Source organism: Cygnus atratus, chromosome 5, assembly GCF_013377495.2.
Source record: "Cygnus atratus isolate AKBS03 ecotype Queensland, Australia chromosome 5, CAtr_DNAZoo_HiC_assembly, whole genome shotgun sequence".
NCBI lineage: Eukaryota > Metazoa > Chordata > Aves > Anseriformes > Anatidae > Cygnus > Cygnus atratus.
In genome coordinates this window covers 51,213,886-51,285,974 of record NC_066366.1, presented here as the reverse complement: position 1 = coordinate 51,285,974, position 72,089 = coordinate 51,213,886, and the positions used below count along the sequence as shown (strand labels likewise).

General features: G+C 38.9%; 1 protein-coding gene across 2 annotated transcripts; it reads right to left on the bottom strand.

The window, feature by feature from the left end:
* Positions 1-18,705: 18,705 nt before the first annotated feature.
* On the bottom strand, positions 18,706-52,560 carry VRK1 (VRK serine/threonine kinase 1). 2 transcript variants are annotated; one of them, XM_050711067.1, is made up of 14 exons: positions 52,464-52,549; positions 51,438-51,621; positions 47,497-47,658; positions 45,897-45,952; positions 41,306-41,375; positions 40,815-40,902; positions 39,301-39,409; positions 39,066-39,158; positions 37,948-38,080; positions 36,572-36,692; positions 35,490-35,548; positions 34,163-34,341; positions 29,104-29,197; positions 18,706-20,474 (listed from the first exon to the last, which is right to left on the bottom strand). In XM_050711067.1, the coding sequence occupies exons 2-14, from the start codon at positions 51,472-51,474 to the stop codon at positions 20,392-20,394; spliced, it is 1,284 nt and encodes a 427-aa protein (XP_050567024.1). In that variant the 5' UTR covers positions 51,475-51,621; positions 52,464-52,549; the 3' UTR covers positions 18,706-20,391. The 2 variants fall into 2 exon arrangements, with proteins under 2 accessions (XP_050567024.1, XP_035395663.1); XM_035539770.2 differs by lacking the exon at positions 51,438-51,621 and having other exon boundaries at positions 52,464-52,560.
* Between the last annotated feature and the right edge of the window lie 19,529 nt (positions 52,561-72,089).

The following is a 72,089-nucleotide window of genomic DNA, read 5'->3' as shown; positions in this document are numbered from 1 at the left end:
GGAGGAGTTGAAGAAAAAGACGAGATAGAGATATAAAGAGCTGTTCTCTAGGAAGTCATTTGAGCATCTTTAGCTGCAATTTTGTCAGCAAAAGCTCATCCCGTCAGTCCTTAACTCATATAAGCAGCACACATTATTAAGCCACGAGGCTGCCACAGGATTACTTGTAGATTATGACCAGATCTTGAAAGTTTGTTTTGTCTCAGCTTTTCAAATGGCACACACTTAAATACTTTGCTTGCTTCCAAATTATGTCTAAGGTCCTCTGCATGTGTCATATGGCAAACATCAGCCAGTTCTGTGAAATCTATTTCTAAATACCTTCGATGGGAATTTTTTAAGGCAAGAAGGAGGCAAGTTCATTTGCTCTGCCAAATTTAAAGAGCAGACAGCCTGACATATATGCAGCATTTCAGCTTCACGGTCAATGGTCTTCGTTCATTATTTGGGTGTGAAAATAAAGTGTAAAAAACGAAATGGTTCTACAGCCTTCCCTACATCTGATAATAGTAATCAGTTCCTCCAACAACAATATTATGGTTTCGGTACACATGCAAAGAGAATAGAAACACAAAGGCGAATACTGAAAATGTATGGGCCAGATACAAAAAAATGTATTATATTTTAGGCCAGTACATCCTAAACTTTTTTCTTCTCCGAAAGAATAAAGTTTGTATTAATAATCAGCTAAGTTAGCATAGATACATGCTGCCATTTTAGACTTCTAAAGAGCGCAGAGATCTGTGGCTAAATAAATCTCCCAATTTTTAAAGTAGCAGAACAGTAGCAGAGATGCTGACTATGTGCTATTCATTATATAAACTAATACATTTGACAGCTGAACTGAGACTCTCACTGTTACCTTCCAACTTGAACTTCGACTTGACCTAATCCCATATCAAATGATAACAGTTTACCATCTGTCCTTGGTCAGCCCAATGGAAGACTTCAAAGGATAGATTTAATAGCATATAGTTTGGCCTTGACATACAGACTGTATCTGTTCTTACTTAAAGAACAATAAAACCTTGTATTTCTTTTTTTTTTTTTTTTAACAGATGGAGGGCTGGTGTCTTATTCCATTCTGGCACCCCATCTGGACGCCTTAAATGTGATACTAAGGGAAGCATGGGGTGAGCCCACCAAAAGCTCAGTTCAAGTTGAGATACAGCGAGAAAGGAAGAAAATAGACTGATACCTATCATGCTTCATGGCAAATTTAAGCGTTTAAGGCTGCCATAGGGGAATGTGGAGAAGAAATCAGCACTAACTCCTGAAATAACAATGGCAGAACTTAAAAACACATCATTAGAGTGCACTGCAAGCTTTCAAATAAGTAAATGCTTCATCAGTGACACCTAACTGAAAATACACATTTTTTATGTGGCACTTTGCAAAGCAACAAACCTCAAGTCTAAACTTCATAGGAATTGCTTTCTGGTTGCTGTTCCTTCTGAGATCCCACCTGGCTGAGTTTACCACAGGAAAACCTTCTTTGGGGAATTTAGAGAAAGTGTTTTATTCTCACTGCAAAATAAACAATTTTGCTGTTTTCTGAATGAGCTCTTCATTATAATCAAAAGTTCAAAAGCTTTCCTGTGAACCACTCCAATGCTTTAATACAGTGGTGGCATTTTTTTGAACTCAGAGTAGCAGATTTTAACTACTCATCATAGTTAAGGGATGAAGGACCACGAAAGTTGTTTAGTCTGAGTTACCATCAATTCAACATAGGGCAAAGGATTGACCCCTGTAATTCCTAAAGGAGAATATCTTTTCCTTACTATGAAAATGGACACAGTAGTTGAGTAGTAGTATGATTATAATAAATATGCTCTCAGTGCATGCTGACTCTTTTGTCTGCAGATGTTCATAGAATCATAGAATATCTCGAGTTGGAAAGGACCCACAAGGATCATCAAGTCCAACTCCTGGCTCCACACAGGACCACCCAAAAATCAGACCACATGTCTGAGAGCATCATCCAAATGCTTCTTGAACTCCGTCAGGCTCAGTGCTGTGACCACGGCCCTGAGGAGCTTGTTCCAGTGCCCAACCACCCTCTTGGAAAAGAAACTTCTCCTAACACCCAGTCCAAATTTCCCGTTTCAGCTTCATGCCATTCCCTCAGGTCCTACAGAGACACCTAAGTATGAGGTGTTCTATTTTTACATCCATTCAGCAGTGCTATAAAATACTAAAGAGCAAACAGGTTTCCTTTCACTAAATGGTCATGCAGAGTTTACTCTGGTCATTTACATATGCAGGCTTTAAAGTTCCCTTGAATTGCAGAAGAGTGAAGAAAAATCTTATCAACAGTGGGGTGCTTTCATGGTGAGCAAGAGCATCCACTCCTCAGTTACCTCAGCCCTAATACTTTCAGCATACTAAGTCCTGACATGAAGAAACCTGGGGGAAGAAATTAAGGATAATATAAAAGCAAATGATTCACAAATATTAAGAATTCATTCCTATTCCTTCCTGGAGTCTGTATCCGTTTGTGTCCTGTATATCTGCAAGACCTGAAAAAGCAATGTAATTCTCTTCCCTCCCAGCAGATGTCAGATCAGTCACCAAGGGCAAAAACGCATTATGATGTCATGCCAATCAAAACTTTGAGATACAATGCTAAGTCCAGTGACCAAAGTTTAGTAAAAGTATGAACAGGTTTTTTCTCAATGAATCTCTGCACAGACCCCTTAAATCATTTAAAAAAAAAAAAAAAAGTATTTACCACGTGAACCAAAATAAAAGACGAACGGGAAAAAAAATCAAATTGATCCAGACCAAATACATTTCTAAGTTTTCCATGACAAAGAAAAAAATATGCATTTTTGTTTGCATTGAAACAAATCAATTTGGTAACTTTTTTTTTTTTAACAAAAAAGCAGAGAAAATGCAAGTCAAAATTGTTACAAAACTGTTGATGCCAACTTTCTTCATTTTCACCCCTGTCTTTTATTCAAAAATCGCCACACTTAGGTAGATTACTTTGAAGTAAACAGCCTGGTTTTCAGTCTCCCAGGACAGCACCCCACCTCTAAAGCAATAAAGTTGTTTGAGGTATGAGTCTCTCCTATTGACACTTTTCCACTTTGGGAAATGAGCATTTCCTAGATCAAAGACTGAAACTTGAGTGGGTATCTCAAACACAAAACTGCATAATTATGTTATATAAAATATATCTAGCTTGAAAGCTCCAGTGTAATCTCAGCATCAAAATGCACTCTAGCTTGGGAGTTATGTACTCCTCTGACACGTGGGAAGAGCTTGATTTTAATCCCTATCACTGATTCTTCTGCGAGTGAACACAGGACAGAGCTTCCATGGAGAGCAGCTCGGAGGAGCCGATTTTTCAGGAAACAATAAACAAACATGCATCTGTGTGTGTGCTGCAACTACTGGCCTTCTGGGCAGTCGAGAACTGGGAAAGGAGGATCTGAGCGTGAAAAGGTCTGTCCTCAGTAAGAGCCCCAGGTACACATTAGAAAGGCCAGGTGGCATGTGGAAGTAAACACTCAAATCCCCAATCCCCACCTGAGCCATGAGGGAATGGCACCTGCCAGCGTTATGAAGTGGGAGTCTTCAGAAATGTATTTGTTTGTCAGTAAGGGCAATTTCTACCCCATTTCCTCTAATGGAAGTTTCTCCCGCTCACTAGCACGCCTTTATCGGTGTGCCTAAGGAGGTAACCAAGGCCATCTGTCTGCTCCGAGATAAACCGTGTGACCATGCCCCGATGCTGGGAGAAAAGGAGCTGAACCGAGGGAAAAGGAAGCACTTTAAATGCCCCCACCAAACGTCTTGAAGGTCTCAAACACTCAGCCTGCAGCTCTTCCAAAGGAGTTAGGCTGGGGGATCTGTTTGAAGGCTCAAATACGGTAGCATACCTGTTTTCTTAACGATCTGTCCTTTTTCATCTGCAGAGGGAAAGCAAGTGAAGTGTGTCCTTATACACTACTTTAGTAAAATGGATGTGCAGTACACACTTCATTACAGCCACCATGGGGATTAAAAGTAACTTGAGCAAATGGCCCCCAACTCCTTCTAATTATCTTTTGAAGACACCGGAAGACAAAAGACACAATGAGCTAGCTCAAGGACAGCAGAGTCCCGTGTTCCCCAGGGAGCGGTGATCGTGCAGGCTGCGTGAGCCTGGTGTCCCGCAGGCCTCCCAGGCCGGTGGTGGGGACACTCCACCTGCCAACCAGGGAGCACCCGGAGGCCCTCAGAAGAAGGAGCCCCTCCAAGGATGTGCAGGGCAACGCTGAAAGGCGTCTGGCTTTGTGTCTGGGCAATGCTGCCCTCCAATGGCATGCTTGTGGTCATCGCTCAGCCCACACCTGCACGGACACCCCTTGGTCTCAGACGTTTCACTTGCTGTCCCCTCAGGCTCCCACAGGAAAGCAAAAGGAGGGGATAAGTGATGATAGATCACTTATTCTTTCTGTCACAAGGCCTCTGAAAAGTATTCCCAGGTGTCAGGTCCAGCCAGCAGAGCCCAGAACTCTGCCTGTCCAGGCCCTTGCACTCGGCACACAGCCCTTGCCGGCCTCCAGGACCCCTTTCTCCCTGAAGTCTCTTGGCTGTGGAGCTCATTTCCTGTTAACCTTTTCAGAGGTAATGTAAGAGAGAAGCAAGAAGCAAAGAAGTTCAACTGAGAGTGCAAATATTCTTTAAAGAAAAACAAACATCCAAATCATGATAAGCACAGTTCTTTAAGAAAGCTCCTGACCACAATCACACTCTCCCTACTAGAGGGTTCACGGAGACTGCAACCCAGTCTGGGCGCTGAGGCCTGGCCAGTACTAAATCACCTTCCCTCTGATGGGAGAATAAGACCTCACTTGCTTAAAGATGATTTTACTTTGAAAACAATTTCTGACTCCTTTCTGAATTACCTATTGGCAAAGTTCCTCTTTTTTGTTACCACAAAATGGCTGCAAGTGGCTGTAGTTTTCTGTAGACCCTGCTCACATCGCCTCTTGACAGCTTTGTATGAACTCCCTTCAATATAATCACTCAGCCTCGATGGCCCCTCTTTGCGTTTTCCTCAACTTACGAAAACATCTTTCCATTACATTGCCAGTTTCCACCCGAGTCAGTCAAGGCCTGTTGTTTATTTGTGGGACCTGACTTTGAGTCCTGAACATGTGAAGATTTATTAGATAAATACGCTGTTTAGTTTATCTGAGATGTGGCACATAAGACTAAAGGCCAGCAGGTTGTTCACCAGTAACAGAAGTGCCCATGTCTGAAACGACTTTTAGGTGGACAAAAGCCCATGGCTACATTTTTGTGAATGCTCTTTGTGGAGAAGGAGGCTTGAGCTGGCTTTCCTTAGTGGATTTACAAGCAGCTGCAGAATAGAAATGTGTATGGGAAAATAAATTATAAATTGAAGAGATTTAGCATGGCAGGAAAAATGGAAATCCGCGGACTCTGCTCAGATCCAGTCGGTACTCTGGATAACAACTGTGTATTTTGTGCACTTAGGGAAGTTGGTTGCATAAGGTGCTCAGATACATGGAGCCACTTTTAGTTAACATGAAATACTCTTCTACCTTTCCCTCAAATCCCCCAAATACCTGTGAAATCATTTCTCCAACACAGAAATAGGTCTTAAGTCATGCCAGCCTGCTTCCCAAATTCACTGTGGTGGGAGCTCTGTAGTTCTAAAGCAAACCTGTAGCTTATATATATTAAAAAAGTAACTGGCTGTGTGTTTGCCATGTGCTTTCTCAGATGCTTCTCGTAACTGGAGTGTTTCCAGTGTGCATATATAGTTTATATATGTTTATAACTTCATAAAGTTTTAAAAGATTTGGCAGTCTCTAAGCGAGAGCTGTGATGTAGGTCTAGTGTGTGCTTATGGGACCTGAGCTGAGGATCAAAACACTGGGAAGTTTCAACTGCCTTTATACTTGGAGGTGGAGCTAAGCAGCAGCCATAACCCAAGTGAAGAGGATTTCTTCTGTGCGTAAGAGCCCAGGTTTTCTACAGCAACAAATTCTTGACTGAGCCTCACTGTAAGCACTCAAATCACCAAATCCCAGGCAGTACGCTGCTCCCAGGGACCTGCAGAGCCCCCCAGCCATCACCTCCCACTACCACCCTTGGTCTTACAACCCCCCAACTCCTCTGCAGCCCACACTGCTTTGCATGTGACATGAAACTCAAGCTTCGTGCCTACTCGACTCTGCAACCTCCGGCATGCCCTAGATGCCGTGGCCATGGCCTCAGCCAGGCAGGAGGTTGCTTTGCATGTCTTAATCCCAGCCTTGCTGTGCCCAAATCACAAGGAAAGGGGAGAAGGGAGCATCAGCAACTGCCCATCTAGTGGTGGATGTAGAACTTGTCTTTAGTCTCCCTCAGGCTTTGGCCCCACATCCCACCCCTAAACTTCCCTGGGCTCCTCTGCAGTGAGTCGTACTGCTCCCAACCTTGCTCTGTCCTTGAGCAAAGCAATGAGCAGTGACACACTGCATTCTGTGATGATTTGTCAATTGGATCTTAGAACTCCGTTTCTGGGAAGAAAAAAATCACCTTGCGTGATTGTATAATATTCTCTACACGTGTTACTATATACAGTAATATTATGGCTGTACTATCTCCTGGTTTTACCACCCCACTGTGACATGCTCTTGAAACCTGAGAAATTGCTTTTAATGACAGGCAATAGCTGGCTTCAAGCAGGCAATTCAACAAGCAGTGGAGATTTTGCATATAAAGCTATTAAAATACAAGGTAACATGAAGGGTCAACTTCTTCCCACGCTGCTATAGCAAGCAGTGAGAAGATAAAGACAGAACACATTTCTGTAATGAGCTAATTACACTTAATACAAAAGAGCATTGGGATGTCTACTTGGAGAGGCTACATTCAACACTGATGGATCTAAGAATGCTGGACACTGTAGGTTGCATTCCTTACAATACCTGAGCATCTGTTTCAAACCATTTCCCGACAATCTCATTTGCCCCTTGAAATTTCAGATGTAGGCACCAGTTCTGTTTCCCCTCACTACCCCCAGAAAGTGAAGAATTACTATTTTTATTACCATTACAAAACACCTTCCATTTAAACCAAACTTGTGAAAACAACAGAAGAATTCTATTTCTTTTATATATTATGAACATTGTTATTTTCCCATTTTGAGAAAATACCCTCTATGAACATACAGTTTGAATTCATCCCACAAACTGATGAACTGATTGCAATCATAGTGTTACTACAAAACTGACAAAATGTAAATAATTATTTCAAATGGTAAATATACCTGGTCTTTTACTAATGGTGCACTGGCAGCATCCTGTAAAACAATAGCTATCGTTTAGAAAACACCTGATGCTCAAAATGCTATTTGCATTTCCCTACCTGTACAAAGCAGAAGGTTTCAGGAACGTAATGGGAAAGATTATGCCAATTGTTACAAATAGTTAAGCAATCAAAATTTGCTTTTGCATAGGATCCTTCATCTTTAAAGTGCAAAGAACTTCCCAGAAGCAGACTATGAGTTTCCCCTGTTCTTTAAGCAAGTCTCAGCGACAGAGACAGACACTGAACGCAGCAGCAGTGACTCCCAGCACACTGCTGTAAGCATTAGGAAGTTTCCTTCAGACAAGGAGGCAGAAATGTGCTAACTTTTGCTCTCTGTAACACCAGAGGAATTCTAGCGTTATAATTAAGGTGATGACACAACCTAGTCAGTCAACCGTCTCTTGTCCGCCCAGGTAATTATATTTTAAATGTTAAAAGGCTCTGGTAAATTGGGAGCCACGTGAATGCTTGGTTTGTACAGCACATCCATTTGCCATCTTAAGGTGATTAATGCAATTCCCAGCCCAGGAGAGGCTAGATGATGAGTTCAGGGCAGCCACTGGTACTTACAAGCAACTGACCAAGACAAATAATTCAAGACATACATACCCACACTAGCCTTCATTTCTGGCAGACAAAGGAGTTTAGAGAAGAAGCTGTATAAATTCCACTACAGACACATCCTTACATTTGACTGAATTGACTGAGGCTGTTTTATTGCACAAGGCCTCCATAGGATATTAACATTGCCCCTAAATAATTTAGTTGGACAATGAATCAAGAGCAAATGCTTTTCAGGACTTGTATGAAGGACCAGGAGAGGAAGTGACATGTAATGGCTGGGGATTTTATATGCAGTTTAGCACCTGACTTAGCATGTGATGCTGAGCAATCTGAACAGTGTTTCTGGTCCCCTGTTTCCCTGTCTTTAAAAGGAAGATGGCACCTAGTTCCTAGATATGAGTTCCTCCTACTGAGGCTGTGAGGCTCAATGTTTGTAGAATAGATTGAGTTCTTTGGAAGAAAGACATACAAAATCATTATTGATCCTAAATGTTTTGTATACTATGTTGTTGCACTCAATAACACAATCAAATATAGAACATGTTTCTGCAAAGCCAGCATGTAGAAAATTCTCTATTGTCTCTTTCTACTTTATCAAGCAGTCCATGAAAATCTTTAGAGTCCCAAGTCAATACTATTTAAAACATCAAGACTGATTTTATCCTCCACATTCTTTGTAATTTCTCTCTCTCAAACAGGTAATAGACTTGTGGGAAGAATACCTTCCCTTCATAATTATAACACACAAAGCTTCAGACATGCACATTTTAGGTGAAGGCCTAAAATTCTGAAGGCTCTTATTATCCTTCCAACACAAAGATGCTTTCCTGGGGGCCACTGCTTTTGTATGAAAGGATGTGAATTTGTTTTCTTTCAATGTTACAGTGAAAGACGATGTCATGACCACCTCATAGGCTTACTAGTCGTACATTTTATGAACAATCAAATCCATCTATTGTATGAGTGTAGCTTTATTAGAATATGAGATCCCATAAAGGATGGTCTAGGAGCAAACTGATTATTCTTTCCATATAAACAGTTTCCACTGCATGTCTCTTGGAGTCAGAGGCTTAGCACGTGCATCTTGCCAGCCCTGGAAATTATTCTAAATCAGTTCATCACATTCCAACCCAACACTTCTTCTGATTACAAAGTTAACAGCTTGAAATGGACATTCTAGAATTAACCCTGTGACCTACTTAATTGGTGACAAGAAGAGCATCAAAGTGTAGCGCAAGCACCAGGCTAAGAGTGACAGTGCCTAGCGATTCTTGAGGCTCCACTACTTGAAGCAATATTGGAAAATGGAGATAATTGCAGGTTTTTCATTTCTCCTTTGGCCTGTGAAAGTTTGCTTTCCATAACTGACATTCACATGCTACATATGTATATTTCTCAATAGGAAAATATCAGTGATGAGGCACAAGATGCAGCTTGATCAGGCACTTGGCTAGTTTGAAGGCACAAGGGAATTTCTGAGAAAGGAATGTAGAACTCTTCGGATGGGACAGTTATTCCGAGCTGCCCAAAAATTCCTTTAGGCCAATGCCTGAATGTTTTCCCATCAGCCCAGTAGCAGATAACATTAAAGTAATACAGGCCAGGGAAAAAGAATTATTTCCTAGATGAAAAGAGTCTTTAAAATTCATTTCCAAAAACAAGCAAACAAGAAAAACCCAAATCCTAATTTAACAGACAGGCCGTACCCTCTGCAGGTTTAGCTAGCTCACCACAGACTCAAAAGAGCATCCATGCTGGCACAGCAAAAGAGGCAGGAACCAACAGCTAGGAGGCAGCTAAAGGAAGTGGGGCTCTGCTACTGATTCCATGCACCCCTAAGATGGCTTAGTTGCAATGTGAATCTACTCCCTGACTGATACCCAGCCTATCTTTAGAAACGTACAAGACAGGAATCAACTGAATGAGTCTTATTCTCTGAGTATAAGACTTGACAAGTCTGAGTGTGGTTTTTAAATGCCTGAACAAGGAAGGAAAGAGATTCTGGTGATGAAAACTTTTTGTATGATAAAAAAAAAAATCAATCTGAAGCCACACAGTGCAGAGCATTAAAGACATCTTTTTATCTTTGGAATTATTTTACAGTTAATTGAATAACAATTCTAGAAATAAAGCCTCTACTGTATTTATTCTTGCTCTTTGGATTTGCAATGGGGAGGGTTTAAAGAACTGTATTTTATCCATTAGGTTTGGGAACTCACAGTACTGTACATTGTTTTAGTGTACTAAATTTAGTTGACTTCTGTCTCTTTCAATTACCCTTCTGAAAAGGACACGTGAAAAATAATGTCTCTCTTTATATCACTTGGTTTGCTGTTGATTAATTCTTCTCTTCTAGTGCTTGCTTGTTTTGTAGGGTAGGGAGGACAGAACAGCTTAATGGGGGAAAAGCCTTAAAAAAGCTCTTTTTTATGAGTTTGAGCTTGTAGAGACTTTCCTTTCATATTTATATCTCATCAATAAAATGTCATTGCTGATAAGGACACAAAAGTCAGAAAGAGAATAAGCTGAATCTTAACTCTTGTAAAACAGGCCAACTGTAAGAAATCCTGAATGTAAAAATAAATTCCTATGCAGGATACCCTCATCGCTAATGTGAAGCAAAACTAAATATGTTTTACATATTTAATCTGCTGACTTATTCATTTTTGCCATAGCAAAGAACTGTAGAGGCATGCCCTAATTCTTAAAAGAACTGTGCTTCCCATCAGAGGTACTCTTAGACACTTCAGAAATAGTTCAATTCCATTCAGTATCACTTATGTGCATGCCCTCAGTACAGCTATGTACAACTCCTAACACCCCTCCACCTCTCAAAAGGAGGTAGAAAGTAGGCATGAATTCTGGGGCAGGTCTTGAACTCATCTTCTTCTTTGCAAAGGATACAAGAGTGAGAGGCAAAGGGTTTCTGACTGTGATGTCCTCCAACCATCAAATAGTAATCAAATACTTTGATGAGGAGGAAGCAAAAAGATGAATGCATTTTAGTGATCCGTTTAAATTTCCAAAATAGTAATTGCTGAACTTGACTGCTCTCAAAAACCTTGTTCTGAAAACAGAAAGAAGCAGCAATGATTTGCCCTGAGTTTCTGCAGAGTCTGAATGATCAAAGACACACTGAATTTTTATTCTCCCACTAGTTTTTCAGTGCTCAGACTGGGCTGACAGGCCAGAAAGACCAAAAAAAAAGAAAAAAGGCTTTTGGAGAGGAAGAAGGGCTCCATTCAGAAATTCAGTATTTGTTTCCAAATGTGTTGGAAATGTTAGAAGAGTTTACCTTAATACATTTAATAGTGCTTCATTAATTATCAAGACTAACCTACCACTGAAATCTAACGTAGAAAATTTGGCTGTGATCATGTTTGTTTGATTGATTCTCCTGGAGAAATACAAGGCAAGAAATCCATATTCTGTAATAAGACCTGGAAGAAGTTATGACAGGGATGAAATACTTTCTAGTGCATCCTATGATAGTGCTAGTGCAATAAATTGGGTTCAGCTGCAAAGGGGATGATGATAAATATCATTTAAATTTCTTCACTTTCCTTTTGTCAAATAGGCTGGACTCACCAAGGACAAGACTAGTATCAAAGGCAAAGGCGCTGACATGGAAGCCTACATGGAATAGTTAGAATTTGTGACTTCTTGGAGCTAGGCATCTCTGGAGCAGATATCCTAGTGTGCCTTTTTCCCATCCACCTACCATAAGTTCTCTAAGCTTTCTCTTGATGAATGTCTTCTTCAGCCATTGGGACATCACCATAAACTGGAGAAAAACAGACCACTAGAGTTGGTACAAGTACAGGTAACTGGAAATACCCGTAAATTCTGCTATAAGATATATAGGTAAGCAATTCTGATAGTCTTTTGTGGGCTTAAATAAACTGCCAGCAGATTGTGCACTAGAAACACGTCACTGCTTGTGATACTACAGCAGGTATGTTCTTGCCCATAACTGGAATGCACCTATTAGAGCAGAGTTTGAAATTTACCAGTCCAGAGAAGGATATCTTCTTCAGGTTGTGACAAAGGCTACAAAAGAACAGAAATCTTAATAGAGGTTCATTATTTTTTTCTGTATGAACAATGTATTTAATGAACGTTGTTTCTCAGTTAAAGCTCCACTTCATGAGCAGGCAGTCATTCTCAAGACAGTAAATGATGCAAGTCCCTTTGCCACCAGAGGTTCAGATCTTTGTTTGGCTGGTGTTCTACTAGACTGATCAGCTGTTGGGCACAATATCCCCTGGCACTGCTCTAAAGAATTCCTACATTTAGAATTAACACTTGCAGTTTTAAGATGTCGGATACTCTCCATTGCTTGCTGCTGACCTACATGGGCTATCCATGCATTCAGCAGGTTTCCACAGCAAATAAGCTCCCAGTGGAATGTGAGACGATATACAAAAATCTTTGTCCATCTTCCCATCTAGATACTTGAGAACTCACGAGATAATTAGAGACTTATAATCTATGCTGTCTCTCCCTTGGGGAACATTAAGGCATTACGAAACTCAAACACTTGTGAGAAGCCATACCAAAACAACATATCTCCACAGAAAATTATCATGCCTGCAGAGTGAAGGAATACTCTGGTGGCTGAACATCAGACAGTAATATGGCAATTGGCATCTGGATAAAACTGCTTTCCAGAAGAAATCCCTTCTTCGGTACAATTCTTTCATTCCCAGTTTGAGTGTCTTTTAGAAAAACAAATAGGATTGTGGAAGGCAACAGCATGAGGAGAAAACACAGTGAACTGTCGGCTTCTCTGATAAGTCTTCAGATGTGGCTGTGGGGAGAAGTAGAGGACAAATGGATGGAAGGGGGAAAGCAGTGTCTGTAGATGCCACAAAGAGATGGACTGAGGAGACGCTGGGGTGCAAAAGAGGAACAGAGGGATGGAAACTAAGGCAGAGTGCAGAACTTGTCCACTGTTCCTGTCCTCTTGAGTGTTCCCTGTAATATCACAGACCTTGCCAAGCTGACCCACAGTGACCTAATGGGTTCCCCAGTACCCATGCAGGACTCACCCTTCTGCTTCCACAGGGCTCTGAACATTGCACACGTCTCATTAGAGCAGTGCTTCCCATACCACCTGGAGTTCTCTGCACCGAAAGCAGGAAAAAATCAGATTGAGCAGGACTGCAAGAGACAGATGAAGGAAAGAAGCTGGATGGTTTTACCTTGCTTTGCCAGGCAGACATGATGAAGAGGAAGCAATGAGGAAACTGCTGTTGTAGGAAAAGTCCACACCTTGAAACTTCATCCCTAGGCAAGGAGCAGAGAGCCTGTCCAGAACAACAATCCCATTTCCCCAGTTAGAAGCACAACAGTCTGTTGTGCCCTGGCCTGCACCAATGCCTGCCAATGCCTCAGGTCTCCTCTGGCTCTTTGTTTTCAATGCTCTTCAGGGCAATGTACACTTTAATAAGGCTAATAATTAGACTAATGAGGCTAAATAATTAGTCTAATAAAGTACTTCTTGGAATATCCCAAAAATTCCTTTGGAAGGCAAAAGGAAAAAGCATATTGACATGAGGTAAGTAAAATAATAAACAAAAGAAAATTCATCTTGCCATAAGCAGGCCACATCTCACAATCTAGTACACCAGGTGCTATGCAGATGGGTAAGAAGACAACCACCTCTCGAAAGAGTTTTAAAAAAAGCTGACATGCAAAATCTGTGAAGAACACAGCAAAACACAAACACATTTCAATAAATTTGTTTCTCACTCCTGTGGTTTGTCATTACCTTGGTTACAGTACCCTTAGTTAATCAAGGAATGTCAAGTTCAAGTACAAGTTCTGTGGGTTTTCTTAACAGTTATCATGTTGCAGTGTGCAATTTCACTTATGAATTACAATGCCCTGTTCAGGCATCTCTTCCAGCTTTGGTTCTATCACCGTGCTTAAAGGAGAATTCAGAAGTGTGCTAACAGCCAAAAGTATCATTGTCTTCCTTGCAGACAAGGAGTACGTTTTTAGAGGAACATAACTTTGATTTTCAGAGATACTGGATACTTGCAGCTCTGACTGGCTTCAAATGATTCTTTGGGCACTACCAAGTCAGGCTTCCCTAATAAAGAACTAGAATTCACCCCCGAAACAGACCAGGTTCCACACAGAGAAAGTATTCCGTTCAGAAATACCCTCAAACTACCAACTCTTATGAAGGTGATTCCTCTGTAAAGAAGGGATAAAAGAGCATTCAAATGTTTCATCTGCATTTTATCTGCTCTAATATCGAATAATTCTGCAAGGAAGCCATATCATCTTGCAAAAACGCTAAAAACTCAATGTTTCTTTACCGTTCCTTCTGAAATGCATGTGCATGTTTCTCCCCTTTCTTTTCAGCACGTATTGCTAAGTTAATTGCAGGATTTAGAGAAAAGGTGCTGTGCTTAGGCCAGAAACAGGTGACAAGTTTCAAAATTGTTTTCAGGAGGCCTTTGCCTTGAGGAAGGGAAAGAAGCAATCAGTGAGATAACTCCCTGCCACACACAGAACCAGCTAATGTATGAAGATAACAGAGGCAAAAAAGTATTGCCAGTCTGTAAAGTGGTGTCTCAAGCGGCACCTGGTCTGGATGACTTAAATTCCACCTCCTTCCACGTTCGAAAACACCAATTAAACTTTTTTTTTTAAAAGCCTATAAATTACTGATGATCAGCTCTGTCACTGACAGAAGGAAGTGGTTGTTAGACCAGCTCCAGATATTTCCATCAACATGTTGTCTTCTAACTATGGTACTGTTTGTTTACTCTGCACCTTCCGCTGTGCCTACCACCAAGCATTATTACAAGTCAGGGATCGCACGTCTGCTATCGCAGACCCACTCTCACCATTCCAAGGGAACAGCCCCATAACGGAGATTACTGGGACTCTAAGCATAAAGGCATTTTTATTTTTTATGGATATATCTGTTTTCAGACTGGAATTCAGTTTATTAGAAAAACTATTTTTGCTCAGGTTTAGCAGCAGATCTAAAAAATTAGCTGGAGGGTTACTTACTTTCATGTAGATCCAGTGTTCCACTCCTCTCCTGGCAGAAAGGAAAAGGAAAGTACCTTCAGGTTTTCAAGGCACAGATCGTGCATTTCTTGTGGTAGCAAGTAATTTCTTTTAACATTCTGCTGTGCAATTCACCAATTCCCAGAACTGCATGTTATAGTTTGCATTCTGAACAAAGCTAAGTACCTTCCCTTCCAGGGCTCTTTTGTCTTCTAAATGCATCCTCCTTGGTTGTATTTCATGTTATTGTATTCATACTGCTTCTGTATAAATGAACATATTAATCCTTAATTTTCTAGGTTTTTTGTTCCCTTTGCCAAGGAGGCATTTTTCTTCTCTCAGAAGCTGCAGATGCGGATTACCACCGTGCCAGCTTCTTCCTGTCTGGAGTAGTCTGGCAAAAGGAATTAGTTGAGGAAAGTTCACATTCATAAAAATGTGTATTTTCTTTTCGCTTCTACCGTACTTCACAGCTGTCTCGTTGTGTTCTCATCACTTTTCTTTCAAGCATTACTTACAAGAAATCTATCACAGCTGCTACGGTCTGCAGGGCTGGAAAGCTGACCTCCCACGACAGGGGTAGAAATATGGGAGGCAATCTTTCTCCTATCCAATGACAGTTCCTCCACAACTCTTTTACCTTTTGGGATATCCATGAGAAATGCAAAGCCTCAATGTTGTCTTGTTGCAGCATTCACAATGGTGAAGAAAAAAGCTGTCAGGATTCAATTGTCAGCAGCTTAGGCACTTGTGGAACTTGAGGTCCATTTGAAAATACTTAAACTATTTCTATGCAGTAGACCTAAGTACAAGAAAGGAATTTAAAAACCTTTAAAATCTGGTGCGGAAGCTTCTATTTGAAAGGAGACAGGTTTAGGTTGGCATGAGGGAAAACAGAGAACTAAAAAGAAATACAAATGTGATACTGATGGTGACTTCATGTTGGCAAGTGTGGCACGTCAGAAAACCAGTCTGTGGTATCCAGTTAGAGCTGTTGCATTTTTCAGAGCTGTCTGGCTTGCTCTGCATTCAGGCAAAATTCAGTTCACTATAGAGGTGTCATCCACAGAGATAAAGAAGGCCTAAAATGAAGCAAAGGACTCACCTTCTAAATCTTCAGTTGTTCAATCTAGAAAATATCAGGGAAGAAAACCAAAGTGCATGTGAATTAGCACGCAGTTATATAAAGCTACCCATACGATCCTGACTGGGACTCTAGGAATTTCTAGAGAACTGTTGATGCCACCCTACCTGCTTTCTCCCTGTCTGTGGAAAAGAATAACAGGAAAATCAAACCTCAGACAGATAAAACAGCTTACTTCTCCCTTTCACTGCATCACTGCGAAAAGTCCAGCACCTCCAAACAGCACGATAAGTGAAGGAGCTGGCACCTGTTGCCAGAGAGCTTTTCAAACCAGTTTGATGTTCCAGTCCAGCTACAAGCAACAGGATACAGCTTGTGTCCAAAGAGCACCAGATCTACGTCTTGTCTAACAATGCAGTTGGTACACTTATCGAAACTAATTTAGACTTCCCACTATACATGCTGGAAAAAGAATATGCAAAACTGGTTATCCAGATGTAATCTGATATTTACCTCAAACCACCTTCGATGAAGCTAGTGGTGCTTATGTCATCACCCATACAGGGCACTGCCAACCACCATTGAAACAACACATCAGCAACTAGTAGACTCTATTAAAACTGTAGCAGTATTAATATCTAGTTCTCAAAATAGTAAAGATATCAAAAAAAAAAAAAAAAGGAATATCTAAGAAAGACATTATTTGCCACGGCATAATCCAAAGGCTGTTAATCTCCTGTCTACACTTTAAGAAAAAAAAGGAGAAAAATCTAATTTAAACAAGTGCTACTAGGAATAAAAAATTCAGACTGATGTTACATTAAATTACTCAGGAAGCTGAGGTATCCAGCCATGGTCTTTAGAAAAAAAAAAAAAAAAAAGAAAATTATAGGGTCTATCAATTAGAGAAGCGGTGCTCTGAGCCTATGTGCTGGCATGCTTACAGTTTTTTTTTTGTCTGGCAGGATGTTTTACAAACTAAACTCAGCAAGATGACAATTCCACCAGAAGGTGCTTCAGATGGTTTTGCTAATAATTTTGATCAGCTGAAATGGAGAAAAACATCACTTCATTTATTTTGCTTTTCCAGAACCTGTCAAATCTGAGCAGAACCATTAATTGCCCCCTTCTGTATCCCCCGCAAGTCTCTCCCACCTTTTCCCAGAAAAGACACACTTCAATTTATTTTTTTCCTACAAGTACTCTGCATAATCAGCCTTTGTTCCCAAAATGAAGTTTGGTCATCCTTTGTGCACTTCCTTTGCTAGAAGGAAGTGCCGTTTCTTGAGAATATTCATTGGAGGCTGATACTGCTACTGCTGCGAACATGCAAGTGCTAACCGCCATATATTGGCTTTTGTTTTAATAGCCTTTTAACCAACTTTGTTAATGGACTGAATGCAATTTAGATATGGAACTTGGCTAAAATGTAGCTTCAATTGGCTATTAAAATTTAAGAGCCAACTAAGATAGCTAATTACAAAAAAGCTCCAGTGATAATGCTAAGCAGAATTAGTAATAGCAAATGACAGTCTGTCTAGTCTTATTCCCAAAGGGAAAGAAACTCTTAACTGAGAAGTCAACCAGACAACGTGCAGAAAACCTAATTGCATTACTGGTATTATGGCATCCCAAATCTGGCAGCTCACTGGGACAAAACAGTGAGTAAACTCTGTCAAACTACTCAGGAAAGCAACTGACCCCCTCCCTTAATGCTAGCTGCAACAGATATCAGGAATTATTATTTGATTTGGAGCTATTGGGAAATATTCTTGTAAAGATTATCAACCTAGCACCATCTGAAAAATAACTTATACCCATTCTGAATTTGATTCTCTCTCCAGATATTTTAGATTAGGGAAAAAAAATATAAACAATCTGTCTGCAAAATGTTCAAGCAGTAAAAGAAGCATTCTCTGCTTCATTATCAATATCCTCATTACACCATCAGCTGAAGTGCCGACTAGTTCTCCTGTGAAGATTTATCATGTATGGTGGCCACTTTGAAACATAGGTAGCGGAGTCTTTAACATTCCCTACTCAAGTGTCTCCCTGCTGTGCCTGTAAATGTCAGTCCAGTTTTTTCACGGCTGTGCACACAGATTAGAAACAGCAGGAGAGCTTGGGAGTATGACTACAATACCAGTAAGGACACTTGTCTTCATGGCACTGCTCAAGTGATTCTTGGAATGCAGGACCCTGCTGTTTTCTAATATTTACACACAACTGGAGTCATCAAGAGCAGTAAATGCAGTCTAAAGGCAGCTTGCTTCTTTTGTGTTAGGGGCTTTACTTTCAAATGGGGATGTCAACAAAAATCTACTGCACCCTCCTCCTCTTCAGAATTGGTGTATTTCCCCATCACTGTTTTGCAAAACAGTAAAAACATGTACAAACACATACTCTATGCAATACATACAGCAGTAGTGCAGACATTATCACAGCCTTCCTCTTGGCTCATCCTGGCCATCCCACAGTTTAAACATCACTGCAGTTTACTGTGAGCCAGAGACATTCGTGCCCATGAAGACGGCAGTTTTACATGCTGTTTTTTGCGAGCAGAGACAAGACCTGAAACAACAGTCATCTAGAATGGAAGGTGATTTATAGAACGCTTGCCAGTAAGAACTTTTTCTGAGACAATTTGGGGTGGGAAGAGTTAGGGGCAGCCTGTGAAATCCGCAGCTCAAACATTCAAAACGGATGCAAAAAATTGTTTATTGCAATTGGTTTTGGTAATATCAAAAGAAAACGTATATTCTTGCCAAGTTTTCAAGGAGTAAGTTTATCAATAAACAAGCTACTAAAATGTCAAACAAGTAAAGTATAAAAGAAAGATGTTAGCTTTGAGTATGCAAGAGAATACAATATACTTTTTTGATAATAGTTCTTCAGAATAGTTTAACGCTTTTTGAACAAAACTATTAAAACGAGTTAAAACAGCAGCTTGATTTGAGATTTACATACGAGGGGTTTCAGCAGTCTTACTGTTACTTCTGAAATAGAATGCTACGCTTAAAGCCGTCAGGCACACTTTGCTAATACCTAAGAAAACAAGTCCGTAGAGCAGCCACAACAAAATGCCAAGGCACTACAATTTCTAAATATGTTTTTCCAGTTTTATTTGAAAACAACACATACCCTTGTTTTCAAAACATAAGCTCATCATTCATTTAGCATTTGATGCTAGAGCACATTTTTTCAGTGTGTAGCTACCCAAGCATTACACAATCAGCTGAGCGGTACACTGGACATCCGCACGGAAACACACTCCATTGGCTCATATGGGTTCCTTTTGGTTTGTCAAACTTCATAAAGCAGTCTCCCTGATGACAATTACGCTCATGCCCTAATTATATGTATTTGTCGTATCTAAATGAAAAGTAATGGTATTTCACACTGAAATTAAATACTGCATTTTTTGACTTACAACACTGAAGACCCAAAGCCAAGTGAAGAAGTGCTTTTAAGAAGTTTTTGTAAGCTTACAAGTTTCTTGACTATTAAAAAAAGGTAAACCATTATTTTCTTACGAGAAGCACAAGTGAGTCAGGCTTTCACTAGAACAAGATAGCTTACAAAGTTATTCTTCACATTTATAATGCCTCTTCACTGGTATAAAACAAAAACCTGAGGAGTGGGTTGAGGAGGGGGATGTTTTTTTCTTTTTTCTTTTTTTTCCTTTTTATTTTTAATGCCCTGGGCCTTATGTCTAAAGTTCTGGTCTCTTTTTTCTTTCCAGAGAAACTCTGGATAATGGGAATAATGTGAAAATGATACAAACACCATGCAAAAAATATATATATATTCAGTACCTGTCCTACAAAGAATTGTTTAAACATTTTATAACTAACTAGAATGGAAAGGTGATTTTTCTTTTACTCTCTTGGTTGAAACACTTGAGAAGTATTTAAAAGATGTCTCTATCATTTCAGACTCCTAACTCCAATCATCTGAGTGTACATCTAAGTGACCTCTTTCGAATTTATTCAAAATTAAAAGAAATCAGATACACTACGGTTCCTTAAAAAGTACCCATAACAAAACTACATTGATGCTTATTTCTACATTATAAAGCAGAAAAAAAAACCTTTCTTTTAGTTTGCCTTTATATACACAAATTCATGTCTTAAAGAATAAAAATGCATCCTCACTTCAAAGTTGGCAAAATTTTGCATCAGTACTAAAGTATACATAAATTATGCAAATATTTTAATAAAACATTTATTCTTAAAAAACAGGTACAAACAGCAGTCCAAGGGTGTTTTTTGCTTTTTTAAAGGAGTGATCATGTAAAAAGGAAAGTAATAGATTCCAGTGCTACAGTAATTGAAAAAAAAAAAAACAGAGATGAGCTGAAGAGCAACATAATTTTTTGCTCCATTTATTATTTACTTCTGAACTCTCTTCCTGGTTGCTGTGCCTTTCTTGGCTTTTGGTGAGGTCATCTGCCGTGTTCTGGTAGCTACTGCTTCTGCAATTCAATCAAAAAAAAAGACAAGATTTTCTGTAAAATAACAGAAATAGATGACAAGAAGATTCTTTGCAGTATTTTAAGAGGATAGACTAACTCCAATTATCCATTTAGTTTTGATTTATATGAGGAGGGAAAAAACACAGAAGAATTTACCACAATTTCTGGGCACCAATATTATCCTGAAAAAACACATTATACCAGTTTCGCCAGTTTCTCAAACCACAGTTACATACTGCTGAGCCAACTTAATAGCTCACCTCCACCAAAAGATGCAGTCAGATCCTCTTCAAATTGTAAACTCCTCCTTCCTCCCCGTATGCCAAAATCCTGTTCTGTGATCCCTCCCACTGTTGAGTCATTTTCAGTGCCCTTTGAACCTTGTGCTAAGTCGATCCAGCTCTGTAACCTGTAAAGTTCTGTAAAGAACTTTCTTTTTTGGGGTGATGGCTTATTTAGTAAGTTGCAGCTGCCTAGACCATTCTGAACCAAGCTTATGCAAGAGTTGTAGAAGGCACAAAGATGGAAAAAAGACTTTTGTTTGGCAGCATTGTTATATCAGCTCAGCTATCAGTGCAACTTAACCTTCAGATTCAAAGCTATTATTTGACAACATTTTATTAAAAAACATAATGAACATAGCCGTCTAAATGGCTCTGAAATGAACAGAGCCTGAGTAAACCTGGCAGATAAATTGTTCAAGAAGACCACACTCAAAATGAAGGGGAAAAAAAATTTAGGTCATTTACATGAATCACATTCATCTTGTCACTTCTGAGAAAATAAAATATTACATATAATAAAAATTGCTACCATTTTCAGATACGCAGTAGCAATAACATGTTTTTCATCTTCTATTCATGGTATTTTCATGATTATTTTTTAATCCCAATTTCTGCCTTGAAGTCAACATGCCTATCTATCTAAATTTCTCCCTGTTAGCCTATATATAACCCTAAAGTTCCTGTCAATGTCCTAACCTGTGTTACTGACACAGAAATGATGTAAGATTGAGTTTCATGGAAGTCCTTTAGAAAAAAACTGCTTGCATAAGAAAATAACAGCCCTTGAGCAGTGTGAGTCACTGATCATTCAAGCTCAATGAGTAAATTTGGAGGAAAGAAGGAAGCAGAGAACAATGCTCAACAAACCAAAATAGTCTCCAGTCCATCCAAAACCAAAACCACACCAAGAAAAGCAAAGAATTATTGCCTATTTTGCTTTCATGTTTGTTTTATTTTACATAACTTAATTTGCTCTTAAAATGTTTTGAAATGGAAAATGCCAAAATCAACTTTGAAGAATTTTTCCATTCTTGAAAATGAAATGGAGAATGAAGAAATACTTTTTGTCCGAAATCATTTGCTGCATTCAACATAAAACTACAAATAGATTTTGTCAGACAATGCATCTTTGATTAATAAATCACAAAACAACCGACAGCTCTAGGGATGATTTCTTATTGCGAAGAGCAGCTTTATCAATGAAAGATCTATTCTGGCAAAACACCAGACACCCCCCAGCCTCAACTGCTATATAAAAATCAAATCCATTCTGGTACCCTGAGAAGTTCTGGTAGCTGAAAAGCTATACAAACAGGTATCAAATTAAAGTCACTATGTAAATCATTCCTGCTCCCAGCTGACATACACAATACCTTCAAGTATTAGTTTATATTTAAACTCAAGTCACACAATATTTCAGCAACTATCGTTGTGAATTCTAGCAACAGACTTATCCTGTGAGCTTTTAAATTGAGTAGTTATAGTGGCAGATATGCTCAGTTATCCTGTCAACTGTACTGGTTTTCCACTCTGCTTTCTAAGACTTTTTCCTAGAATTTTTGTATTGCAACAGAAAGTAGAGAATAACCAAAGTTTTCTCCTCCAAATAAAAAAATAATATAAAACCTGATCTTTTTCCCATTCATTACTCTTCACCAGTTTCGACTGAGGTAGCTGATTTTTCTTTTCATCAGATTATAAATCATATGACCATACGCAGCAAAGGCAGGTCAAATTCATGCTCTAATATCAGGAAGACTGTCAATGCAAACGATGACCTTAGAAAGGAAAACACTACAGGTGTTTGTTTATTGAGGAAAAAATGTGCTATCTAGTTTTCATATTTGTATTTCAGGAATGTAGTATTTCATGTGTAGTCGAGTACAATACAAACAAAGCTTACTAATTCCTCATTCAGAAAGAGCTTACCCATTACTAATTGCCCATGCTGGCACACCAATAAGGAGAAGACAGCCACCCTGCCTCCAAGTTTTCCTTCACCGTCATTGCATTAGTGAGTTCTTTTCAAAGCTTTTCTAAACAAACATATTCATGGAGAATCTCCAAATAGATCATACCAAAAAGGAAAAAAATACTTGTCATGGCCCTTTATTCATAATTTCAAGCTTACGCAGCAGAAATACTATCTGTAAGCATCTGATTAACTTACGTTAAACAAAAAACAACTGCTCTCAACATGTTTAGGTTCAAATTTTGCAGCTATTTCAGAACTGAAGGTCTATACCAACAAGCTCAACTGCTTTTTTCAAAATTAGTTAGCCCAGTAACATATATTGCCCCTTTCCCACAAACTTTTCCTGTAGGAGAAACATCAGTTCTGTTTCTCAAAACAGCAACAGTCCCGTGCGGGCAGCACCGAATGAGGGTGCAAACAAAGCTATTACAAGCAAGGGAGAGGGCTTTTACAAAGCAGATTAAACTGAATTAGGTTCAAACAGCAATTTAAATAAGGAAGAATTATATAGGCAAAAATAAACCAGATGGTGTCACTGCACAGCTTGTTTTGAGACTGTAACAAAGTTCAGCAGTGGTATAGAGTCCCACACGCTCTAGAGGAATTATTAGACAAGTTGATATAGTATCTGATCCTCTCCGTGTAAACAGTATTATAAAGCCATACTACAAAAGAAACCCAGCAGCACTCTACGTAGTTTTGGGTTCTATCCTTCAAGAAAGCTGAAAAACGAGAAATATGAGGGGAAAAAAAAAAACAGGAGTGGTGATCATGGTTTCTAGCCCCCCTGGAAAAAAAATAATAAAAATAATTGAATTTATTTAGCTTATCTGTAGAAATTAAAAAAAAAAAAAAAAAAAGGAGGGGGAGATGTGATAGTGCAGTCTTTTGTACTCATCAAATCTGCATCGAAGGTTGCTGCAAAAAATAAGCAATTTTCATGTCCAGGTTAGATGTAACAACTAATAAGCTTAAAATTTCAGCAAGGGAAATTCATCATAGCTACTAAAAGTATCAAAAGAAAATACTCCATCTTATCAAGCCCTTTTCAGTAACAAGGATAGTTAAGTATTAGAAGAGGCATTGACCAGGCATGTTTTAGAACGTTCATCATGGAGGTTTTAAAAGGAAATTTTGGTATGTATGAAGATTAACACAAATGTAGGTAGAAAAGCCTGTCCTTAAGCTGGTGTATGGAGCCCAACACCTTTTCATGTCCCTTCTCATCTTGTTTTCCAATCCTACGCGCACCCTTCTCATTCCACTTGCAGTAAGAGAAATAAAAATGTACTCGAATCCAAAAAATGAAAAGTTTCTACAAATGACAAAGATTTCTTTGGTAAAAACAAGCAGAGAGAGTCCCAAGCTTACCACTTAATTGTCAGCTTTGATGTAAATGGACAGTGAGAGATTCTGAGCATGAAAACACCGCTACTAAGCAGATGAAATCAGGTATGATGTAGGTGTCACAGGTGACTGCTAGATTACATCATGGGCTAGAATATTTAAAAACAGAGCCACATACAGATTTTAGACTTGAAGCAAATATCAGGTAAGTGAAAAAAATATCTAGCAGAAAGAATGCTGCAGGTGAGCAACTGCATCACTTGCATATGCTGAATTTACACCTTACAAAGACTGAGCACGTGCAAAGGCTCTGTAGAACGGTTGGAAGGTGCCAGCAATTATAGTCTATACAAGCTCTTAAAACTACACTTGTCATAATCATCATTAAACAATATAGCTATCACTTTTTGACCTCAAAAGAAAAGAAGCACAAGCAGTTGAGCACATTGATCTAGTAAGGTTTCCTTTTTTTTTTTCCCCTCCTTCAAGAAGAAAAAAAGTAAAGATGAGTATATAGTTCTCTGACAGGCCTTTTCCCAGCTCATCCAGGGAACCCTGCATAGCTGATGAAGCCCTGTAGTGTAACACTTCTCAAACAATAATTTTCTGGTATTTGGAAGACTGCTGAAGCGACTGCAAGGGCAACAGGCAGCAGTTTTGGTTAGTTGACTTGTTCCCTCTTCTCAGCAGTTCTTTTCTCTACAAAAAACTCTGAAACTTGAGTCAGAAAAAGGAACAGAGAGACCAGAAGAATGGAAACATGGGCTTGAATTCCAGGAAATAAATGTGGGGTGGGGAAGAGAGAGAGGAAAGAAAGTATAGTTGTGGGATGGGTTTGGCTTTTGGTACTGTCCTGAGTCCTGTTTCCCGATACATGTTTCCTATAACAAATAAAGCCAATACATTTCTGTTGGAAAAAATTGAAAGACATCAGGACACAAGAACTTATTATTCTGTGGCTTTCTACCTGCATATTTCAAGATAACATTGAGTCTATGTGTGTTCTGTTAAAAATTTTAATACAAAGTTGTCCCAGATAAAACTGAAAGACTGATTTACTTCTATTTATAAAAACAGCTTTACTGAAGAGGTATTAAAACACAGTTGTACCTATACATATAAATCAGTAATCACATGCAGCATGTATGTAAAAATAGCCCTTCTCTCCATCACACAGCAATTTGCAGGAAGAAATAAGTTTAAATATTACTTAAATCTTAAAAAAGGTTAGAGTTCCCCGTGAAATTCTGGGTCACTACACTACAATACAAATATATCTTTTATTTTCTGGAGAAAAATTTTAATTTCAAATTTTATATCTGAGTTTGGATTGCAATACTTGTTCAGAATACTGTGCTGTATCTTCAGTTCACAGAAAAACAACAAAAAAGTAGACATCACTTTTATTCTTAAATGATAAAGCTATGCATAAGTGATTATACTAAACAAGTGATTATACAAAAACTTACCCCACGGAAAGTTTTCCTTAGATTTTTTTTAATACTCTTAAAATATGTTACATTTAATAATTTTCATTAGCAGCAAATGAAAGAAAGGTGTTCCATGACATGCAACAGGGAACTTTAATGTACTTTATATTTTAAAGGTGTTCACGTCTTAAAAGTACTCAGAAAAAAATGCACGGAAAAATGCTTAAAACATAGAGGAACACGAAGTAGAAAACTGTGTTCCAAGCAGACACAGGCATAAACAGGAGCATTCCCATATTTTACAATTAAATTTGAAATTATATTTGGCACTTATCATCATCATGAGCAGGATAACATAAGTGAAAGAACAAAAGAATAACAGACATAATTATTACCACTATTGTAAAGTACTGGTTTTGCTGAAAATGTTTATACAAAGATATAAAATTAAGAGCCAAGAGTTTACCTATAAGGTATGCATGGGTGTGGGCTACAAAGATGAGGAACAAGTAGCACCACAAAAAAGCTCAAAACCCCCCCTATAATTTGCTTTCTCCTAAAGCTTGAGGACAAGACCGATAATTCCGTAAATATAAAAATGAACCCGAGTATACATTTAATCCAACACTGAGTAATAAATCTTGCTTGAATCACGAAAGAAAAGATTTCTAGGACAAAACCCCAGATACTGATTTATGCAAAGCCACACAATGTAAATAAGCATAATGCTAAGTACCTATTAATTGAGAAATGCTATTAAACCTCCACTTTTGAATGCCTTCTAACCAATCCATGAGTATAACTGTTTTCACGTAGAGCTGTTCACACGGTTATATTTTTTTATACTGCAATAGTAACCAAAGACCTCAGTTAAGGCCTTAACCATGTTAGATGCTGTACAACAATACAGACATGCACAATTCCTACCCCTAGCAGTATTACCTATTAAAAAATCCCATTAAAAAATACAGGACTTTGAATGTCATGTCTACATTAGAACTTCACTCTATATTACCTCTATATTATCCCAATTAATAAAAAGCAAAATTGTTTTTAAAAATCACAAAAGAAAAAAGCTCATATAAAAAAATTCTGTTTGATACAACCCAATCTTCATCGACCCCAAGATTAAAGAAAACTCCCAGTGGTGGTAGCTTTGAACATAGGACTGTTTACAAATTCTCAGAAAACTCTTATTTTTGCAGTATTTATGCTATTTTCACAGAAGTTCCTTGTAGAAGCTGCCTATTCCATACATTGACTTTAAAAAAGCATACTAGAACTATTAATATTATGCAGTACAACCCTGCAGAAGCGTTGGTGGATATGTACAGTGTATGCCAAAATTTGGTATTTTGCTCTAACAGCATCATCACTTACAAATTTGCATATTTTACATGAAGGTGGCTAATACTGAAAATGGAACTATAACGAGGTGTAAAAAACCTTTCAAATAGTAATTATATCTTTTGATAGTATTTTTCCTGGTGGAAAGAGATTGACTAATAGATTATTTCAACGTCATCCATATTATCTTGAAAGGGTACCTTTCACGGGACAAGCCTGCTTGTCCTTTCTTAGTTCTGCTCTTTCTTTCTCCTCCACCAAGTCTGGGTCTCCCTAACCTCAGCAGTAACAGACTTCTTTGCTGGCAGAGTCCCTACAGACAACTGAGCACCATGGTGTGCTCAAACTGCTGCACAGCTGGATCAGGGTCTTTTGGGGCCAACTGATCTTTTGGACTGGATTAGACAAACTGAGTAGTCAGATGCAGTTAACGCCAATTAGCCGAACAGCGAGATGCTGCATCAATCTTCTTGCCACCCGTAAGTCCAAATACTCACGAGATGTTATTTGAACACCTCAAGAGTAACCCCTATCCAGACATACCTATAATAAAATAGCATTTCAAAAAATGTTAAATGTTCTTGTATGACTGAACTTCAATTTCTACAATTAAGATGCATCAGGAAATTATCCCTTTTAATGGATAGTAAACTAGGATTTTTTTTTAGTCACGGGACTAATCACATAAGGGAGAAGGCAAGCCACGGGAACATAAAACCAGTCAGATTTGGAAATACAGTTCTAAATATTTCTGTAATCAGCAATTTCCAATTTATCAAAAGCACCAGAATCATAAGATTATGGAAGAGTTGCCTTTTCCTTCAACACAGATTTATGAATCATGTAGTAAGTGGTAAAGTTTTTAATTCCAAATTTGAAGACAATGAAATGAAGAAGTACATGCATCACTCTATCTAAAACAATTTGGTATCCCCACCCCTGCTTGGTATTCATTAAATTGAGTACTAGAAAAAGGTGAAATTAGAACCATTTAATTTGTAAATCTGTTGAATTAGCAAAAGAATGTTGAAATGTAAATTTATGTTCATCACTGGTTTTAACCACTGGATGCTGAAAATTCATATACCTTCCCAAATGCCTTTAGTTTAAAAAAATCTTAACATTTATAAAAAGCTGATGCTAAAACTTAGATTGCAACTCCTGAAGCTCTTTTTCATTTCAGCCTTTGAAAATCTCAATCCACAATCCCAGAGGAATAAAAAGTGTAATATATAACATAATATAAAGTGAAAGTATATTCTGTTCATGTGCACCAAAACACAACTAGTATGTAGTCAGCTGTATTTTTAAATATTTTGTTACAAGGTCTTCAATAAAATCTGCTAAAACCAAGAATAAAAGTCAGCACCATGTTAAATAACTGTATTTCCTTCAAAGAAAGTATAATCTGGCTAATGTTATTTTAGCCGCTGACAGACTAGAAAATTCATAATAAATTGAGATCAACAATTCAAAAGGCATTCAAGTTAGAGAAATAACCACTGATTTTAATGATCAGAATTCTATAATATAAACAGCTGAAAATGAACAGATCAGTGTTACCTTCTGGAATAATACTAGCCTAATTACTTGTACTTTGTACCACGCTGAGTAAATATACTAGAGAAAATTCATAACTTACCAATATTACTGTCTTTGAAATGTTACATTTTTCCATCCTGCTGTACTCCTCCATCAATATTTTTTTAAACAAGATTTGTTTCGAGGTAGAGTCTAGTGCCACCACTTTATTATTTTTAGGCTACTTGACCATGATAGGTATTTCCTGAAGCACTGCGGCCCATGAGAGAGCACCCACACATGAGCAGGGAAAAAGCATGAGGAAGAAGTGGCAGACAAAGTGCTGCGTACTGACCATAACACACACTCCATGCCCCCTGTATTCCAGGGAGTGGAACAGAATTGTCTAGAGTGAAGAAGCAGACCTGGGAAGGGCGGGAAGGAAAGTTGTTGTTTGAATGTTTGAATGTCTTTCTCACTACCAAAATTTATTTTAAGTGGCAATAAGTTAAAACAATTTTCCCAAGTTGAGTGTGTTTTGCCTGCAACAGTAACTGATAAGGAATCCCCCTCCCTATTTTTGCATCAACCCAAGAGGTTTTTCAACCTCTTTTCTCCCTGTGTCTCACCAATGTGGGGAGTGAATGGCAGGGTGGGAGGTTGGCCCTTAGCCAAGGTTAACCTACCACAACAGTTGATGTGACTGTAAGAATGATCTGACTTACTAGAAGAAGTAGGCTTCTTTTTTGCTGGACTTCCTGCATCTTCCACTTCTGCTTCACTGCTCTCATTGGTTGCAACTGCTGCCTTTCTTTTTTTCTGTAAAACAAATGGCAATTGAACTCAAGACAAGGGAAGACCACACAAAGTAGAAAATATCCTCACAAGGTATTCTGTAATTTTAACCATTATTCCCACATATAATATATGAGGTCTCCAGTTGTAGAGAAAATTTATTCATGTATTAATGCAAGAATACTAGTACTAGGCAATAGACAATTTAAAAGTTCAGTTCCCCTATCGACAGATCACATCAGGAGTTGAAATTTTAATGTATAAAAACACAAGTTTTTATGATCAAAACCTATTTTTATTTACATTGTATAACTGGTTACAAAGGAATCAATCTGAAGAATCTTAAAGAACAAAGAAAAACATTTTACGCAAAGTTGATGTTAATTGCTTTTTCTTTAGCAATTACACCTCATTAAATTCAAGTTTATCTGGATCCTGGCTTCTGAAGGTTTTCTTTGCACAGCTTAAAAGTACCTAACACCCACTGACGGTACGTTATTATTTTTGTCTAATAGCAGCTATGGGTTCTGTTCCAAAGAGAGGTACTTGGGAAAGCTGAACCCTGTTCAAGGTACATTATCTTAAAACCTCTAAACGCATAGAACTATTATCTGTGTGTTATAATTAATCTTACTAGTGCAAACTATTCTTAAGGCTAGAGATTTTTTTTCGAAAGCCACATAATTTTTGCAAAGGATGAGTTGACCTGTATCCGTACCAGAGACATAGCTGACCATTTTAAGCACTAGAAGAGTTTACCTCTTCCTGAATCGTGTAAGACTATAGCTTTACTAATACAGCTTTAAAAGTGGTTACAACTTCACGTGGCTCATGAGAGAAGGGGAGAGTGCATTACATCTTTCCTTTCCAAAGTGTTGCTTCATGATTACCATCTAAACCCTGCTGGGCTGAACAGATTGGTTCGATAATTACATACAATAACTGCAGTGGGCAGGTAACCCTCAGCTGGCACAGGGCAGCTCCCCTGTGAGAACTTCCATATGCAAACTGCACTGATGGAGTGCATTAGGTACATCTTTCCTGCCGGTGCACAGGCCTGATTACCGCCAGCCAAGACTCCAAGGTTAGCATGTCAGCAGATTTGTGATGCATTAGGCAGGAATAAACACAGACACTTTTGTTCATTCTGACCAAAATTAAGGAGGACTATTTCAGCGCAGTACTGCTTTTATATGAGAGATAATGCATTCCTCCCAATTGTACTAGAAAACATTTTAAACGCTCATCAGAAAAACAGATATCCGATACATGCTACACAAAAGCAAAATACATTTATCTTGTTTCCAAGCTTATTTAATAAAAATGGTTTCTTAATCTTGATGCAGGTGAATTACATAGCAATAGAAATCAGACAGCATTCATCTGACAAAAGCAACACCTGCGCATCTGAGGCTGAACGTTAGAAGGAACTACAAATCACTAAAAAACGTATTTTACAATTTAGCTGGCTCCCAGTATTTCCCAGCGACTAAACAAACGTAAGATGTGGTTCTTGCCCTAAATAATTTAGTCAAGAGTTCCAGATACCTCCTTCAACACATGGTATTGTTAGCTTCTTGTTCAGCTAGGACTATTATAAAATACCACACACATGAACCGACATGCATGTATTTTACAGAAGTAAAAAAATCCTCCAGCACAACTGTGGACTGTGTTTCATTTACTTATACATCTGGGGAAACTTGAGTCATGATACAGAAAATAAAATGTTAACTTTTAATATAGCAGGCATCTGTGAGTTTTAGCCAGATACCCATATACTGGAGAATGTCTGAGATTGCAGACCAAGCATGCTTATACGCAACCTTTAGTGCACATCGTGGCTCAATTAGCCATACAAGCTGACTGCACAAGAGAATCCTACGTTGTAACAATTTAGACAGAAGGTAAAAATTCTATTCTAGTTATGAAATAGTATTATTTGGTGTTCTGAAGTTATGCTTTTTAGACAATATTACGGAAGATTGCCCCAAAGGAATTGATGAGTAGGTGTCTTAAGTCCTGCCAGAACTGAAAAATCAGTACTACTAAAATGCCACATACTCTACGGTAGAGGTTAACATCTTCTTAAGTGTGGATGCCAGACTCCGTTTTTCTTTTCCAAATTAAACATCAAACATGCCAAAAGAAATTTAGCATGTGCTACAATATACTGGCTTTCAGAGGCAAGATGCTACTGATCACTGGTAAATTACCTTTACAGAAAGCACTTTGTTCTGATAGAGTTTGGAACTTCGAGAGAGCTCACTTTTCAAGCAGTTGTCAAGTTAAGCTTCTTGCCACTGCTCAAAATAATATGCTAATTGAAAATACATAAGTTTTTCCTTTCTTCCTCTGCATATCTAAATGTTCAGCAATTCTGTAGTCCAGCTCCCTCCCAACTGGCAGATCTTGTCTTCCAGTTCTCCTGGCCTCTCATTAATGCATGATACCCCCTGGAAGACACCCTGACAGCACTCCCAAACATATATTCTGAGAAGGGAGGCATCCTGCTGAAGACCCTCTTTCTATTCACGCTTGAAGGGAGGTGCAAGATACATCCTTGGAAGGACGACCAGTGCAATCTATTTGCCTAATCTAGCCCATCACCACCACAGTTCCAAGGGCTAGAAAATCCAACTCAGAAGCAAGAGTCCTTTGACCTGGTATTTTGTCAAAAGCAAGCAGACTGTGTTAACCTGACTTCAAGCAAACAATCCTATTCCGTCTGGACAACCTAGCAGTAGCTACCACGAAGTCGCTAGTACAAAGTCCACTGCAATATTAATTGGAAAGCTGAACACACTTTTTCAAAAGGGCCAGCAACATCCTTTGTTGTGCCTAAGTAATTGGATGCATTTGTGATGACTGAGCAAGTTGACTGTGCATGTGCTTCTTAAGGGAGAGGGTGGGGGAAAGGGCTAAGTGTAAAAACATTAATTGATGCTACACATAAGAACCTATGCACAAGTATTATAACACCCTTTGAGAACGGTCTTGACTGATATTGGCTATGTAAATAAGATTTTTGAAGTTCTATTCCACTGGAAATGTGCACCAGCCATCTCTGCGGGACAAGGACATTAAAGGTCACAGCTGCTGGCTCTGCAGCAGGCCAACTTACTCAGCAAAGAAGCCAGCCAACCATTACAAACAGATTTATTTTTTTTCCAAAACACAGGTCTCAAGCCATGTCGATCCACAGGGGGAACAGAAGAATTTATGCTAATAAACTCTCCTTTTGGACAGATCTTTACACTCGATTTGGCAGAAAATACTACTATAAAGACCAGGGCCACAGAGTTTTAGCCAAAGTACTATTTACTGGGCAAAATGAAGCAAGGAAGGCTGGAGATAGATATATCCTTAGAAGACTTTAAGAACCTACAACTTTTTTCTGATGTCAGTAAGCAGGCAGAATTCTTGCAATATTATCCTGTATTGTAATTCTCAGTTCCCTGGTTCATGCTAGAGGAACCAATAAACTGCCCACCTGTTATTAACAAATGCAAATGCACAAGTAATAAATGCAGGTTGAAGTACAGGAATAATATTTATTGTTCAACTGCTTGCCCATTTTTTATTCTTATTATAAACTGTTTTTGCATACTATTTTCCTAAAACATAAGAAGTTGTTAGGTTGTATTCAAATGGAAGTCCAAATCTAGAGTTTAAAGGCTTCTTAAATACAAGGAATAAAATATCCCCAGTCTACCATTATAATTAGGGTTCATAAATAACATACTAGGTCACTGCGAATACGATATGTGCATTCCAGTATCAAATACATGGCATAAAGATGTATATTTAAAACTAAACTTTGAACTAGTCTTGGAAAGAAAGCTAATATCATGAAGTTCCGACGAAGCCAAGTGCAAGGTCCTGCACCTGGGCAGGGGCAGTCTGACCTGATGTTTGGGATTGAGGGATGAATGGATCGAGAGGAGCCCTGCAGAAAAGAACTTGGGGGTACTGGTGGATGAAAAATTAGGCATTAGCCAGCAACATGCACTTGCAGCCCAGAAAGCCAACTGTATCCTGGGCTGCATCAAAAGCAGCATAGCCAGCAGGTCGAGGGAGGCGATTCTCCCCCTCTACTCTGTTCTTGTGAGACCCCTCCTGGAGCACTGCATCCAGGTCTGGGGCCCCCAGCACAAGAAGGACATACACCTGTTGGAGCTGGTCCATAGGAGGGCCATGAGGGCTGGAGCACCTCTCCTGTGAAGAGAGGCTGGGGATGCTCAGCCTGGAGAAGAAAAGGCTCCAGGGAGGCCACTGCCTCCCAGTATTTAAAGGGGGCTTATAAGACGGAGAGAGACTTTATAACAGCATGCAGTGATAGGACGTGGGGTAATGGTTTTAAACTGAAAGAGTGTAGATTTAGATTAGATATAAGGTAGAAATTCTTTACCACAGGGGTGCTGAGACAGTGGAACAGCACCAGAAAACCTGTGGATGCCCCATCCTTGTCTTGAAGTGTTCCAAGGCCAGCTTGGATGGGGCTTTGAGCAACCTGGTCTAGTGGAAGGTGTCTCTGCCATGGCAGGGGGGTTGAAACTAGATTATCTGTAAGGTCCCTTCCAACCCAAATCATTCTATCATCCTATGAAAAGGAAAACTAGACTTATTTTACCTTACATGTATTTTGACCCATCTGGAGAGTTTTACCAACTTAAGGAAAAAAAGTCTATTAACAAAATGTTCATCTGTTCAAATGTCATTACAACTACACATACACATTCCATTATCCAAGATATTGGATATTCTATTATAAAAGTACACCTATAAACATAATTCTTTATTAGCTTTTCATAACAATTAGTGTTAAATTAGGGAAATGATGTGTATGAGTAGGACTTAAATAAACATTTTGCTATTTGCTTATTTCCCACTTGATACACTTATGACACCTACTTCCAACATCACTTTAACTCTTTCTTTTAGCTCAAAAAAAAGCATTAAAAGTTGACAAATGTTTAGAGAAAAAACCTTTTGCCTGGGATTTGTTTGCAAGTCTCCATTCTCGGACAAGCCAAAGTCAAGTACTCCATCATCTTTTTGCCCAATAGACTTAAGACCCTGCAGAAGTATTTCTCGGAAATGCTGATAAACAGGTTTCTCTTCATAGCTCAGCAGCTTCACCTTTTCCATGTATTTGCCAAGTTCATCTAAAGAAATGGTACCTCCAATTAATTTCTATATGAAAACATTTTAATCATTCACTTTTACCACAAAAGAGTCAGAAATTATGTGTGCATTACTTATGCTATTTTTTTGAAAACGTTATCTATAAACTCATAATTATGACTTTATTACAACACATTTTTAAAAAAAATTATACCAAGGTTCATTACCCAGTGATGACAGCATCACTGTTTTTTTTATACTTTTACTGCAATGAAGAAAACAGTCAGCCGTAAAAAATGTAATAGGCCAATCTTCACCAATGAATGCTTATTTATACGATACTTCTATGTCTGTATTTAAGATGTTGAACAGGAAACTCAATGTCATCTAGGAATTTCATCAGTTTAAGACTGAAACATATATAAAAATACATGAAACAAATTTTACTACTGAAAACCAGACAAGTCACACTTGACAGAGGCAACCCTCTACTGACCACCAGAAGTAGCTGGAAATAATTAAATGTTTAAGTTTGAAATCCCAGGAAAGCAGATTTCTAGTAGAGTCAGCTTTTAAAATAACATCTACTCAACACATCACCACTGATGAACAGAAACACTCTAGACTTCAAGTTTGCATTACTTTAAATTTCTAAAGCTCAGTTGTAAAAATTAGCTTACACTTGCACACTTGCAAATATGTAATACTGTCAGAAGCAGCACAGTCACTGCAGTTCATATAACTTCAGCCAAAATGAAGGGTAAACTGCTACTATTCAACAAGGTAATCAGTGCCACTCTGTCACTGCTGAGAAAAGTAAAGGTTACAAACTTCAGTAGAGGACTTAAAAGCAGCAACAGATTGGAGTACAAGTGCCTGACACACACCTCCCAGGAAGAAAATGCTGCTGACAATCTGATGACTCCTCATTTTTTGCAGCAACTTAATTCACTTGTTCTTAATTGAATACAGAGTAGAATAGCCTTCCCCTGTACATGCTCAAAACACCCAATGTAAGGAGGGATTTCAGAGCTTCTACTTGTCAAAGCTTTCTACGATTCAGTGATGGCAACCAAACAGATTTTTTTTTTATTTTTATTTTTAAAGAAAAAAATACATTAAAAATAATAAAGGATGTCTACCAAGTGGTATAAATCAAAGCGCTATAATTTAAAATGGCTCCTCTTACCTGGTTTATTTTTCCCAGGAAAGCATTTGTCCATCAAATCCGAAATGTTATCTCTACATCTGAAAAACAAAACTATTGTTTCTTTCAAGTTTCAAATCTTGCCCTATTCTGACAATTCCTAAGTACTTGGCTTAGGTTACTGTCAGAGACAGAAAACGCTACGAGACAAACTTTTGGTATGACTATTTGGTAAGACTACCTCTATTTTCAGGAGTGCAGGAGGTTTGAGAACCTGACAAGTGCCAGAAGGGCTATCTGAAACATGTAACTTTTTGTTCATCAGTTTTTGATTCTTATAAAAGCCAGCAAGTAGAAGACCATAAGAAAACAACTGTTTCACTTTAAAACCTCACATACCAGCGCCCTTAACTCCTCCTTCTGGAGGACTCTCTCCAGCTGACTTATTCAGAACAGATTCCGTGCCAAAGCAATAACTGGAAAGGGAGGGTGGGACAAAAAAACATTGCTAACACTGATAGAAGCAGAAATGTTAAAAGTAGACCAGGAAACAAGATAACAAATACTTGTTAACGAGGCAGAAACTGTTGTGCTGGGACAACCTTATCCATTCTAAATATCTGGTGAGAGGCTTGAGTGGAAGGTGACAAAGTAAGGGAGAAATAAAAATAATCCACAATAGCAGCCCTCTAGCTGGAATGATGCTCAAAGATGTCGAAGATCTTCCTTTAGGTCTCATTTCTGCCGCCAGCTTCAGAGTATGATGCTATTAAGGCTACTCATACTCTGTGCTTCAGTTCTCTTTTTGTAAAGCCCAACTAATGGTTACCTTCATACTGCTAAGACTGATTTATGGTATTTGCATGGCAGTACTGTAAAGCAATAGTACTGGTGGATAAAACAGCATCTAACATGCAAAAGACGACAAAAGCGTAACAGTACAAGTAGAGTTTAATTACACGCCAAGGAAACGTGATACACAACAAAGAGAAACTGGGGTGTATAAAAAACAATACCCTCCTGACCAAAATGAAACGTACGAAAAGTACAAAGCATTTCCACACTAAGACATTTTCATTTCTGCTTTTTATTTCAAAAGAGAAAGAAAACAAGTAGTTTCTCACCTGATTTTTGAGTCTCTGACAAAATTTGGATCTTTCAAATTATCCTCCCATGGTAGATGGCCACTAAGCCAATGAATCATACAGTAACCCAAGATCTCCAGATCACTGCGTCTCGATGGTGCTAAATATGTACACAGAGATTAAAAAAAAAAATCTGTAACAGTAGCTAAAAAGAACACAGTTAAACTACAGTTAAAATTTTTGTGTGTGTTAAAATAATAGAAAGCCAATGCTAGCAATGAAATACTACTCTATCTGTTCTTTATTTATTTTAAGCATGAAAGCAAGGAAGGAAAAAATACTGTTCCTATATCCTGGAAGGATAACTTCATTTTTCAAGTCCTTTACCAATCTCTTTCTTCTATTCAAGGAAATGATATGCTGCAGTTATCCCAATTTGGGAAGCTTTTTAAGTACTCAGATTGTGGAAAAAAAATTTGATCAAGTTACTGAAGTGACTGACTTTCTGTTCAAAACAGTTTTTACTTCCCCTTTTCTCTAAAAAGGTAATAGTGCTGAAACACAGCTCCTGAAATAATTACTTCACAATGCTGAAATATTTTATGTGGCCTGAAAACCTAACAGAGGATAGAAATACAACAGATTCCTAAATCTTGCCAAAAAGAAAACAAACAACACATATATTGATCACAGATTACACTTTAAAAGGATAAATGAGCAAATCAAGTCACCTTTGTTTATATTCAGTTTTAAGCACAGTTCCTCCTGAAGTAAATAACTTTCAAAAACTCACATTTTTGCAAGACACACTTTTATGCTAATAAAACAAAATTTAAGAATAAAGAAAATAAAATTGGTGCTCACTATAGGTCCACAATTTATATTCACAGATCTGCTTTTTAATGTTCAACATTTTCTTACTTCTTACCTTTTGACGTTCAGTGACTATAAGCATAATTATTAATATTTCATAACAAAAATTTTGTTCAATCATCATATAAAAAATTAATCTATAAACAAGAACATTGTGTATCTTTGCCAAACGTGAAGGAACGATGTTCACATTGATAGAAGAAACTATTACTCCTGAAAATAGGGCCTGTTTGTCTATCGAGATCTCATAAGTACTGTTCCATTTCTACCTAGTTAATAAAAAGTAATACACTAAACATCTTAATGGTCTTTGTAAATTAAGGAAACCTATTTAAGAAAGTTGCATTAAAAACAGAGTATCAAAGTTAGTAAATTTAGAAGAAGAAAAATGCCAGCATAGTCCATAGAGGAAAAAAAAATACAGATTCAGAAACCTGGTTACCTGGTTGTTAACATACAATGCAGCAAACAACATCTTTACGATTTGTTTTTAAAAGGAGGCACAAATGTCTATTTTTGAGAACAAAGTTTTACATCCTTACCCACACCCTTGTGTGCATCAATACTGGTATATTCAATAGTTCCATCATGACACCTTTTAGGATCTTCTTTATATACTTTGTGAACTCCTTCAGGACAGTACCGGTAAGCAAGTCCATAATCCACCAAGTACACCTAGTAATTGCCACAAAGAATTCCAAGGTTAAAGAACCATAACTACAGAAATACACAAATAATAAATGTAACTCCCAATCATTCCTCAGTTCTTAAAAAGACTCAAAAACTGTCATTTTTTTTTTAATTTAAATGATCTTTGCTTCACTGAGATTAGTGCACATGATTTGAAAACAATGTATTAGACTTTGTTGTTTTCCATACAGCAGTCTGATCTGAAAGACATTTCTTGCCGATGCAGAGGACAAATACAGCAAAACTGTCAGTTATTACCAGCAAGATGAAAAGCAAAAAAAAAAAATCCTACCACGTCTTAATGTGCGGAGTTATAAATACACTTATTGTCCTACCTTCTTTAAAGTCAGCTGTCCCATTTGAACACGCTGACTACTATATACTATTACCCCTCACTAACACCACAGTTACTTTAAGAGAACTGACATTATTTTACTTATTTCATGAGCCAAAACATTTTGGCAAGAATACATACACAATTCTGAAACTCTAATATACATTTTTTGAATAGCAAAGACAGTTAAAAATGCAGACAAATGAAAGACTTCCGTAAATCAAGTGGAACAATAAACACTTTAGAGACCATTTTTTCCAAGTAATAGAACACTTATCTGATGGATTTCTTGAACAAAAGAATGAAGTAACAATGCAGACAGGCAAACATAATTTACTGGTGTGCTATATAATTTTAAGCTTCCACCTGCAAATACCTATTTGAGAGTCAATTTTTTTTTAATCTTGAGAGCTTCTCTAGAATATTATTTAGGGCAAATAGTCAATTTGATAACTGTCCAGCAAATTGCATAAAAAAATCGTAGAATATTAACTAGATATAAATGTCAAGCAGAAATAATGTTACTATATACATTCTTAAAAATGAGCTTCTGCTAGATTTCACAGGTTCAAAGCACTTCCGTGTGTTGTCAAACAGAAGGTTTAAAACATGAGGAATAAAATGCATCAGAAATACCTGATTAGGGTTCTTGTAACCCAGAAGAAGGTTTGAGGCCTTGATGTCTCCATGCACGTATTCATGCTCATGGATGTATTCCAGAATATCAAGCTAACAAAACAAAACAGTTACATAAATGCAGTACCCAGTTCCACCCAGCAGAGGACCTGTATTCAGCACAAAACTGGGATTTAACTGAAAGAGTTATATGAGGAAGCCAGATTGTAAAGGTATGTATATATTTTAAACTTACTATTCTCAGGCCTAGTTGAAGTACAGTTTTATGGGGAAATCGCTTTGCATTCTCTTCAAACACCTTCTGAAGATCTCTGCCAAATCGATCCATTATCATAAACCGATAGCTAAATCCAAGGGAAAACAAACAAACAAAAAAACTAGCAAAGTTACTGAATTGTACTTAGCAAAGTATTTTAATCTATGTGTTAATTATACAAATTACTGAATGAAAACATTTCTCTGAAAATATACGCTGCAGGTACACAGAAAACAACTATATAGGAAACTCTTTTTACAAGGTTCTATATCAACAGTGAACTTTTCTACACGAGCAAGTTGAAAATTTGTCCATTAGTGGAACTGTTCCTTAAGCCTGCCTGTTTATGCAGTACCATACCCACAGAAGAAGAAAAAAAAAATGTATTGCCATTCATTCTAGGTAAAACCAAGAATCAATTGCTTATAGAAATACATTTTTAGCTTTATAAACGACAAAGTAACTTAATATTGTTACCTTAAAGAGTTAGTTTCTCAAAATCTATTGCAACTTTTCTTTTAGCCTACTATTAAAAACAAAAATCTCACTTGCCGAAGGTGTTCTGACATTCATCACTACGGCCAAACCTGTTCTACTATTGTAAAAGTTCATAGCAGCTACATGAAAGAGTTTCATATATTAAACCGTGAATACAAGTTTACTTAGAAAAATATACTTTGTTACATTTACTTTTGCCTTTCAAAATTAATGTTGTTTTTACATAAGATTAATTTTAAATCTAAGGACCTATTGAAACAATATTTCTGGCAGATTAGGCCATACATACCAACTGGCCCATGAAGCGGTCCAGACAAAAAAGCCAGACCTACTAGAATCTGCCAGAGAAATAGTAAAACTTTGCAGCACAGCTATGAAAGGAAGGTCCACTAGGAAACCAGGACTGTTTAATAGGCACACTATTCAATACCAAGTAACAAAAACCCTTTGTGACACAGAAGAATAGTAAAAACTACTACTAAACTTGAGACACATTTGAACAAGAGACTAGGAATTAGTCTAGCTCACATATAAAGTCTGTGAGTAAGTCTCCCTATGGAAAATCAAATAGATTTAAGGAGAGTAGTAAGTCCCTCATATATGTGAGTGAAAATACTCTTAAGTACACACAATGCCACAAGAATGAAAAAGGAAAAACTTTAAAGGTAGTCATATTAGTCGAGGACATATAAATTAAAAGTTAACTTTATTAGAAGAAAGCTTCTACCACACACACAATATTGCTGTTTCCAGCAATATTCCAGACAAATGAAAAGTACATCTTTAATGAGACACAAATGAGTAACAAACAGGATACAGATAAAATGTGTCTATTCGTCTATTCTTTATACGTCACCTGTTATGAACATGAACTTCTGTAACAAAACTAATACGAAGATAAGTGAAAATACATCTTTAGAAATTAAATTAGGTTAAAAGGGACAGTGGTTGGAATTAAATAAATCCCAGTATATGCTAACAAGAGATATATTCACCTGTTTCCACTTCTTTCATGCAAGCCAGAACCCCAGTATCTTGGTACACCTAAATATTTCAGTTTATGGGACTTAGTCCACTTCTGAACTGAGAATACAAATAAAGATAAGTTCATGAATTTGCATTGGTGAAGATTTACATAGAAAAGTGATCTACCCATCACTTACATGTGAGCTGCTTCGTCTATGGAAACTAGTATGCCAATTATACTGGAAAATTAATGATGCATCATTTATAGGGACAGAGATACAACTAAAGTTTCAATTTAGACAATGTCATCAACACAAAGATAATGAACACATTACCAAAACGCCTAGTTTCACTGTACGTCTGAATGACTCTAAGAGTATATGTCTGTACGTTCTTAATTTTTTAAAAATAATTTTGAAAATTATCTAAAAAGATTCTCTTTAAGATCGACATTATACCTGTAGGCTCTATTTTCCTAAATGTTTGTACTTCATTAAAAACATTTTAATAGACTGCTTACTTTCATCTGGCTTAGCAGCTCGCATGTAGAACTTTAACTCAGTAAAAAGAGGTCCATTCTGGCTGGGTTCCTTTAAGACAATTTAAAATTAGTTAAAAACTGCTGCGTTAGTTCCTAATAATTACTAAAAACTCCAAAAAAAAACAACATCCACCCTATAAAAGAACAATCTTCCTCAAATACTCTACAAGTGCTGATAAATTCAATACTGTGTTTTTATAAAATAAGATTGGCTCTAAAAACTTATTTTTATTATAAATTGCTTATCATTAAGAGTATCAAATAACCTATTCCCGTAACAAGGGAGAATAAAGAATAGCAAATTAACTGAGATGTATAGAAATATTACCAATAATTGGCAGCAATAGTTTAACAAAGAACATTAAACAACATTATTATCTCAGATTTTCCAAATTAAAGTTGGATTGCCACAGTTGCAATAGCCATTAATGAGTCTAAAATAACACCTGAAATGATAGGATGGAAAAACCTCACCAAAAGTTAAATTCTTACTGAATATAAGGTATTTTGTCCCTTTCACACATTAGTTGATCAAGGTAAAAATTACAGAGGATTTCACAATTTCTCCCTAACTAAAGAACTACAGTAATTTTGACTTCAGTGTCTACCTTGTGTTTAAGCTAACGTAACGTATTTCAGTTCCATTTTCTTTGGACAAAGCTACGGTTAGCTACACAGTACAAGCAAACCGCAAGAGAAATTGGTTTGAAAACACCAAAGCTTTGAAATACTGCATGAATTGCAGGTGGGTGGGTGAGTACCTTCACTATACATTTCCAGAAGTTTATGCAGAAAAGAAAAAGTGACTTCAACTCTTGCAATTTTAAGCAATTGATTTTGAGATAAGTTTCAGCAACTTATTTTCTACTTCACTCAGAGGGAGGTGAGGCACTGGAACAGGTTGCCCTGAGAGGTTGTGGATGCCCCATCCCTGGAGGTGTTCAAGGTCAGGTTGGATGGGGCTTTGAGCAACCTGGTCTGGTGGGAGGTGTCCCTGACCGTGGCAGGGGGGTTGGAACTAGATAATATTTAAGGTCCCTTCCAACCCGAGCCATTCTGTGATTCTATGATTTTAGTCTGGTTACTCAAATACACCCAAACTCATTCATTCTCAATGAAAATTCCCCTTTCTGGAATATCCTACAATTTAAGGAAACAACAAAATAAGGTATATATTTACTGTCAAGAAAAACCAGAGAAATACAATCACATGATATTAGCAGATTTCCAAGATATATAACAATTAAAACCATTTAAGATCAATGTAACTTTTAAATGCGGATGCGGCGATCCAGAAACCTGTTAAATGTCAGGCGGCACCACAGTGAATAGAGGTTTACTGCTGTCTGACACTGACAAAGCAATGCAAAGAGATCCAACACACTGAGGAACATGGCCTTTAATGTACATCTGATTTACTGGTTTACAGGTAGAGTAGGAAAACCAGTCAGAATGAGACCAGATACCAGCTTGGGCACCAGTCCTAGGCCTGGAGACTATTAACAAGCCCATCTCCACCTCACATTCTCCAGCACCGTTGCCCTGATAAACAGTGGAGCCAAGACAACCGTTTTCTGGCCCCTCTGTGCAACCAAGCTGTAGACCTGAGCAATGAACCTGAAAAAAAAAAAATACAGACCACCTGATCTATGCAAAGAAACTTTGGAGCATGCATAACTACCTCCACATACTTCATATCTCCACTACTGACAATAAATTGGTGATATATAGGTTACATACATGGAGGAGAAGGGTTAAACATTTGAAGTCTTTTACTGCAGTCATCTTGGACGAATGTTATCTGACCTATTTGCTTGTTTCTGTGTAGCACACTCCAGTAACACTCCAACTTAATTAGAACATAAAGTCTACATATGATTTTGATTCAATTTACATACATTTCTGGAATGTTATTGTTACTAAAATGCAGTGAAAAACTGTAAGTGTTAAAAATTCTTAAAATATTTATCTTTAAATAAATTATCAAAAAAAATATGCCTCAGAGCTGAAAAAAAATCTTCCTCTAGTCAGAGCAAATGCTGAAGATCTGCTATGTTTTCATACTTCTGGGGATGAAGAAATAATTTAACCACAAAATAGAAATTCATGCTGACTGTGTGGCTGTTTTCCCATAATATCATTAACTCTACATAGAGAGAAATGAGTGCATGTGCTGAGTTAAAAAGGCTCACATAATGATGTTCACTATTTGCTGTACTTGTCATCTCATAACACATTAAATCCAGAAGGACTCCGAACACAAAGTTCTCCAACTTCATGCTCAGAGTCATTCCAAATACACACTTCGCAAAACTGAAATTGAAGTCTAATTAGAAAAGATAGAAGAGATTACAGAACACATGTCAAAACCCAACAAGTTTGTTCAGGTAATATTTTAAGAATTCTGATCTTTTTCAGTCAGCAATTTAATGAAGTGTTATTAAACTCTGCATCCACTCCTGAACAATGACACCTGAAAGGTCCACATGTTTAAAAAGCATTTCTTTTTTCATAAAAGCTCTGATTCATTTCGTACTGTTCAGACATCAATACTACGAGGATATGTCAAAGACTAAGCCAATTTCCATCCCACTTTAATAGCTTAATTTGAAGAACATTACTATAGAAGCACATATTTTGTTAAACGCTAATAATTGTTCAAAGCTGTTAACCACTTTGCTTTGGATCAACTAGGAATCACCCAGGCATCTGAAAATAGGCCCTTATCTGTAGTTGTGCTTTACTAGACTGTGGAGGCATAATATGTTATCGTTCATTTGTGAGGGCAGCCAAGGACTGGGCTACTCTTTACTGCCATAAACGCAAAATTATAAAAGACAAATTAAAAGTGAGTGGTCATCGGGGGGGATTAGAACTGGGGGTATTTACGAATTGCTGCAACATAGTGAATACAGCATTAAATCAGCCCAAAAGTTATGACGACTCTTCTTATAATCAGAGCCCAAAGCAGAGGGAAGAAAAGCAGGTGCACGGGTTTGCACAGTGTAAAATAATGAGTATCTGACGATTTTCCAATCAAGTCAAACTGCATTCCTCCATGACAACTACAAGGCTCTGTACTTCCTGGCCAGTTCCAACTGTCCTAACTCAGCAGGAGGCTGGCATTAGGAGGCAAAGCACTGCAGTTAACTGAGGTGTCTGCTCCTTGCCTTTGGACCAGGGCACGGCTCCTGCAGAATGGACGCTCCCTGCCCTGGACAGCACAGCTGGGCATGCAGGAGCAGGATGCAGGCTGGGGCTCCTGGGCCATGTGGAATTCCTGCCCAACACCTACGGCAGCACTATGTGGATGCTGAAAGCATGGTAGTTTGATATTTGCTTTGTAGGCAGTGCTTTTTTGAAGCAACTGGCATTTCAGAAAGAGGGTCATCACCAACAGCATCTTGGGGCACTTTAGCAGTATCAAAAACAGCACTGTAGAATCTGTAGAATCTCCCTTTGGCCAGCATACACAGCTATCAAGAATAAATGCACATACTAACTAAAATGCATTTTATTCTGAATTAACCTGATCTTTTAGTTTGGGAGAAAAATATTAGGAGTATTAACATATTTGCATAAATGGCCAGATATTACAGTGAAGCATTTATTTATTAAACCATATAGTGATATTGAAAAGATGAAATTTCCGACCTACGCTGAAGAAGTAACTTTTCACATTGAGAAGTACTTGTAGAATTTCCTGATATCTGCTTTTGTCACAGACCACAAACCGTACCAAGATAATGAAGGGTCTGGATCTACTATGTCTACTGCTATATTCCCATTTTCTCTTACTATTATGATTTTACCAGGGAACCATATATAATAGCGGGATCTATGCAAAATAATCCAGCAAAATTTAAGAAAAAATACTTTAATGTTCTTTCCTAAGTTAAATATATAAAGCCAAAGTTAAATATTTTTTTTAGTTTAATATTAGAACAGAAGAAAACTTCAACTAATAAAAAGAACTTGCTGATTTACTTCAGTGAGCTAAAAAAGTTAAGCTACCAACAGTGCTTTTTCTTCTACCTAATCCTGAGGTTAAAAAATTATGCATCAATGCCATTTTAATTCACTAGAAATTAGAATATGTATGTGTTTTATGATAAAACATTTAAAGGACTTTATATCTGCTGGGCCCTTGGGAATCAAAGTTTTGCTGTTTCTACTCCCGAGCCATCTGTCAGCTTACCAACATCCAATGGTGAGCAGCAGTTCACACAGACTCACAGAAATTGACCAAAGCTACCTACATTTTTTTTTTTTTTGTACTTGGGCTACTTACAATAAAATTACAAAAAATTTTGTAATGAAACTGAATCTGATCCATTTCAGGAACCTTTTTCAACTCTGCTCATGTTCCACTATCCACCCTCAAACGCAAGAATCCCAAATCTCAGAGTTCCTCTGCATCACAGGTTTTTCAATGTTAGACTTAAACAAAGCACACTTCAACAAAACACTAAAACTATGTTATTTTCAGTCAGAAGATGTTTGAAATTACACATACTATTCTAGAACAAACATTTTCAATTTGTGAAGTAAGATTCAAATGCTGTCTTACCACTTTTACAACATAAGGTGCATCACTGCCAATCGACTTTGAAGAATTACCATCAGCTGTTAAAAAGGAAGAGTTTATTAGTAGTATGAGAGGAAACTGTCACACAACATACACTTATTTGCTATGCAGGATGGACAACCAAATGACAGTGCAATTAATGAAGCAAAAGCCTGTATTAGTATCTTAGGGTTTGGTAAGAGAACTACTATATATGACAAAACTACTCTGTATGGACGTGGTCCGCATTCTCCCTTCTATTCCAGGAGAACAGGCAGTTTACTAACGAACGCTCTTCTTTTTCTATTATTCAAAAGCTTTTTCCTCAGTCAACAGCATTTCCTTCATTTTCTAGGACTGTGATGAACACAGAGTTGTGGCTATGAACATGAGAACGACATTCTCTCTATTTATTTTTTTGTCACGTCACTTATCCAAAAACGATTTTCTCTTGGTACCAAGCTGTTGAAAATTACCACAAAAGGAGTCACAGGTATAAAGGACATCAAGTTAGGCAAAGACCAAGCACAGGAGTCAGGTGTGCAGCTTTGTGCAAATCATGAGTAAGCAAACAGAGGGCAGGTTTGGGCTTGAACAATGCAAGCATTGCTAACACAAGAACTACACAACTTCAGAGAGCTGGAACTCCAGTCTGTGAATTTTTAGCTCAATGTGCAAGGCTGAGTAAGTAGAGGGTTGGCAAGAAGCCACCCATTGGTCCTGTTTCCTTCTTAATCCACTTACACTGCACTCTGTTCATTTAGAAACCGAGACAGATTATTAATTTTATTTTTTTTAATCAGTGTGAATTCAATGCAACCTCATCACAAAGAGGAAGGATGTAAGTGCACAGAAAAAGAAAACCTTGTTAACACAATCACCTTAAATTTCATCCCTTCAAAATTGTTTGGAAAATAACTAAGAACAAAACAAGTTTTTTGATTCCCTGAGGTATCCTCAAGAACTCTGTTCATCTGTACAAAACAGATACTAAATAGGGAACAGTATTCACCAAAAGAAGTTCTCTCTGAATTCAATAAAACAGCATCGCAAGACAAGGTTTGTGGCGATGCCTTAAACCGTTAAGGTCCAAGATTGCAATGTGTTCCAAACATTGGTTACGTGATTAAGTATACGACTTCTGTCAGAAGTTCCCAATGCAATGAAGAAGTCAAAATCAGCACAGAGTCAAAAATAGCCAATACATCGGCTGATCAGTTGTCTCCATACAATGTGCTTACGCAGTTCCAGTTCTGAATTTGTGAAATAAGGACACTCGCGTAAAAATCCTTTCTTTCAGCCAGACCAAAAATCTCATTTAAACAAGTATTAGACCATCCTTTTACTGCTGAAAAGAAGTAAAGATCCTGAATAAGAACGAATGAGCCACCACTTTGACTGCTACTGGAACACCGTGCACAACCCAGTGCTTACAATGACCATGTGTCCACTCTTGCCAATTTCTTCCAAGAACATGAACCAAGCTCTGATTCTAGTCAAAAACATCTGTTAAAGATACTCTGTGTCAATTTGTCATTGTTTTGAACAAGGATAAACATCTCACTCTCCATTTTAAAGTACTACCAAAGATAACCAGACTTACCAAGGTACAGGCGTCCAAAGCCTCCTTGCCCTATAGGGACACCCAATTTCCATTCTTTTTTCGATGTATCTGTTAGAACCTCCCCTAGAGCAAACACTTCAGCAAGCTTCCTTTTTGCGGGGGCTCTTTTTCCAGACGTCTTCTTAACATATGGCATTTTCACTGGAGGGGGTAGGGAGGGAGAAAAGGAAAGGAAAAATAGGGAAAAAAAAATACACGGGTTACATGACGACGAGAATTATTGCCTTGCTACTTCACATGCCAGCGTTTTACCCTTGTTTTTCCTTCTGACAGATTTCCACGTGAGGATAGATTGTTTAATTTGGTACTACCAAGATAGTTTAAAAGAAATACAGCAAGTAATTTTATTGGCATGAATTATAAACAAAAAATAACTAATTTTTCCAGGCATCGGAAAAATCAAACAGCAAAAATCTTCACAAGAGAAATCTATGAGGAGACTTTGTAGAACACGTGCTAGAAAAATCTCAGAATCTATTGTATGAAATCAATCACACCTCTAAACTTAGAAAAAGTAAACTAATGAAACACAGCTCATCAGTTTTCCTGGGGTTTAATTTGCTTAGGGAAGAAATACCAGATAGTCCAAGTCTCCAGTGATAATACAGAAAGGTATTAATGGTTACACCAAAAAGAAAAAACCACCACCACCAGTAATCTCGACATTTCTCATGGATTCCTCTTAGCTGTAAAAAGTACCAGAAAAATAGAGAACTAATTGCTAATTATTTTTCTGTATAACTGCAAGCAACAGAAGTGAGTGTCTGCTTATTGGTCACAGGACAGCACTTAGTAGATCACCAAGAAACCAGCACGCAACTACATATCTGGAGATCAGAGATGTAAAAAGCACTGCCGCTGCCACCTCCCAGCCTCAGGTCCCAGATAAGCAGGATTTCTAGGACAGCCTTCACCGTGAGCAAATACATGTTTGGGATTTTTGCAGAGCCGTGTTTTGATTCAGTAAAAGAACCTACTGAAGGTGCGGCCGTAAGGCAAGGTGTGCACTAGCTCTACTTGCATGAAACCTTCATGAGGTGCTTTTACAAAGACGTGATCTTTCCCACCGCCTTATGAAAATGAAAGGCATACAAACACACACAGTTATTTTATAAAAGATAAAGTTCTGACTGTTGGGATTAGTATTTTATTTTGCTTACGTAAGCAGAAAGGAATATTAACACGCAATTCAGGAAGCTTCCGCACAGCGAAATCTCTTTTCCTCATTAGTCTAGCTGTTCAGTACAATAACCCTAAGTGCAGTTACTTAACATCAGTTTTCTTTTTTTAGTTCTTACGGCCCTCCGAAGGACCTACACGGCACACACCTCCTCGGTATCACAAAACAGGATGTTTTAATTCTGCATCACTTTCCCGTATTTCCAATTACTTCTGTAAAGTAACCTTCCCCCTGTAGTCAAGATGTAACTCTGACATTCTACACTCAAAATTTAAGGCTAACTTACACCCTTTTTTTTTTTTAATCTTCAAGGTGATACTCACTGTACTGCCTTAGAGGGAGATTCTTCCCCTAGACTTTCTGCAGAAGAAAAACGACACGTCCAAGCACCAGATGCAATCTCAGCTAGGAGCATACCAATGGGAATGTGATGGTGTCAAAGCACCCAGAGGAACAGACACAGGTAGGAAGGAATGGCAACATGTTGATACTGCTTAGAAGAGCAGGCCAACAAGATCAGAGCAGACTTTTAAGCAGCTTCTCAGGACACCCAGCTTCAGGAAAAAGAAAGACATTAACACAGAGGGCTGACTGAAGCCTTCAGAAAGTGGTAATGGGAAAATAAAAAAAGTTTGGAACTCAAAGACTGACTCACTTAAGAAAAAACAGAGTGCAAAAAGCAGCAGTGTTGCCTAATGGACTCAGATGTGGGACAAGATTGCATTCACTGTCATTTTCTAATGAGTACAAAACTATAGGAAGTGAGCAAACGGGTCTCAATGAGCTAAGAACAATTTGAGAGACATGAAGAGGACTGGAGAGACTGCAGCTTGAGCTCTGAGCTACTGCACGTCATCCCTGCGAGACTTGGAAGGGCCTGAGCCACTGTCCGGTAAAAGCACAACTTGCAACCTCTTTTTCAATAAAGCTAGCAAGCCAGTGAAACAAAACGATTGATACATTTCACATCTTTGACATTCACAGCAAGTCTGTTGATAATAGATTCGCTTGAAAGGGAATTAAGTTTACCTAAAATAGGTCCACAAGAGTATAAAAGGAGCTGGTGCTTCCCTTTTTTTTTGGCGTTATCATTCAATGTGGTCAATAATTATATGCCTGAAGGTATTTAGTTAAAAAAAAAAATTAACAATGTCTTCCCTTCATCCATAAAAGCAAAATTTCAAAATGGACATAAGTTTGAACGTCCCCAGCTGGGAACCCTGCCCTTCCAACTACACTAGATACACATACACGGTTTCCTGGCTGCCTATATTCATGTCCATCTGTTAAGATGGCAGCGTGCCTACTTACAAGTTGGTCAAACTATCAGTAGGCCATAGGTGCCAAACACTGATCGCTTTCAATGGGCAGCATGCACAACGCTAAGCACAGAGTCTATTGCAAAAAAGCTGTTATCCCTGGAAATATTTAAGCAATGGCCACACATGCTTTCACTTGTACGTGCGTAAATCCATTCACAGATCGTCTATTGATTGAAAGCAGAAATACCTGGAGGCTGCAAGAACTTTCGACGCGCAAGTACAAAATCGAAAAATAACAACAGAAATAATGAAAAAACGAGATAATGACATTTTAGTGCAAATTGTATCATTCCGTGCGTTCCTCACAAAGCAGCAAACACGAGAGGTTTGTCAGGAAACGTAGGAACCAGCAAACGTGATGCAGAACTGCCTACTGTACTATCAACAGCTGGAATACAGTCATCTACTTTTCCCTAAAATCACCTTTAAAATTTCATTAAGAGAAATCACCTTTACCTTTCCTGCATCTCAATTACCTTTCCCCATCAGTAAATGGAAATACCTTCTATCTCACAGGTATTGTGAAGCTCAATTCATTAGTGCCTGCAGCCATGCTGAAGTCCTTGGGAAGAGAGTGCCACCCCTGTCAAGTACCATACTATCATTCAAGTAGCAAATAGATCTGACCCTACTTAGCTAAGGTATCTGACAAGAACAATTTTCAAGGTGCATGATTGTAAACAGCAGCATTTTATGTGGTTACAATATGTGCAAAACAAAGATCTTGCTTCTAACAAGTATGAATAACAGAAGCCGATTTGTCTAAACTCTCTCTGAAAGCCTCTTAGTAGCACAAAGGCTATTTCTCCTTCTTCTCCCTAGTAAAACATCTTGGAAGAAACTGAATAAACCGTACTTGAGATATGCAGACAATTTTGCATCAATAGTTCCATTAGTAGTGTTATCTTTACAAACGTGTCTGCAACGCTTGCTACTCTAGCTACACTTGAACTCTTAGAATAAATATGAATAGCCACTTCTCAACTGGCGGTGGCATCCGTTCTCAATAAAACTTTGTAATTAATATAAATCAAATTTATTTTGAAGGACGCATTTCTGCTGCGTGGCAAGTCCGACTGGTTTCTTGCTGATCCTCTCCTTTTATTCTCTGGAAATTGTCGTTTTCACGGTTGTTTATCCCAGGAGGACCTATTCTCGATCTCAGCGCTGACAAGGCACGTTGCTGACCTGTGCTCCTTTTCATGAACACGTAGGCCTGGCAAGACCTGAAGTCTGTGCATCATTAATAGTGCTCATCAGTCACAGCAACACACCTAGCTCTGCCTGAAAAAAAGGAAATAAAGACGAGCAGAAACAAAAGGAATGTTTTCGCTCAGGGAGGAGAGAAAGAACACGACACCTGAAAACTTCTGAGCGCTGCAGGACTGCTTCACAGGAAGGAACACATAAAAACGTACCTGAAGCAGCAGTGACTTGCAGTACCGAGGGGTACATGGACCAGTCACAATTTGTGTGTCCGGTATATGCAAGAAAGTCTTTGCTCACTATTATCTTCTTACGTTTTTGAGTACTGCTATAATCTCAGCTCCCAGAGATTGACAGCTAACAAATAATATGGAAGATGAGGTCTTCCAGTTCTTTCTGTAAGAAACAGATTATTTTTTAAGACAAAATGAATAAGTGTGTTGTTAGACCACAACTTATTAGAAGTTCTTCATCACGATTGGATCATGCCAGGCAATCTGAACTTTATGTGTTGTTTTGTGGGGCTTTTGGTTTTGCTTTTTAAAAGCACGCCAACACAATTTTCATTTTTTTTCTTCTAACTTCAGAACACAGTTTGCTCAGAGAAAGGAGGCAGTCATTTACAAGGGGAACTGCTGTGTTGCTAACTAATTCTCAAGTGTCCTCAACAGATACATTTTCTTCTTCTGAACAGAAGAGAAGGTCAGGTTCTCCTGAAAACGCTGTGCCTTCAGATATTTCTTGCAATGAAAAACACGGAGGCCTTTATAAGGTGCCTCTGTCACTTCAAATGACCTCCAAACCAACAGTAAACATCCACGCATGTAAAAGTGACCCAACTTTGAGGCTGCCTGGCAGCTTGGCATACTGTATAAAATTACCAGCTCTGAAATTCATCAGGAACCCCACACAGCTGGGGCATTACCCCTGGGAATTTACTCAACAGTTCATTCCTCCGGAGAAGGCGGCAGCGGCCTTCTGACAACGGCAGTAACTCAGGTTTACTCGGGAGCAGCCCCGGACAGGGGGCCACGAGGCCTGCAGGCCGCACCGGGCCCTCCGCGCCGCGCCTCAGCCCCTGCCCGCCGCCGCTGGGCGCCGAGCCCCTGCGGGAAGGGCCGCGGCCAGGCCCCGCCGCCCGAGGCGCCTCCCGCGAGGGCGAAATGGCGTCCCCGGGAAAAAAGAAAATAAAACAAACGGAAAAAAGGCCCCGCCCGGACCGCGGCGGCCGCCAGTACCTCCTCCGCGCCCCGGCCCGGCCGCCGCCGCCGCCGCCTCCCCGTCCGAAATTCCCGCACTGCCCGCCGGCGGCCCGCCCCGCCGCGGCGCCCACCTCCCACCATCGGCCGCGCCCATTGGCCGCCGCGCTCCCGCCTCGCCCGCCCCGCCTGGGGCTCTAGGGCATGATGGGAAATGTAGTTCGGAAAGCCACCGAGTTTGGGGGTTTTGTTTGAAAGTGGCGCGGTTGTAAAACGGAGCGCGTCAGGGAGGGGTTGGGCGGGCCGATGGAGGTGTCCTTGGCCGGGAGACATGGTGGGACACAGGCCGTCGGGTGTGGGGGACCAGGTGGCGCAGCAGTTCTCCCTCAGGCCTCGGTGGTTGGTGCTGAGGCCATGATGGACCCACGGCAGCCATCCCCACGCTCTGCCCTCGCCCAAACGCCTCACAAACCCCCCAGAAACACGCCTGCCCCCTTTGTCCCTGCCCCTGTCCACTTCTCTCAGGTCTGAGTCAAACTACGGAGCATTAAACCCAAAAAGTCTTGCTAAAAACCTGAGGTTAGAGGTCACAAAATGTCTGAGAAGAAGCAAAGGGTTTCAGAGAGCGGTGAGGCCCTGGCACAGGCTGCCCGGAGGAGCTGTGGATGCCCCATCCCTGGAGGTGTTCAAGGCCAGGCTGGATGGGGCTTTGGGCAACCTGGTCTGCTGGGAGGTGTCCCTGCCCAGGGCAAGGGGTTGGAACTGGGTGATGCTTCAGGTCCCTTCCAGCCCAAACCCCTCTGTGATTCTATGATTCTATCAAACAGTGGCACCACCAAGTCCCAAGAAACAGATCCTGACTCAGCCGCCTCATCTCACATCCACCACAGAGCACAAAGTTACACTTCCAGTCGTATCCAACTGTTACCCTGTGGCGTGACCGTACTGACGCCAGGCAAAAATGCAAACAACTTCAAACAATTTTTTTTTTTCCTTTTTTTTCCTCTCATTCACATTTCATATTATTTTCCTTAGTGGGAGGATATATACAAATTAAATGAAAGGTGTATTTTCTTTCCTTTAGTGTGCTTCTATTAATCTCTAAAAGGATGGCCACCGTTGCCTAAGAATAGCAGTATGGCGCCGCAGAGTTGTCTTTGTTCACCCATTAATACACATTCCAAGAGGACTTAAAGATGATCTGCCCGGTAACCTCACAGCTCTGGTGTATTTTAGGAGAGCAGTAAAAACACTCTATTGTACAGAATGCTATTAAAAGGTAGCCACAAATAATTTTTTGACACATTTAAGATCTTTCCAGTTGTCTTTACAAGTTGGACTAATTTTTGTATTTGCTTAGATAGGACCTTACATTTTTGTTTATGAATTCCTTCAGAACCCAGAGAGAATCAACTATAATTTTGAATACTCAATCAATTTGATGAGAAAACTGATTTGTTCGGTAAAAATATTACATTTCCATCTAAAAAATTCCACATGAGATAGGGCTGACACTTAAGCTCTTCTCACCAAAGCAAGGTAGAATATCATTTCAAAATAGGATCAAGTCCTTAAAGAACTTAATAAAGAATCACTTCAGCAAATACCTATTTCTCCCTTAAAACAAATGAAGAAACAAACACAGAGATGCTGAGTAGAGTTTGTTTAGCTTTATGTAACAAAGGAAATTTGTATTCAATGCCTGAGTAAGAAATGGATTTCTGGACTCCTAATTCTGTATTACAAATTACAAGGTCATTATTAATTGTACTATTCAAAACATATTAAATTCAAAATTAAGATGCAGAGGGAGGAAAGGTCTTTTAAAATCTTGCAGTTCTTTGAAAGTATCTTCTGTGTTCATTCCTCACATTAAGTAGCTGAATAGGTAAATAGAGGAATGGAAGATAGGGAGGAAGAGGTCCAAACTCTACAGAGTACCTATTAATTTCATGAAAAAGAGATGGAGTATTAGAGGCATTAATGAAAACAGTGTGGAAGAAATGCTACAGAGTCAGATCACTTGGAAATTTCACTTTTTCCTGAAGTTTTCTGATGCTCACAGGCACGATTTGAAGCTGTTAAAGGGAATCATTTTAAATAATTTGAAGCTTCTAAGGCAAGAGCGTGTTTGAAGTGCATTAAATTAATCCAAATTATAGGACTTTTATGAGTTTCTACAGGATTTGTATGTTTTCTTTGGTCAAGGTCCAAAACTCATATGCGCAGGCAGTTTTTTTCTACTTAAAAATAAACACCCGGACTGTCTTGGAAGTGTCTTCATCCATCTTAGTTAAAAGTTATATTTATAGGTATGCACACGTTTTATCTGGGGAACGCTGGATATCCTACACTGTAGATACATTCATCTGCAGACAAACAACAGTACAGGCAGTCTTAACTATAGCGACACAAAGAACTTCTGTTTATCATCAAACATTTCATATATCCCATTACATGTGAAAGAATTATTATCTATCCTGTTGCAGTGCAATGCTTTTTCCTATAATGGAATTTTACTCTGCAAATTTATTTTGGTATTAAAAGGTTCCACTTTATAATGTCTATGGTTCAATCAATGATCTAAAAGGCACTTAAATGCTTTGAACAAGATACATAAAACGCTTTTACTGCAAAAGCTTTGCTGTATCTACCAATTTTACCATTGATCTCCTTCCATGTAAGGCAGTTCTGGAAGCTGCCCATGCTGTATAAAGTCACATGGTGGCTTTTGATCTCCAGCTGGTGATTAAAGCACATTATGGAGGTTTGAAATTTTCTTGTGGTCATTAGCATACCTCCAAACACTTCTCTGCTAAATAGTAGTGGTGTTCTCACTGCATGCTATCTAAATAAGAAATCAGAAATCTATAAACTTATTATTTATAATCCTTTGTAGCTCAGAGGATAGAGATCTCTTGAATGAGGTGACCTTACCCTTAGCAATAGACTTACTGATCAAATAGCGATTACTTATGGTGCCTAGTCACTAGCAAAATGCAAGGAAGAATGAGGTTATATATTTTTAAACCCTCTCTTGATGCAAACAGGCAGAGCTCCATGCTTTGCAAGACCCTGTATAATTACTCCCTATCTGCAGTTCTATATTTCCCGCTGCTTAAAGACGTCACCGTTGCTCCCAAGATCACGAGGCTATTGCAGGTTTTCCACAGCAGATTTTTGAACAACTGCAGCATTAACTCTGTTGCTTGAAAATAGAAAAAAAAAAAAAAAAAAAAAAAAAAGCATCTTTTTCCTTACTTTTTGAAAATGTATTTGTGTGGTGGGAAAAATAAAGAATCACTTACCATATATTTGTTACTTTCTCTAGCAATCTCCTTGGGGTTTCCTTTCACAGAAAATAAATGAGGATGTCAGCTTTATATATTTATATTTCACTTTATTATATTACATTGCATTTTATTTATGTATTTTTACCATCTGTATCGTGCAAGCAAGCAAAATTTACTGCATGTTACCCAGATACAGAGAAAAATGTTTCATTTGTTCAGAGTTTACGGTCAGTAAATACCAAATAAATTCCAAAGCTTTCTGTTAGTTAGTTGTTCTAACCTGTTCCCTCACTCCCAAAAAATTGAATGAATACAGGTAACGTGGTTTCTGACAAGTAAACGACTTTTAAAAGGGAATAAAAGCTGGAGGGGAGAAAGAGCATTGGTCTGAAATAGATATTGCAGTTGTAAGGGAGACGTGTAAACGGACAGTAAAAATGGTGGAAGAGACAGGCAGGCGAATAGCAAGGTTAGAAATTACTGGCAGAGCAGTGAGGACACAAGGCTGCAGTTCTCTTGCGTTCCTCCCCTGGTGCTCTGGCACAGCACCTGGAGTTACTGGAATCTAGGAAATAACAGATTCCCATCTCTGCTTTTATCTAGCAGTTTAACACTTGGAGGAAGAGCAGAACTACAGAGAGAGAGCACTAAAGATTTAATATATAGGCAACATTTTTCTTGTACATCCAAGCAACACCCTAAATACCTGAGACCTTTTGTAAGATTGGACACAGCAGTTTTTATCCAAGCTTATTGTTCAGAAAAAGAAAAAAGAAAAAAAAAAAAGAAAAAAAAAGAAAGAAAACCAGTGCATATCACATGCTTTTTCATACAAAACATTAATTCGTATTCATATAAACAAGTATTTGGTGGATTAATTGTCTCATACAAACTTTCTTGGAGAAAGTAGAAGGAGCAGAAGTCATTGAATGTTTCATCAAAAGAAGATGTCATACCACAAAAATTAAAAAGAAAATAGTGTATCTTATAATCTACACTTTTCTGTCTTCTGGCAAGCTTTATTACCCAAAACTAGCTGTCTGGAGAAAAATAAAAACATTTATTGCTGCTCTTCTGTACCCAGGCATAGCATGGAATCCTTCCTGTCAGGCTGCTCTGCAGTGTAGTTGTGGTGTTCATGACCATACTAATCTACATAAAATTTACATGACATGTAACAAAATATATGATTTGCATAAGAACTGGTTTCCTCAGTCCCAAATGGCAGTGAGTAACTCTAAAAAAATCCTACCACTAGGTGTCTCATTGGTTTTAATATACTCCAACCTAGGAGCAAGAAATGCTCAACAAAATTTAACAAAAATACAGTTAATTACCACTGACATTCCCTCCTTCGTTACACCAGCACACCCTGAATTTAATCACATGCATTATTGTAATCAAGCTGTCAATCAGATTTTGAAATATTTCATTTTTTGACATAATTACAGCAGAATCCCTACAGCCCGTCTAGAACATGGATATGGCAAGATTGATATTGTGTTACAAAATGTGATCTGACAAAAAAAATTGATGCTTCTGTGCAAAAATTAAAGAAACACTGAGCTGCTAATGCATTTACCCTGCAAATATGTCTCATCGGGTAGAACGTCAAGAGTTAATACAACTGCCTGCCCATTCACTGAATAATGTACATGTTCTTGTCATGCTTTAAACGCTGAAACGTTGTCCGTGTCATTTTTATTTTTGTTTAAAAATCTATAGCTTTAATTTACTTCCTTGGCACCAACTGTATGGGGGCTTTTTAGCCTTTAGGCTTGCAGCCCATAAGGTAAGCACAAGATTTAGAGAAGCAACCAGCAGAGAAATGAGATGCCAAGGGCTCGCGTTGAAACTCCTCTTAGTCAGTCCTGTCTATGGAAATCCACAAAACTGGGGTATTTGATTAAAGTTTGCAAACAGTTTGCATTCCTGATGAGACATCCATAGTATATAGCGACGTCCTTTCCAAAAATTCCACGTTCCTGCTTTTGGGTGTATGGCGGGGAGCATATTTTTTATGTTAGCACTTCAGAACATATGAGATGCCCCTAGAGGTGCTCCCTTTAGGTGGGCACCCATCTGTCAGCAGTCACAAGGGCTCCCCCGACCACAAATAACACAGGCTTTGGGCCGGCTCCGGTGAGCCTTGGTGAGATACAATCTCTCTCACTGTTGGGACACGAGTTTGTCTTTTAACCAAGAAGGTAATTTTTACCATCTGATGACTATTTCATGGCCTCTGTGAATGAGTTTGCAGACCCTGGCCTGATTTTATGTAGACAACTGTCCCCCTTCACAAAAATAACTGTCACAATTGGCAATGGTTGTGACACGTGCTGCCAGCAGCAAGGGCTCAGGGTGAATGGACTGGAGGCAGGAGAGTGTTCTCCTCACTGTGAGGAGGGAGGTGAGGATAGGAGATGCTTTCAATACCACCAAAAGTGCTGTACTTCAGTGTGCAGGGTTGTTAATTCAGGCATCTTTCACATGACCGGTGCTCTTTGCTTTAAAAGCCACTTGCTTGTATATTTCCAGACAGGTGTTGCACTGGAATAACTTAGCTAAATGCATTTAGATAACTTAAGACAACCTCTCAGCCAATAGCAAATCAATAATTAATTTCTTCCCTTCCAGTGCTGGGTGAGGATTTTTCGCTGGAGAGATGTGTGAGGTTTTTAAGAAGCTGCAGAAGCACACGTGTAACTTCACATATAATCCCAGCACTCTTCCACCTCGACTTCAAGAGATGCACCATAAATGTGCTCCTTCTCTCCATGCTCACTCTGTCCTCAGAGTCCCAGTTGCTTATTTTCCATAAATTGGTACTGGCCCTGTTATTCAGAGAAGTACTGTTTCACTTGGGTATTATCACAGCTCCTAAGATCTCTATTCATAAGATCTGCTTTTTTTTTCTAGCTGAGTTTTCATATTTTCGTCCAGACATCTGTTGAAAGGATTGAATTAACTAATGTACTAGTAGCAACTAAGAAAACATGTTTAATGAGCTTTGTCATCTGCCACAATGAACCTACCAGGGCAGTGAGACAGGGGCATATAGACATAGGTTCCCTGTTTTATGCCTTGAGAATAGGTTAAATTTCCTCCTCTTCTTTACATCCCATCACCTCCTTCTTTCCCTTCAGTCACCTGAACCTGTCTCCACCCACATACATGAAAGACACTTTGCATGTCCTGTGGAGGAGGTGATGAGTTCTGTATTCCCTCCAGACTGGCTACTTTTTGGCAGGACATGCCAAGCTTTGTCCCTCCCCAGTTGCCAATAGCTTGTATTCAGTTGAAAAACGCTGGGAGCCAAGTATTTGCAATCTATTATTGAAACAGATAATTTTGCCAATAAAGACCTGGCTTTGAAGATATTTAAATGGTATTAAAACTACCTCAATGATATAAATAAAGAAGCGAGTTCAGCAGTTTTTACGACACCATATACTGACAATATTCTAAACTGTCCACTAAACATTTTTCATTCTCCATGGAATAACAACACACTGACTGCAATATTTCTATATGTGTTCTTTTACTTGCTAATAATCAAATTGCAGCCATCAACCTTTTCATTTAGAACTACTTGCTCCAAAAAGTAAGTACAGCCATTTGAAACAATTTTGTAGCTATCTCAGACGGAATGCAAGTTTTACATTGTCGAATTGTAAGACTGCCACCTCGTAAACATATTATAATGTATATTGGTCTATTTTGGTGAACAGCTGAATAATAATGTACTTTAAAAACAGTTTGAAATGCATCTTCTAAGATATAAAGCAGGGAGGATGACTAATATGAAAATATGGCACTTCACAGCAAACCTAATGAAAGCTTGTGAAAACTACAGTCAGTATCTCATCACCACACTGGCTACATTGGCTGCAATACAGTCAATACTATATTGACTGCTAGAAAGGCTATAAGTGTAAAGCATTCCATCTCTCTTGATGAAAGTAACTGAGCTGGGCCAAAATTGATGGGTAAAAGAGTAAATCTTCCAGTTTCATGAATTTTGCATAACTCATTCTTGAATATTTCTTGGAATTGTGTCCTGTGTCCTTCACCAATGTAAACTTTGCTTTTGCTTCACTTTTGAAGAGTCTTTGGAGAATGATCATTAAAGTAATAGCATATTTTTAATACATAATTTGTCTGCAGAGCCCCAAAATAGAGCTTGCTTTGCCCGTGTTTCTAGTTCAGAAAATTCAAGAGGGAACAACTACTTTTTAAAAGATTAGATTACCTCATCAGGTGTTTTATGCTTTTTTATTAAGTTATTTCTTTAAAGCTGAAAATATTTCCTAAGCATTTGCTGTTGACTTGTATTTCTATTGTTTGAGCATGAAACAGCCTTCGTAGCAGAGGGCCAGGTCTGCCTGGTTCAGGGACAGAATTGCCAGCCCCATTTGCTCGACGTTGCATGCAGAGAGAGCTGAATTAGCCCAAGTGCAGACTCCACATCTCTCCCTCTCTCGTGCAGACTGCTATTCAAACATTCATTCCGGGATGAAAAGCTCCCTCCTTGTAGTCATCAGCCACGGAGTGCCAATTCACCATAGATGCTACGTTGCTTCTAAGTCTTAATCCGGACCCCACCATTCCTTTGGCACGGTACTCAGCACAAGGAACCTGCACACACACTCCCATGCTCCCCCAAAAAAACAGAAACACCTACTCCAGAAATCAAAAACCTAATCTGAAGGTATATCCTGTATAATCAGCTAGAGCTATGCTTTCCTCCACATCAGTACTGGTATCTTTGTGCTGTAATGTGGATTAAGCACTAGCTCAAAGTGCAGTTATTGAGGGACCACTTTAAGTGTCATATAAAAGAGAGGCTACATTTGGTAATGCTCAGCATGAGATGCAAGAAAGATGTTCCTTACAAAAAGAATCAGAAGAGGAATTCAGATTCATGGAAGTTTGCCCTTTCTGTATGCACTTGGTCAAATAAGATATATAACCTTGTCCTGCAAACGTTTGTCACATCTTTAGATTGCCAGAGCCTCTACCGGATAGATCAAATCAATTACATCACACATTCCCCCAGTGGAAAGACAAGTGTAGGATAAAGGACGCAAATTATTATAAGGCATCTGAAAAGTTATTTGCAAAACACCATTTTTAGGCAAGGTTGTTTTGTTTTAACTTAACAATGTAGCATCATAAAAATCAATTTGTCTGTCTTTAATGTGGTCATTTTTACCAAGGCAATGTGAACAAGGAGAGAATACAAACCATTAAAGGTGTGATCTAATAATATTTTATGTCCCTTTGATTGATTGTGAATTGTGAACAAACACACTGGTCAGAACATGAAAATAATTCAGCTTTCTACCGTACACCAAGAGAGGAAATAACACACACACACGCACACACAAAATCAAAAACCACCATGAAAAATATACACAGGGAAACATTCACAAAACCACAGAAGACGTTCCAAGAAAGAACCAGAAGGGACATTTGCCTGGAAAAGAAGGAAGCTTGGGGATTTAACAGATGAGTGGCAGCAATGACAGCAGGTAGGAGTGGGCAGCTGAGGGGTCTGGTCTGGTGGCAGGGACAGAAGAATTGCACCTGGTGTTTCTGGGCACTCAAGTTGTTGGGAAGCAGGTAAAGCAGAAAGAGGGCAGAGAATCCAGACAGAAGAGGGCAAGGAGAACTGAGCTGGAAATACTGGAGAGCAGCCCTGGCCAACTGGAAAGCATTTGCAGATAAGCACTGGTTAGAAAAGAAAAGGACAAGCAGGGGGAGGAGGAGGAGAAAAAAAATGAGACATAGCAGTCTAAAAGGTCTTCCACTGCTCTAGCAAGTAAGGATTTTCCAGCTGAGGAAGGAGGGAAACTGAAGCAGACAAGGCAGCAGGTAGAAGATACTTGCCAACTTCAAGTTCCCAGCCAAGTTTTCTTAGCATGGTCACACATGCTATGCTTGGCACCTGCTACGTTGACCATTTGCAACGGTTCAGAGTTGTATTTGTTCCCTTTTCACTGCGTGAAATGATCTGGGGACACTTACACCCAGGATGTAGTTTAGAAGGTTATACGGTGAGGCTGCAATATCTTGAAAAAACGTGAATTGTACAAGTGAAATTAGGTCTGTACCAAAGACTAGCTTTCCGCCTGCTACTGTGCAGCTCTGCCAATGCACTTCAAGCTCGACTTACAATACCCCGTGTAAAATTTCAGTGCCGCCTCTCGTCAGAGCAGTGACTCAGTCACACCGAACTGTGCCACTTCTGTGGCGGGATACAGCCCCTTGTGTCGGTGTTGTAACATTTATGACTCAGAATCCAACACGGCAATCAACACAAAACACAGCAACTCCAAAAGCAGGTTTCTAATGCGGTTTCGATATATCACCGTTCAGTGAGATACAGCGGGTAGAAAAGAAGTTTCAGGCTGGTACACATAATTATATTGCATCTTAAAGAAAAGGTCACATTTTTAACAAGCAGCATTATGTTTTTCAAGGTCCACGGGGGAGGACAAGAGAGAGCAAACTTAGTTTCCTTTTTACTGTCATCATTACTATCCAAAACACAATGAACTGGGCAGCACAGGGGCCTGCAGCATGGAGAGTTTTCCTTTAGGCTAGATTTGAACTCTTGGCTCTGTCAAGACTGGTAAGAAACCATCTGATAGTTGCCAACTCATATAAGCAACTGTGGATAGTTTGGTTGGCCCAATACAATTCCTAATGGGAAAAAAAAAAAAAGGAAAAAAGAAAAAAAGAAAAAAAAAGAGTACTGAGAGCGCTGCTCTTTTGGCATCATCACTGCAGACTAAATAGCAGCAAAGTCTTAGAGCTTATCTATTCAAGGAACTGTTCTGAAGCATCTACCTGTTTGCCGGTGTTATTTCACCCAGAGGCACGTGCTCCAGCATACACCTGCCTTGGTCCTGATCTGTTTAAGCCAGTGGTAAAGAGCAGCCCCAGCAACATGTAGCTGCTTCTCATCAAGTCAATGAGCAGGGAAATTTTGAGTTGACAATGATCAAGTTAGTGTTCCCCTGTTGTTCTTGATTTCTCGGTATCAAGAAACAAACTGTGTTATCCAAAGCCATTTCTGTTCTTTACAGTGAAGAATTTATTTCATTCTTTTACAGGAGTCTTTAAAAGCAGTGTGACAGAATTGCAGTCAAGAGAAAACTTCACAGTTCTCAAAAATATGACCATCACAGCCACTCTGATCTTCATATCCATACTTGAATATGTTCAAATCTTCCTCGAGGAACAGTTTCCTCACAACTTGAATTTAACTTATACTGCTAGCAGAGATTTCTTTTATGACACATTGAGCCATCCAGTGGCACAGGATGAAACAAACTACTACACGTGCTTGCAAATACATTTCTCCAGTCACTTTACTTATATGAGATTTCTATTAGTGACTACAAAAAAAAAAAAAAAGACAAACAAAAACCCACAACAATAAAATATTTATTTAGTGAATATTGCAAATAGAACTGAAGGCAATAAACATTCCTAATCATTTAAGGTCAAACAGAAGGGGTCTCCTGACATTGATTTAATAAAGAAGAGAGTTGGGGAAAAAAAAAAAAAAAGGCTTTTAACTCTTTAACTCATGATAATGATAGCAGACAACATCGTGGTCCTTTCTGTTACTTTTGAAGAGAAGGGAATTTATTTAGGTTTAATTAATGTTCTGAACTTCTCTGAGTTAGTTTGTCACTCTTCTTAATGCCTCAGAGGTTCACCTCTGCTAGAATTAAATGCTGCTTTCTTCTCTAACATTAGAGAAACATATCTCAGCTTCATTTTGCAATCTTACAATATCAAAGAAGTTCTTGTGGTCACCCATTCATTCTTCTCCAAAGCAGCCCCTATTTGACTTGCTTTTTTTTCATCGTGGCAACACTAAGTATAATTTAAAACAAAATAGCAGGCAAGTTGAAATAGCACTAATATAATATGATCAAGGGATAGTTCAAGAAGTCACTTCTGGTGTCTGCACGTAATCTAATTCCAATCAAGTGAATCTCTACAGCAATTTTTCTTTCCACAAACCAGCTGTGCAGGCTGGTATCTTTACTCCACCCAGATCTGCATTAAGTTTAGCAGGGTCCTGCCCACAGGTAGTCAGAGTCCTGCCTATAGACAGAAAAGAGATTCAGAGGTATCACAAGTTTTATCAGTGCACATCTACTTATTAATCTGTCAGTGCTCCTGATGTGACATCTTTTTTACCATAACAAATATGTGGCAATTTTCCAATGGAAAATTTCAAAGAGCCCAAGTTTCAAATACAGTGTTTAGTCTGAGCATCTATCCTTACATCACCTCTTTACACGTGCATGCTTTCCTACCTACAGTGGTTAGTATCAGATGTCAGACCCTGACCCTCTGAAAATTCTTGTCGTAACAGTTTGAATTAAGTTAATTAATCCCAGATCACCTCACTTTTGTCCATGCTACAGTCTTGTGGCTGAAAAACAATACTTTAGTATTTTAAATAGCAGGAGATAAGTATCTGCATGCAGAAGCAGAGATCCAAACACTGATGGCTTAAATGCCATTAAGGGCAAAATTTATTGGCATGGAGGGCAGTAATTAAGTATAGTGTGAGTGGGTTTTATGTTTTAAAAGATTGTGAGCACATTAAATGCTGAATAATGGTGCTATAGCAGTAGTGGGTAGAGCTTGGCTTACCATGGGCAAAGAAGAAAGATCATTAGCAAATAAAATAGGGAGCACCTCAGGGGACACGCCTACAGACAGTCTGTCACCCACTGGTTTTAACATTTCATTTCAAAATTTAATTAGATATCAATTTCTGAATGCCTAAATAAAATCAGCCCCTTTGCATAGCATCCACATGCATCAGCTCTCACTGATAAATTTGAGGCTGTAGCAACGCTCCTCTTCTTAACTTTTTGAGAGGAAAGAATAACAAAAGAATAGCCAGAAAGGATACTCCTAGTCCAGCAACCCAACAAGCCATCTAACAAAAGTAAACAATGCTAATACCACTATTCAACTCATGATTGATGCACTGGAAGCGACAGCAGCGCTGTGCAAAAAGTATGTATGAAGCAACAATATTTTGCATTAACCTAGCAAAGGACAGGGCTGAAAGTGTCTGATATCCATGGCTAATAAGGAAATGCTTCATTGATCACAAAAACAATGAAAGTCATCTATCATTCTAGTAAAATTCCGCTAAAAGAAAATAAAGCTGTGGTAACAGCTTGTCCACCCTTAATGACAAGTGTTGCTTGTCTACCATTTATATAAGGGAGTGTCAAAGCACAACTGGCTTTACCCAAAACACATATGGGCTTATTTTTTTCTGAAGAGATGTTATTCAAAGGGGGTAAAACCCTGTCTTCTCAAGACCTCTTTTTTTCAAGAAATTAGAGGTAATCTTAATTTTAGAATAGTGGAGAGGAGCCATTCTCTGGTAAAGCACAGTGATCACTAATTTTAGGGAAAACATTTGCCTTAAAAAGCTAATTTGGTATAACATTAGGGTCTACTTTGACCAAAATTCCTAACTTACCTAGGAAACCACTATAGAGGCTACATACAACACTCTAAGTCCTCAGTATAAAAATAATGAAGAACCATTGTAGGCTCCAGGGGGCACCAATATTGATGCAGTGTCGAGTGCTGAGACAGATCATTGCAGCATCTGGATATAACTAATTTAGGGTGTCATAAAGAATTAAAAATATGAAAGGAAAACCACTAGTTCTGTTCTGGGTACTAGCTAATCTCTAATCAACGTTCCCTTTCTGAAGTAAAGGCAGCAAGCCAATTCAATGTGCAGATGATGAGGCAGGTGTACCCCATGTCACAACATACACTCCTGATACCTGTTTTTCCTCAGAAAGGCAACCAGAGTTTGGAGGAGACCTAGAGCATGTCAGGTTTTCAAGAGCTTTTACAACTGAGTTTTCATCTTCCAAACATTAAACGTACCTACGGCTCTTTGAAATAATTGCCAGCTACTCAGAAATATGACTTGTGCAAATGAGCGAGATACCTTCATTAGTGGTGTCGTAGCATTTTCACTGGGGTTTTGTTGGCCCAGTAGTTTTTATACTTTGCAAATAATTCAACACAGCTGTAGTAGGCTCAGGTACATTCTGCAACAGGTGGGCAGGATGTCCCTGTAAACCATCTGTCCATTCATCTATCTTAGAAACATATCCCCTTATTTCAGTAATGCTCAGAAATCACGTCATTTGATGACTGGTAAAATCATCTCCGTTTTGTAGCTGGGGAATGAAATGAGGCCTGGGGTCCTGCTTCAGATTGGGGCTGAAGCTTGCAATGTCTGTTCCTTTTGTGATGATGCCTCCCTCAACGGACAATTTTCCTTCACTCATGACTATCTCTGCCTACTGAGGCTGGTGTCCGTAGCCGATATGTTGCCAGAAGGCATCAGCACTCTGGTATTGCCCTTGTGCAATTGCACAGCACCTTGTCCTGGTGGGAGAATCCGTTCAGGCCTTCAGAACCTCATCTTCATCCTAAAGAACTGCAGCAAGGAGGCAGGGAAATTGCTCAAGCAACTTGCTAACTCGAAAGTCTTGGAGGTGGTATAGGTATACATGGTAGTTAGCAATGCCTGTATACTCTGTTTAAGATCTCTTTGTGCTGGCTGAACATGGAGAGACGGTTTACAAAGAAAGTGGATGGTGTGGTTTGCTGTCTCCATGACAGGTTAGTTTGATCAGGCTATTCAGCATACAAGGCATTCAGAAATACCTAAATGTAAATGGACTCCCCAGCCTCACCCAGTTTCAGAGCTGCACTTAGCATTTCCATGTAACCCAGCCATCACCGCAGTGCTGTAGTGAACCACACTGAGACAGCAGACGGTGTGCTGGGTCCGTGTCAATCTAAAGCGAGCCATCAGGGGCTGTCACATTCCTCCAGCACAGGGAAAGGCAGTCGAGTGTTCGTTTATGTCAAAGAGCAGATACCAGTGCCAGCAGAGGGGCGCAGCCAGGGATGGCCGTCTGCTCTTTGGGGCTGCAGAACCTGAGGTCTGGGCTGTGGCCGCCCTCCTTCTGCCAGGGCTCGTGGAGCCGCCTTGGGGCTGCTGGCACAAATAACCCCGAAGGCTACGACTGTGCACAGAAGTTACCCTCCCGTGCCTCTGCACAAGACAGTTTCTACAGGCTGAGCTAAGAATCACGTTTTTTTTTCTTTTTTACGTTATCACCAATATTTCCTACCTGTTTCAATAGCAACAGGGGCTGGGCAAAAGGAGAGTATTTCCAGGAATGCTTATTGGCAAGTATACATACGTGCAAAGAATTACAAAGTTTTTGCATGGGGCCGTACGAGAGTACACTAAAACACCACCACTAAAACACTGCATCTCCTCAAACTAGGAATGTCTAATACAACCCTCTTCATGAGCAGATCTGTAGCATTGTGTTTCCATCTCCCATATACAGTGCTGACATGCTAAGGCAAGGAACTTAGCTGTCTTATTTCCTAGAAACCTTGCAAACAGAGAAATGATTAAATGGTAAACAGTAGGCAATAAGCTCAGCCCGACAACCCTGTTAATTACTTAATATGGTGTTGTATTTGACAGATCCTCTCTGCTGCATTAAGGAGCTATCTTTGCTTGGGTGTTTAGCCCGGTAGCAAATACAAACCACTTCAGCTTCACAGCGCCCACGGTGCAAGATGGCATCAAAGCCCAGGCAGAGGCTGCTTCCAAACTCAGTTGTTGGCTGTGCTGTGAACCAGAGGAAAGCTTCTAAAAAGGGTTTCCAGTGACCTAAATGGGCTTCACACTTCCAAATGGACAGCAGGAAGCAATAGTCACTTAAGTTCTGCAACAGTGGTTGCTGTTGAAGCACTGAATTGATTTCCGAGTTGTGAGACAATTCATGGGTGCAAGGACCACCAGGAGCAGCACCAGGGCCCTGTTTCAAGGCCTCTGTTTTATTTAAAACTGTGCACCCTTCTGACACACAGCAAAACATGTCTCTTGGCCCCATACTATTACAACATGTCCAATAAATAAAACACCTCTCTTTTGGCACAAGCACAACAAAGCCTTGTTTTTCTCAAAGCAGCATACAAGCATCATGGTGGCGGAGATGCCCACAGAGTGACTCCTGGTGGAGTGACTTCAGGTCCCAGCAGCCAGCACTGCACCCAGGGGTGGCCGGAGAGGTGGCACGGAGCAGGCATAGAGCTGCCGTGCTGCCTGTGCCGGAGCAGGACCGGCTGCCGTCGCTGGTCGCATCGCTGCATCCAACTCGTGCTCCTCTCAGGAGCCCACTGCTCCAGCAGGGAGGCTTGGGACTGGAGCAAAATGAAATTAAAGCTCTCCCAGCGCTCAGGAACACGAGGCAAACTTTGAACTGGAAGCTGGCTTTCAAGCCAAGCCCTCGCCTGGGGGTGCTTTCCACGCGGGCACACATCGGCAGAGTCACACTCACCTGGGGGTCACGCAGCGGTAACGCCGGCGCTCCATCTGCTTACCAAGGAAGCCAACATAGTGTTAAAAAGCACGCAGGATGCACAGACCATATTGGACTTTAGACAGGAAATTATCTTTTCAAATTTTGGTTGAGCGATAAGAAGCTTTTAAAACTAAAGAAATGAATGATGTATGCAAAGCTGTACTTGAAATGATTCTGGTGTTGCAAATTGCCATGCTCTTACTGTGGAGCTGATGAAAATAAATGAAGCTCTGCGTTGCTGGGCTTTTTCCTCCCCCTTCTAATAAATGAAATGAAAAAGCCCCATTATTGTGCCACCTGCTTCAAATTCCTAATTGTGGTAACTGAATTCTGAAATTGTTTGTTAGCTGTGTAATATCACAGGCATTAAAAATACTGAGAGGCTATTAAGTTCTTTAAAACACAGCACCGGATAAAAAGGTGCAGCTATCTTCAGATTTTATTTCCATGAAATAACTTTTCCAGTGGAGAAATGTGTTAAAATCCTACAAGTGCATACTGCAAAAATCCCTGTTAATTTAACAGTTTGAGAAGCTGCAAAGTAAAGACCCAGGAGAGACGCATAGGCATATTTAAATATTTTTAAAAGAGAGCACTGTGCCATTCTGTTCCTATTTTTCTGGCACGGAAATATAAAAAATTCAAAAGACAATAGAAATCACATGAAATTCAAATGCAGGATTTCTGATGAACAGGTAGGTGTGTGCACATACACATCTCTGGAGTGCCTGTAAGCACAGAATCTTCCTGCATGCCTCAACTATTGCTGCATGTGTGTATAATGCATCTCATTTAATTCCTAAATTTCGGTTTCTCCTTTTAACAATGTTCCACCTTAGATACCTACATAGATTTATTTTTTAATTAAAATTAAAAAAAAAAAAAGAAAGAGAGAACAGTAATTATCAAAACGAGCTAAAAAGAGTTCTTCTTGAAAGGATTTGTCATTACAAGTAATTTTTCTGGCTATCCAACTCCCATTGTTTTGTTCATTTTAATGAGAAAGGACTGGAATCAGTTAAGCAAGCAGATCTGCAAAAAGTTATACCACACGTGTCCTAGAAAGTCTTATATTTTACAAATACACATATAGGTGCATAAATGTATGTATGTGTAAATTACTAGACATGATGCAACCCTTAGATTAACTTCTCATGTGTAAAATCGCAGCACAAAAATGAGTAAAGGGTTAAAACAACAATCTCAAAATTCAAGTCAGATGTGACAATATTCAGCACACCAAACTGCTGAAATCTATGTGGAATTAGACATCCCTTTGCCTGTCGAACCAAATTAACCATTTTGTTATTACCTTGCTCAAGCAGCACTTTCGGGTATAGGGGCCAGGAAGAAAGGGGCATTTCTCACCCTGCTTATTACTGGGCAGTGCTGCCAAACACTCACACAATTGCTGCCTTCCCCACTTCCCAGCTCCGGAGGCAGAAGTCACCAGGCAGCCCCAGAACAAATTCCAGGAACAAAAATTCTTTCTCAGCTTTATGCTGGCACACAAAGGTGTCCTGGTGGTGGCAAAATCTGGCTTCCTCGAGCAGGAGGATGTATCCAAATACAAGTGCAAACAATGTAATCTGAATATTTTAAAAGCAGAACACCCGAGAGGGAACAGCCAACGAGCTTTGTTGATAAAAGAAGAAGTTTAGCAAAAAGTTAACTCTGGACTGATTAAAACAGAAGGAGAACGACTGCAAGTGGAATTTAGCAGATGCTGTTTAAATAACTTTTTAAAAGGTTGCAAACAGGCAACAAATACAGGTCTCATAGGGATTAAGAGGAACCGAAAAGTTACACATTTGCAGTTAATTTATTTGATTATTTTGCCTCCTTTGTTTGATACAGATTGTCAAATGACAAACTCTGAGCTCTGTTTTGATTGATATTTAAAGTGATATGGTGATTAATTTGCACGTACATATTTTAGCTCTTGACTTGCTTGCAAACTAGTTATTACAATTGCTGATGCGATTATGTGAGAGTTGTACTTCCCAAAGAGCCCGAAGCCAGGTCCTGGCAAACAATGACTGCCTCAAAGCCCGCGCTGCTGCGCTCCCTGCTTGCCCACGTAGGCCATATGCTATCAGTGCTGCCCCTCGGTCGGATACGTCCTCGGCCACAAAGGACTTTGAAAATGGCCACCCAGAGATCTAGGCACCTCGGCTTGCTGGAGCTGAAGATTTCCATGTATGTGCCTCTGGAGATAGCGCAGTGTATTGTTTTCCCGAGTCACATTTTCAAGAAAAAACGTTGGTGAGAAAATGCTTGCGAAAAAAATGTATGGAAGAGGGCAAAAATGTGACCGATGGTAGCATTGTGGGCTCTTCTTCAAACAAATGTTTGTGAATATTTTGGTAAAACTAACCGCGTCTTGTTTGTAATATGCTGCACGACATTAGAAAGGGAATATTTAAAACTACAGGCTCACATCTGCAGAAAGAGCAGCGCTAATTATGAGAAAACAGAGAAAATGGACATAAAATGCAGTAATATATGCAGAGGGTTTTTTAACTCCTCTAAAAGTAAAAGGAATGAAAAACTGGTAAAAGGGGAATAAACCAAGCATTGAATATAAACATGCGTGACTGTCTATCTAGAGTATCTTATTTAGATTTTTCAGCTATTTATTGTCTGTTAATTTCCTGTGTTCCTGTTTTTCTATTGAAGCATCAAACACCAAAGCACAAACCTTCAACTGGCTCTGCATATTTAATACATACACACACATACACACTTTCTATATGCTTACGTAGCTAGCTGGATGCTAAGGGTATGTGTTTACGTGCCTTGAAATAACTGCATTTTGTGCAGAATAACTAACAGAAATCAATCTTCCTTTTAATTCGCCTCGTATAAAAGAAAAACTTTTCCTAACACGATTCCTGCTCAGTCTTTTGTGATGAACTTCAGCAGCAAGCTGTAGGTAGCAAGTTTCATCTGTATGTCTAAAGCTCAATATGATTTTTTGTATTAAAAATAAAGGGAAAAAGCAGGGGAAATATTTTGAAAGTCAATTAAAATTTTGTGTACGTTTTCATTTTTTAATGATAAATTAAGTTACTAATTTTGTCCGTGCTCTTTGTAGACACTGCAGGTTTAATTGCTAATTGTTAACTGCGAATGAATACATTTGCATATTAATTAGCTCCCAATTTACATTTTTAATTTGCTTCCTTCAAAAGGTGCAAGATAAAAGGTCGTGTTATTTTAAATAATTTATGCTTTATTGCATGAAATACGCTAATATGAAATGTGCCTACTAATTTTAACCCCTTTTCTAAGAAGCAAAGTGAAGAACATTAAAAAGAAAGACAAATCTGGGGGTGTTTTGAAAAACAACATTATGCCATGTTGTTCCTCAGCATTAGAACTTGCTTTTTTCCTGAAGCCCGATCTGGTGGAGAATTAATGCATTCTTTCCTCCACCATCAGTTTAAAAAGTGATAGTATATTTGAAGAACAAAACAGCTGCCGAAGGGGAATTGATTGTTGTTGTTTCCTGCCGAGGATTAACAAAAAAGGTTCTGTCTCTCCCTCCCCCCCATCCCTCACCCCAATATCTCTTCCAAGTAAATGAGCACCGTATACAGTAAAAGGATAATTTGCCGAAAGCATCTTGCTTACAAGAAAAAGAAACGTTTTTAAATGTCCATGTGTACTTACATATCAGGCTTTTGATTTTAACAGTCAACAGGGATAATCAAACAGGAAAAGGACGCCCCACCTTCCAGGATCATAGCAAGATAAGCTTAAGGAAGGCAAGTCTGTCTGTTTGTTTGTTTTATGTGACCTCAAGGATCTTCTTAGAGGGGAGTTTCAACATGCTGTTCTATACATATCAATACAAATATGGCTAGGCAAAGATGTTGTTACAAGTGATCCTACTG

Coding starts and splice junctions, on each gene's coding strand:
- VRK1 (XM_050711067.1), bottom strand. CDS start 51,474: ATGTACCCCTCGGTACTGCAAGTCACTGCTGCTTCAG. Junction 35,549..36,571: donor GTCAGAGACTCAAAAATCAG/GTGAGAAACTAC, acceptor TTTGTTTTTCAG/ATGTAGAGATAACATTTCGG. Junction 29,198..34,162: donor AAACAAATCCCAGGCAAAAG/GTTTTTTCTCTA, acceptor TTTGTTTTACAG/AAAAAAAGAAAGGCAGCAGT.